This window comes from Oncorhynchus keta, unplaced genomic scaffold, assembly GCF_023373465.1.
Source record: "Oncorhynchus keta strain PuntledgeMale-10-30-2019 unplaced genomic scaffold, Oket_V2 Un_contig_2736_pilon_pilon, whole genome shotgun sequence".
Taxonomy (NCBI): Eukaryota; Metazoa; Chordata; class Actinopteri; order Salmoniformes; family Salmonidae; genus Oncorhynchus; species Oncorhynchus keta.
In genome coordinates, this window is record NW_026285487.1 from 433,398 (window position 1) to 505,486 (window position 72,089).

General features: G+C 44.0%; 2 protein-coding genes and 2 long non-coding RNA genes across 54 annotated transcripts; 1 reads left to right on the plus strand and 3 right to left on the minus strand.

The window, feature by feature from the left end:
• Nucleotides 1-2,958: 2,958 nt before the first annotated feature.
• On the minus strand, nucleotides 2,959-39,841 carry si:dkey-109j17.5 (uncharacterized). 50 transcript variants are annotated; one of them, XR_008112576.1, is made up of 9 exons: nucleotides 39,254-39,841; nucleotides 27,406-27,639; nucleotides 13,050-13,321; nucleotides 10,863-11,421; nucleotides 10,600-10,758; nucleotides 6,833-8,626; nucleotides 6,757-6,794; nucleotides 6,681-6,718; nucleotides 2,959-6,338 (listed from the first exon to the last, which is right to left on the minus strand). XR_008112576.1 is itself a non-coding variant. In XM_035760441.2 (6 exons), the coding sequence occupies exons 1-6, from the start codon at nucleotides 39,401-39,403 to the stop codon at nucleotides 7,946-7,948; spliced, it is 2,055 nt and encodes a 684-aa protein (XP_035616334.1). In that variant the 5' UTR covers nucleotides 39,404-39,841; the 3' UTR covers nucleotides 2,959-7,945. The 50 variants fall into 50 exon arrangements, 1 of the variants encoding a protein (XP_035616334.1); XR_008112572.1 differs by having other exon boundaries at nucleotides 2,959-6,452; XR_008112588.1 differs by lacking the exons at nucleotides 6,681-6,718; nucleotides 6,757-6,794 and having other exon boundaries at nucleotides 2,959-6,566; nucleotides 6,985-7,098; nucleotides 7,403-8,626.
• On the minus strand, nucleotides 13,529-23,988 carry LOC127922846 (uncharacterized). The gene is made up of 3 exons (XR_008112592.1): nucleotides 23,940-23,988; nucleotides 19,553-19,674; nucleotides 13,529-15,269 (listed from the first exon to the last, which is right to left on the minus strand). It is a non-coding gene; the product is annotated as an uncharacterized LOC127922846 (long non-coding RNA).
• A 470-nt stretch (nucleotides 39,842-40,311) lies between the features above and the next one.
• On the minus strand, nucleotides 40,312-43,960 carry LOC127922844 (uncharacterized). 2 transcript variants are annotated; one of them, XR_008112542.1, is made up of 4 exons: nucleotides 43,598-43,960; nucleotides 42,874-43,000; nucleotides 41,643-41,787; nucleotides 40,312-40,433 (listed from the first exon to the last, which is right to left on the minus strand). It is a non-coding gene; the product is annotated as an uncharacterized LOC127922844 (long non-coding RNA). The 2 variants fall into 2 exon arrangements; XR_008112541.1 differs by lacking the exon at nucleotides 40,312-40,433 and having other exon boundaries at nucleotides 41,548-41,787.
• A 14,253-nt stretch (nucleotides 43,961-58,213) lies between these two features.
• Nucleotides 58,214-68,889, plus strand: ebp (EBP cholestenol delta-isomerase). Its single transcript, XM_035760442.2, has 5 exons — nucleotides 58,214-58,433; nucleotides 63,772-64,099; nucleotides 64,316-64,352; nucleotides 67,878-68,008; nucleotides 68,411-68,889. Exons 2-5 carry the CDS (start codon nucleotides 63,772-63,774, stop codon nucleotides 68,623-68,625), a joined length of 711 nt encoding a protein of 236 aa, XP_035616335.1. The 5' UTR covers nucleotides 58,214-58,433; the 3' UTR covers nucleotides 68,626-68,889.
• Nucleotides 68,890-72,089: the final 3,200 nt, after the last annotated feature.

The window sequence follows — 72,089 nt, forward strand, 5'->3', positions numbered from 1 at the left end:
CCGAATGAGTGAGCGTTCATGTGCAAAGGATTAGTATTTCAATTGTTATAATTATCAACTGTGTGTTGGATGACTCATAGTGAAGACTGGGTTCGTGCAGATAACCAAGACTTTACGACGTTTGGAATGAGACTAACGTGAGGTAAAATAAAGAATAAGTCATTAATCAGAAGTCTAATTGATCAGATATGAAAATATCTGTAAAGTTATATTAGGAAAATTATAACTTTGTAATCTGAATATTTTCCTTGGTGCCCCGACTTCCTAGTTAATTACAGTTACATGATTAATCAGTTTAATCGTGTAATAAAAATTACAGAGAATTATTTGATAAAGATTAATCTTCAGTTTAATGATACCAAAGACACGACAATATATAGTGGTGTAATAATGTTATATGATGTACAGTTTTATCTTTAGTTTTATATGTAATGTAAGTGCCTTAATGTGTTTGGACCCCAGGTTGAGTAGCTGCTGCCTTGGCAGGAACTAATGTGGATCCATAATAAACCCCATGAAGAGTAGCTGCTGCCTTGACAGGAACTAATGGGGATCCATAATAAACCCCAGGAAGAGTAGCTGCTGCCTTGACAGGAACTAATGGGGATCCATAATAAACCCCAGGAAGAGTAGCTGCTGCCTTGGCAGGAACTAATGGGGATCCATAATAAACCCCATGAAGAGTAGCTGCTGCCTTGACAGGAACTAATGGGGATCCATAATAAACCCCAGGAAGAGTAGCTGCTGCCTTGGCAGGAACTAATGGGGATCCATAATAAACCCCAGGAAGAGTAGCTGCTGCCTTGGCAGGAACTAATGGGGATCCATAATAAACCCCAGGAAGAGTAGCTGCTGCCTTGGCAGGAACTAATGGGGATCCATAATAAACCCCAGGAAGAGTAGCTGCTGCCTTGGCAGGAACTAATGGGGATCCATAATAAATACAAATACAAATGCAGATGTGCATCTGTTGGTCACAGATGGAGGTCGACTGATTCATCTGAATGGCCGATTAATTAGGGCCGATTTCAAGTTTTCATAACAATCGGTAATCAGCATTTCTGGACACCGATCATGGCCGATTATATTGCACTCCACGAGGAGACTGCGTGGCAGGCTGACTACCTGTTATGCGAGTGCAGCCAAGATAAGTTGCTAGCTAGCATTAAACTTTATCTTGTAAAAAACAATCAATCTTAACATAATCACTAGTTAACTACACATGGTTGATGATATTACTAGTTTATCTAGTTTGTCCTGCGTTGCATATAATCGATACGGTGCCTGTTCATTTATCATCGAATCACAGGGTGATGATTTAACAAGCGCATTCGCAAAAAAGCACTGTCGTTGCTCCAACGTGTACCTAACCATAAACATCAATGCCTTTCATTAAAATCAATACACAAGTATATATTTTTAAACCTGCATATTTAGTTAATATTGCCTGCTAACATTAATTTATTTTAACTGGGGAAATTGTATCACTTCTCTTGCGTTCCGTGCAAGCAGAGTCAGGGAATATATGCAGCAGTTTGGGCCGTCTGGCTCGTAGCGAACTGTGCAAGCAGAGTCAGGGTATATACAGCAGTTTGGGCCGTCTGGCTCGTAGCGAACTGTGCAAGCAGAGTCAGGGTATATACAGCAGTTTGGGCCGTCTGGCTCGTTGCGAACTGTGCAAGCAGAGTCAGGGTATATACAGCAGTTTGGGCCGTCTGGCTCGTAGCGAACTGTGTGAAGACAATTTCTTCCTAACAAAGACCGTAATTAATTTGCCAGAATCGTACATAATTATGACATAACATCGAAGATTATGCAATGTAAGAGCAATATTTAGACTGATGGATGCCACCCGTCTGATAAAATACAGAACGGTTCCGTATTTCACTGAAAGAATATACGTTTTGCCACCAATAATCGGTATAGCTTCCGGCGCCGACAGAGATGGCCGCCTCGCTTCGCGTTCCTAGGAAACTATCACTGCATTGTCGGAACTAGAAGCACAAGCATTTCGCTACACTCGCATTAACATCTGCATGTGACAAATAAAATTTGATTTGATTTTATCAGTGTTGAAAAATCATAATTGGTCGACCTCTAGTCACAGAGTCAGTATCTGGTATGGCCACCATTTCCCTCATGCAGCACGGCACATCTCCTTCGCAAAGTTGATCAGGCTGTTGATTGTGGAATGTTGTCCCACTCCTCTTCAATGGCTGTGCGAAATTGCTGAATATTGGCGGGAACTGGAACACGCTGTCATACGCACTGATCCAGAGCATCCCAAACATGCTCAATGTGAGTATGCAGGCTGTGGACATTTTCAGCTTCCAGCAATTGTGTACAGATCTTTGTGACAATGAGGCCATGCATTATCTGAAACATGGGATGATAGAGGCTGATGAATGGCATGACAATGGTGCCAGAGGATCTCGTCACAGTGTATTCAAATTGCCATCGATAAAATGCAATTGCGTTCTTTGTCCATAGCTTGTACCTGCCCATACCATAACCCCATTGCAACCATGGGGCACCCTGTTCACAACGTTTACATCAGCAAACTGCTCACCCACACGACACCATACACATGGTCTGCAGTTGAGGCCAGTTGGACGTACTGCCAAATTCCTTAAAATTACGTTGGTGCCGGTTTATAGTATAGAAGTTAACATGAAATTATCTGGCAACAGCATTAGTGGAGATTCCTCCAGTCAACATGCCAATTGCATGCTTCTTCAAAACTTCAGACGTGTGGCATTGTGTTGTATGACAAAACTGCACATTTTCCAGTGGCTTTTTGTCCCCAGCACAAGGTGCACCTGTGTAATGATAATGCCGTTTAATCAGCTCCTTGATATGCCAGACCTGTCAGGTGGATGGATTATGTTGACCAAGCAGAAATGCTCACTAACAGGGATGTAAACTAAATTTGAGAGAAATAAGCTTTTTGTGCAAATGGAAGATTTCTGGGATATTTTATTTAATCTCATGTAACATGGGACCAATACTTTACATGTTGCGTTTATATTTTAGTTCAGTGCATATAGTACTCGAATTCATGTTGCGAAATTCAAAAGAATACAAGATAAAACTGGCTGACACCAATGAGGGTTAGAAACTTTAAAAGACAATTATCTCAGAATCCTCTTAACCATATAGCTCTCATCCTTGACTTGATTAACTGAAGGGCTTTTGTGTATAGTTGTTCAATGTTGGTGAGGCATATGAGTCTGTTTTAATAATACTCCTGAATCACTTTGATCAATAAAAGCATTTATTGAGTGTAGTTTTAACACAGCTGAGATGTTCATTCACCCTATTGCTTCCACCTATTAAGTTGTTTCAGATCTAGTGAGGAGGGGCTACTGTCACATTCTTAGCAATATACGTTCATGTCATTTTCATATTCTAGATTTACAGCCGCATGTCTTTACTTTCTCAAATTGACCATTTAAGCAACGATGATGTCAGTTATACCAAAACAACGGAGTTCCGTCTCCAAGTGTTAATGTGGATAAATACACACTGCAACAGAATAACTTGGGACCAGTCACAGAAATACTTTGTTAAAGGAGACATCTGCAGTTGCTGCATCCATTTTAGAACTTGAATGATATAGTAGATTTCCAGAAAACCATGATGCTCATTTTTATAGAATGAATACTAAACAGGAGGTAAAGGAAAATCAGTCATAGTTGGTGCTGAAGGACTCGCTTTTCAATGAGAAACTCATCAGAGAGGTGTGTTGTAACAATATATAACTGCTATTAGAGGGTCTCAAACCCAGGCCACCAGCACCAATGATGAAAGTCCTAACCACTACCCCAGTAAGGGACATCTCTAGGACATGTACTTATTGGGCCAGTATAGCCCTGTCCTGAAGAAACCTTAACCCCTCCTCCCTAGGCATTTGATCTGAAACAACCTGATAGGTGGAATCTCAGCTCTGTTGAAAATACACTCGAGAAAATATTTTAATAATCATACTAGTGTTTCAGGAGTATCATTTAATACAGGTTAAAATGACCCAAAGTTAGACAATTATACAGAAAGCCATTAAATTGCTGAAATAAGTATATCAAATAAATTATGGGAGAATAGTCAGATTAACTGAGACCCAACATGGAGGCGAAGCAGGAAGATCAGAGTACGATGAACCAAGAGGTTGTGAGTTCAAATCCCAGGTGAGAATAATAATGTAAAAAATGAACATGCACTATGTAATCACGTTTGTCAAAATGTGTCAAATATGTTTGTTGAAAACAGTATGTTAAAAGCACTGTGTGTGTGTGTGAGTCTCCTTGACAACAGACAAATAGCTATGAGTGGATCAGTGGTTCACCAAGCAGGGCCTTGATGTGTAATAAATAAAACAATTGGGGAAATATTAAGTTCTAACCACGTTCTATTGGACATTAAAATGAATTGTCTTTTGAAAACATTCCTTGCACATCACAGGAACATTCGTATGAAAAACATGATTTAATGACCTAATGAGACTCGTTTTCTAAAGTTGTGGGAATGTTCGTTGTCAGCTGGGTACAGTGTTTAGGTACAAAGCAGTCTGAAACCTGTAGGCTAAATGTACTATAGTGTTCAGGTCTGAAACCTGTAGGGAACATGGACTATATTGACTATAGTGTTCAGGTCTGAAACCTGTAGGGAACATGGATTATAGTGTTTACGTCCATAGCAGTCTGAAACCTGTAGGCTTTATGAACTATAGTGTTTACAGTGGCTTGCGAAATTATTCACCCCCCTTGGCATTTTTCCTATTTTGTTGCCATACAACCTGGAATGAAAATGGATTTTCAGGGGGTTTGTATAATTTGATTTACACACCTGCCAATCACTTTGAAGATGCAACATATTTATCAAACAAGAAATAAGACAAGAAAACAGAAAACTTGAGCGTGCATAACTATTCACCCCCCCAAGTCAATACTTTGTAGAGCCACCTTTAACAGCAATTACAGCTGCAAGTCTCTTGGAATATGTCTCTATAAGCTTGGCACATCTAGCCACTGTAATTTTTGTCCATTCGTCAAGGCAAAACTGCTCCAGCTTCTTCAAGTTGGAGGGGTTCTGCTGGTGTACAGCAATCTTTAAGTCGAACCACAGATTCTCAATTGGATTGAGGTCTGGGTTTTGACTAGGCTATTCCAAGATATTTAAATGTTTCCCCTTAAACCACTCAAGTGTTGCTTTAGCAGTGTACTTAGTGTCATTGTCCAGCTGGAAGGTGAACCTCCGTCCCAGTCTCAAATATCTGGAAGACAAACAGGTTTCCCTCAAGAACTTCCCTGTATTTAGCGCCATCCATCATTCCTTCAATTCTGACCAGTTTCAAAGTCCCTGCCGATGAAAAACATCCCCACAGCATGATGCTGCCACCACCATGCGTCACTGTGGGGATGGTGTTCTCGGGGTGATGAGAGGTGTTGGGTTTGTGCCAGTCATAGCGTTTTCCTTGATGGCCAAAAAGCTCAATTTTAGTCTCATCTGACCAGAGTACCTTCTTCCATATGTTTGGGGAGTCTCCCACATGCCTTTTGGCAAACACCAAACGTGTTTGCTTATTTTTTTTCTTTAAGCAATGGCTTTCTTCTGGCCACTCTTCCGTAAAGTCTAGCTCTGTGGAGTGTACAGCTTAAAGTGGTCCTATGGACAGATACTCCAATCTCCGCTGTGGAGCTTTGCAGCTCCTTCAGGGTTATCTTTGGTCTCTTTGTTGCCTCTCTGATTAATGCCCTCCTTGCCTGGTCTGTGAGTTGTGGTGCCATATTCTTTCCATTTTCTAATAATGGATTTAATGGTGCGCTGTTCAAAGTTTCCGATATTTTTTTATAACCCAACGCTGATCTGTACTTCTCCACAACTGTCCCTGACCTGTTTGGAGAGCTCCTTGGTCTTCATGGTACCGCTTGCTTGGTGGTGCTGCAGACTCTGGGGCCTTTCAGAACAGGTGTATATATACTGAGATCATGTGACTTAAATAAAGTCCACCTGTGTACAATCTAACTAATTATGTGACTTCTGGAGGTAATTGGTTGCACCAGTTCATATTTAGGGTCTTCATAGCAAAGGGGGTGAAAACATATACACGCACCACTTTTCAGTTTGTAATTTTATTGAATTCTTTTAAACAAGTAATTTTCTTCATTTCACTTCACCAATTTGTACTATTTTGTGTATGTCTATTACATGAAATCCAAATAAAAATCTGTTAAAATTACAACAAAGTAGGCAAATCACCAAGGGGGGTGAATACTTTTGCAAAAGGCACTGTAGGTCTGAAACCTGTAGGCTAATTGGACTATAGTGTTTAGGTCTGAAACCTGTAGGCTTCATGGACTATAGTGTGTAGGTCTGAAACCTGTAGGCTAATTGGACTATAGTGTGTAGGTCTGAAACCTGTAGGCTAATTGGACTATAGTGTTTAGGTCTGAAACCTGTAGGCTTCATGGACTATAGTGTGTAGGTCTGAAACCTGTAGGCTTCATGGACTATAGTGTGTAGGTCTGAAACCTGTAGGCTAATTGGACTATAGTGTGTAGGTCTGAAACCTGTAGGCTAATTGGACTATAGTGTGTAGGTCTGAAACCTGTAGGCTTCATGGATTATAGTGTTTAGTTCTGAAACCTGTAGGCTTCATGGACTATAGTGTTTAGTTCTGAAACCTGTAGGCTTCATGGATTATAGTGTTTAGTTCTGAAACCTGTAGGCTAATTGGACTATAGTGTGTAGGTCTGAAACCTGTAGGCTAATTGGACTATAGTGTTTAGGTCTGAAACCTGTAGGCTTCATGGACTATAGTGTTTAGTTCTGAAACCTGTAGGCTTCATGGATTATAGTGTTTAGTTCTGAAACCTGTAGGCTAATTGGACTATAGTGTTTAGGTCTGAAACCTGTAGGCTAATTGGACTATAGTGTTTAGGTCTGAAACCTGTAGGCTTCATGGACTATAGTGTTTAGTTCTGAAACCTGTAGGCTAATTGGACTATAGTGTTTAGGTCTGAAACCTGTAGGCTTCATGGACTATAGTGTTTAGGTCTGAAACCTGTAGGCTAATTGGACTATAGTGTTTAGGTCTGAAACCTGTAGGCTTCATGGACTATAGTGTTTAGGTCTGAAACCTGTAGGCTTCATGGATTATAGTGTTTAGGTCTGAAACCTGTAGGCTAATTGGACTATAGTGTTTAGGTCTGAAACCTGTAGGCTAATTGGACTATAGTGTTTAGGTCTGAAACCTGTAGGCTAATTGGATTATAGTGTGTAGGTCTGAAACCTGTAGGCTAATTGGATTATAGTGTTTAGGTCTGAAACCTGTAGGCTAATTGGATTATAGTGTTTAGGTCTGAAGCCTGTAGGCTTCATGGATTATAGTGTTTAGTTCTGAAACCTGTAGGCTAATTGGATTATAGTGTTTAGGTCTGAAACCTGTAGGCTTCATGGATTATAGTGTGTAGGTCTGAAACCTGTAGGCTAATTGGACTATAGTGTTTAGGTCTGAAACCTGTAGGCTAATTGGATTATAGTGTTTAGTTCTGAAACCTGTAGGCTAATTGGACTATAGTGTTTAGGTCTGAAACCTGTAGGCTAATTGGACTATAGTGTTTAGGTCTGAAACCTGTAGGCTAATTGGATTATAGTGTTTAGGTCTGAAACCTGTAGGCTTCATGGATTATAGTGTGTAGGTCTGAAACCTGTAGGCTAATTGGACTATAGTGTTTAGGTCTGAAACCTGTAGGCTAATTGGACTATAGTGTTTGGGTCCATAGCGGTCTGTATCGAAGTCCACAGTAGTCTGTAATTGGTCTTCAAGTTTTTGAGTCTCCATCGGGTTACATGGACAACATTACCAGCCTGTAGCTGTGTTTGTGTCTCTGTAGCTGTGTTAGTGCCTCTGTAGCTGTGTTAGTGCCTCGGGTGTAGGGCTGATCCATTAAGTCCACAGTAACCTATAGTTGGTTTTGAGATAGATGAGTGTCTCAAGGTTTTTGGGGAGAGCCCTGCCTCTGCCGGGTTGGAGCCAGTGTCTGGCCGAGGTAAAGATGGTCTCCACGGTGGAGGTCCCAGCCGGCACAGTAAACGCCCGCTTGGCCACCTGGCTGAGCTGAGGGAAGTCTATAGTCTTTCGTCTCCAGTAGTGGAGAGGCTCCTCCTCAGTGGGCTCCTCACGCAGGTACCCTGCCAGCTCCTGCTCCACGCTCTTTGCCTGCGCCGTGGGCCTTTGCTTGATGAAGGAGAACAGCTTGCAGGGCCTGCTGAGCGAAGTGGAGGAGGGAAGAGGGGACGAGGCTGGGGACAAAGCTGCGACAGGGGACTGGGCCTGGGGGGTGAGCTCCATGCTGGGGCCCTGTGTTTGTGTGTGTTTGGTGACCTCGTCCAGGAGGACCTGTCTGTGCCAGTCAGGGTCTGAGCTCCAGGTGAGTTTGAACTGTGGGTCCAGGGTGGTGGCGGTGACGTACAGAGGGTCCTCCAGGATGGGAGCCAGGCGGTGCTCTACGGCTTGAGACAAGCCCAGCAGCAGGCAGGGTAGCTGGGGGGAGACGCACTCTGACAGGTGCTTACGGAGCCCCAGGACACAGGGCAGAGCCAGACTGATGGAGACATGTCTGTCACCCTGTCAGGAGACAAGAACACAACTATTAACCTGTCTGTCTGTCTCTCACCTGTCTGTCTGTCTCTCACCTGTCTGTCTGTCTGTCTGTCTGTGTCTCTCACCTGTCTGTCTGTCTCTCACCTGTCTGTCTGTCTGTCTGTCTGTCTGTCTGTCTGTTTGTGTCTCTCACCTGTCTGTCTGTGTCTCTCACCTGTCTGTCTGTCTGTCTGTCTGTGTCTCTCACCTGTCTGTCGGTCTCTCACCTGTCTGTCTGTCTCTCACCTGTCTGTCTGTCTGTCTGTCTGTCTGTCTGTCTGTCTGTCTGTCTGTGTCTCTCACCTGTCTGTCTGTCTGTTTGTGTCTCTCACCTGTCTGTCTGTCTGTGTCTCTCACCTGTCTGTCTGTCTCTCACCTGTCTGTCTGTCTGTCTGTCTGTCTGTCTGTCTGTCTGTTTGTGTCTCTCACCTGTCTGTCTGTGTCTCTCACCTGTCTGTCTGTCTGTCTGTGTCTCTCACCTGTCTGTCGGTCTCTCACCTGTCTGTCTGTCTCTCACCTGTCTGTCTGTCTGTCTGTCTGTGTCTCTCACCTGTCTGTCTGTCTGTCTGTTTGTGTCTCTCACCTGTCTGTCTGTTTGTGTCTCTCACCTGTCTGTCTGTCTGTCTGTCTGTCTGTCTGTCTGTCTGTCTGTCTGTCTCTCACCTGTCTGTCTGTCTGTCTGTCTGTCTGTCTCTCACCTGTCTGTCTCTCACCTGTCTGTCTGTCTGTCTGTCTGTCTCTCACCTGTCTGTCTCTCACCTGTCTGTCTGTCTGTCTGTCTCTCACCTGTCTGTGTGTCTCTCACCTGTCTGTGTGTCTCTCACCTGTCTGTCTGTCTGTCTCTCACCTGTTTGTCTGTCTGTCTCTCACCTGTCTGTGTGTCTCTCACCTGTCTGTGTGTCTCTCACCTGTCTGTCTGTCTGTCTCTCACCTGTCTGTCTGTCTCTCACCTGTTTGTCTGTGTGTCGCTCACCTGTCTGTGCATATGTCTGTCTGTCTGTCTGTCTGTCTGTCTGTCTGTCTGTCTGTCTGTCTCTCACCTGTCTGTCTGTCTCTCACCTGTCTGTCTGTCTGTCTGTCTCTCACCTGTCTGTGTGTCTCTCACCTGTCTGTGTGTCTCTCACCTGTCTGTCTGTCTGTCTCTCACCTGTTTGTCTGTCTGTCTCTCACCTGTCTGTGTGTCTCTCACCTGTCTGTGTGTCTCTCACCTGTCTGTCTGTCTGTCTCTCACCTGTCTGTCTGTCTGTCTCTCACCTGTTTGTCTGTGTGTCGCTCACCTGTCTGTGCATATGTCTGTCTGTCTGTCTGTCTGTCTGTCTGTCTCTCACCTGTCTGTCTGTCTGTCTCTCGCCTGTCTGTCTGTCTGTGTCTCTCACCTGTCTGTCTGTCTCTCACCTGTCTGTCTGCCGGTCTCTCACCTGTCTGTCTGCCGGTCTCTCACCTGGCTGTCTGTCTGTCTGTGTGTCTCTCACCTGTCTGTCTGTCTGTCACCTGTCTGTCTGTCTCTCACCTGTCTGTGCGTGTGTCTGTCTGTCTGTCTCTCACCTGTCTGTGCATATGTCTGTCTGTCTGTGCGTGTGCCTGTCTGTCTGTCTGTCTCTCTCACCTGTCTGTGCGTGTGTCTGTCTGTCTGTCTCACCCGTCTGTGCTTGTGTCTGTCTGTCTGTCTCTCACCTGTCTGTGCGTGTGTCTGTCTGTCTGTCTCTCACCTGTCTGTGCGTGTGTCTGTCTGTCTGTCTGTGCATGTGCCTGTCTGTCTGTCTCTCTCACCTGTCTGTGCGTGTGTCTGTCTGTCTGTCTCACCCATCTGTGCTTGTGTCTGTCTGTCTGTCTCTCACCTGTCTGTGCGTGTGTCTGTCTGTCTGTCTCTTACCTGTCTGTCTGTCTCTTACCTGTCTGTGCGTGTGTCTGTCTGTCTCTCACCTGTCTGTGCGTGTGTCTGTCTGTCTGTCTCTCACCTGTCTGTGTGTGTGCACCATGTCCCAGGCCTCAGTAAAGGGTTCCAGTGTGTCTGTCAGTTCTCTGAGCAGCGCCACCTCCTGGCCACTCAGCACAAGGTCAGCCCGGTCAGACACATCCTCCAAGAACTCTGCTGAGTCCAGAAGACCACGCAACACCTGGAGGAGAGGAGAATGGAATCAAAAGAGCATTGTTATAATTTACACTTTTAAACCAGCAGGCTGTTCTATGTTGTAACTAGACTATATTAAGTCCTTCTTACCTTGAGTTGTACGGCCCAGTCTCGCTCTCCAGCCCTGCTGCTCCCCGCCCCCCCCAACCCACCTCCCAACAGGCCCACCAGTTTGTCGTGTGGCACGGCGGAGGTGACATAGTTATAGAAGGATGAGGCTTTAGCCAGGGTGGAGGAGAGGAGAGGAGAGGAGGAGAGCAGTCCATCTCTCACACACTGACCCAGAGAACAACAGAAACAGTCTATCCTGCCAGACCCCAGACCTCCCTCCCACCAGTCCTCCTGTTCTACCTCTCCTTCCCTCTCTCCTCCTTCATCCCCACTCTCCTCCTCTTCCTCGTCGGCATCATCTCCCGGGTTGCCGTGGATACAGAACCCTGGTAGGCGGCATGAGGGGTGAGTTTCAGCGGGAAATGGGTCAGCCACGACACGGAACGCTCGGCCCGAAACGCCGTGCGCCACACACACCTCCTCGAACTCTGCTAGCACGCGATTGGCCGAGAGCCCACCAACCAGAGGCAGGCAGGCCAGCAGGGCGGAACGCATCTGCCAATCAGACGACAGGAAGTGGCAGGTCACCCCCAGGTACCTGCAGGACGGGTAGGAGGACACATAATGAACAACCCTAGATGACGGCATGCTATTCCCATTAACTAGTGCACTACATAGGAAATAAGGTGTTATAAACTAGTGCACTACATAGGAAATAAGGTGTTATAAACTAGTGCACTATATAGGAAACAGGGTGTCATTAACTAGTGCACTACATAGGAAATAAGGTGTTATAAACTAGTGCACTACATAGGAAACAGGGTGTCATTAACTAGTGTACTATATAGGAAACAGGGTGTCATTAACTAGTGCACTACATAGGAAACAGGGTGTCATTAACTAGTGTACTATATAGGAAACAGGGTGTCATTAACTAGTGTACTATATAGGAAACAGGGTGTCATTAACTAGTGCACTACATAGGAAACAGGGTGTCATTAACTAGTGCACTACATAGGAAACAGGGTGTCATTAACTAGTGCACTATATAGGAAACAGGGTGTCATTAACTAGTGCACTACATAGGAAACAGGGTGTCATTAACTAGTGTACTACATAGGAAACAGGGTGTCATTAACTAGTGCACTACATAGGAAACAGGGTGTCATTAACTAGTGCACTATATAGGAAACAGGGTGTCATTAACTAGTGCACTACATAGGAAACAGGGTGTCATTAACTAGTGTACTACATAGGAAACAGGGTGTCATTAACTAGTGCACTATATAGGAAACAGGGTGTCATTAACTAGTGCACTACATAGGAAACAGGGTGTCATTAACTAGTGTACTACATAGGAAACAGGGTGTCATTAACTAGTGTACTACATAGGAAATAAGGTGTTATAAACTATAATATAATAATAATAATATATGCCATTTAGCGGACGCTTTTATCCAAAGCGACTTACAGTCATGTGTGCATACATTCTACGTATGGGTGGTCCTGGGAATCGAACCCACTACCCTGGCGTTACAAGCGCCATGCTCTACCAACTGAGCTACAGAAGGACCACATAAACTAGTGCACTATATAGGAAAATATTAGGTATGGGTTCCAAATGGCACCCTGAGTAGGACAGTAGGACAGACATATTACAGAGATGGTGATTTTAGCCATGCACAGTAGAGCCATGCACAGTAGAGCCATGCACAGTAGAGCCATGCACAGTAGAGCCATGCACAGTAGAGCCATGCACGAGTATGAATTTTAAGCCCAAGCCCTACCCGCGACATTCAGGCCCCATTGTTTCAGCCAAATTTAAGGCCCTGCCCGAAGACCGAAATAACTTCCTGTTAGTAAATCCATTAGCTGCTCCTCTCTGTCTACAACTCGCTCCCGGTGCTCAGGGAGCTCACTCTGCATGCATTCAGCTCATGGAGGCTCTGAGTCTGAGTATCCATAGCAACAGCTCTGCTCGGGCTGCTCAATGATGAGAGCTGTTAGCTACTTTTTATCACTCTAAACTAACAGTCCAGCAACATTTCCTGTGAAATAATCTCTCCTGTCTGATATTTAATGAGGTTGAAGCACTTCTGACACCATGTTATCAGATATGACTGTGCAGCAGAGGACGAGGAAAGGGCTCAGCTTCAAAATGTTAGTGATCAATTTAGTGAAACCTGAGACCTGCCCGTACCCTAGAGTTAGGCTTAGAGTACATACCCAGTGTTAACCCCTGCTGCGGTCCCAAGGAAACCCCTCCAGAGGGAGACAGAGAGGCTGAGAGAGAGGGCTGAGGCCAGGGCCTGTCTGGTGGCCAGCTGGGCCTGGTAGGCGTAGGCTGGGAGGAGCTGGGTGTGGAGGTATCTGGGGGGCTCGGGGGTATAGCGAGGCTCTAACAGCTGCAGTAACTCTCTGAATCCTCTGAGATCCACCAGGGAGGCAGGCTGGAGGTCCTGGACCAGCATCTTCGCTATCGCCTCCGAGATGAGCACCTGGGCAAACATAATACTGTCCATTACACACACACACACACACACACACACACACACACACACACACACACACACACACACACACACACACACACACACACACACACACACACACACAACACACACACACACACAGACAAACACACACGACACACACACACACACACACACACACACACACACACACACACACACACACACACACACACACACACACAAACACACAGACAAACACACACACACACACATACAGAGATTGTCCTAGCCACCGTGCTTCTACACCTGCATTGCTTGCTGTTTGGGGTTTTAGGCTGGGTTTCTGTACAGCACTTTGAGACATCAGCTGATAAAAATATATTTGATTGATTGACAACGGACCAACATCTTAGCTATCGCTTCAGGGACCAGCAGTGGGGAGGATAACATGTTACGGTCATTATTTAAAAACTGTCTACAACAAGTATGTAACAACAGATTTATTATTATTTATAAACTGTGTGGTTCCAGTCCTGAATGCTGATTGGCTGATAGTCATGGTATATCAGACCATTTATCACGGTTATGACAAAACATGTATTTTTACTGCTCTAATTTTATTTAACTAGGAAAGTCGGTTAAGAACAAATTGTTATTTTCAATGACGGCCTAGGAACAGTGGATTAACTGCCTTGTTCAGGGGAACAGTGGATTAACTGCCTTGTTCAGGGGAACAGTGGGTTAACTGCCTTGTTCAGGGGAACAGTGGGTTAACTGCCTTGTTCAGGGGAACAGTGGATTAACTGCCTTGTTCAGGGGAACAGTGGATTAACTGCCTTGTTCAGGGGAACAGTGGGTTAACTGCCTTGTTCAGGGGAACAGTGGATTAACTGCCTTGTTCAGGGGAACAGTGGGTTAACTGCCTTGTTCAGGGGAACAGTGGGTTAACTGCCTTGTTCAGGGGAACAGTGGGTTAACTGCCTTGTTCAGGGGAACAGTGGATTAACTGCCTTGTTCAGGGGAACAGTGGGTTAACTGCCTTGTTCAGGGGAACAGTGGATTAACTGCCTTGTTCAGGGGAACAGTGGGTTAACTGCCTTGTTCAGAGGAACAGTGGATTAACTGCCTTGTTCAGGGGAACAGTGGGTTAACTGCCTTGTTCAGGGGAACAGTGGATTAACTGCCTTGTTCAGGGGAACAGTGGGTTAACTGCGTTGTTCAGGGGAACACTGGGTTAACTGCCTTGTTCAGGGGCAGAACGACACATTTTTACCTTGTCAGCTCTGGGATTCAATCTTGCAACCTTCCGGTTACTAGCCCAACGCTCTTACCACCAGGCTACCTGCTGCCCCATAATTACATCGGTAACCAGTTTGTAATAGCAACAAGGCACCTCGATGAGTCGTGCCTAGAAACAGCCCTGAGCCGTGGTATATTGGCCATATACCACACCCTCTCGGACCTCATTGCTTAATAATACAATGAAAAAGATGAAGTCAAACACAATAAGGTCTATAACACACTAAAACTACACAACACAGGAATTTCAATCGAAAAGGAACCATAGGCATGAGAAAGGCTTTGATTTCTGGATAAACAGATGGAATAGGGGTCTTAGAAAACATCAACCAGAAAGTTTTATAAAGTATTAGAAATACATCAACACAATAACATCAACGTTAAGGCCCCCGCCAACTATCATCAACACAATAACGTCAACGTTAAGACCTCCGCCAACTAACATCAACACAATAACGTCAACGTTAAGACCTCCGCCAACATCAACACAATAACATCAACATTAAGACCTCCGCCAACATCAACACAATAACGTCAACGTTAAGACCTCCGCCAACTAACATCAACACAATAACGTCAACGTTAAGACCTCCGCCAACTAACGTCAACACAATAACGTCGACGTTAAGACCTCCGCCAACCAACATCAACACAATAACGTCAACGTTAAGACCTCCGCCAACATCAACACAATAACGTCAACGTTAAGACCTCCGCCAACTAACATCAACACAATAACATCAACATTAAGACCTCCGCCAACATCAACACAATAACGTCAACGTTAAGACCTCCGCCAACTAACATCAACACAATAACGTTAACGTTAAGACCTCCGCCAACATCAACACAATAACGTCAACATTAAGACCTCCGCCAACATCAACACAATAACGTCAACGTTAAGACCTCCGCCAACATCAACACAATAACATTTACGTCAACGTTAAGACCTCCGCCAACCAACATCAACACAATAACGTCAACGTTAAGACCTCCACCAACATCAACACAATTAACGTCAACGTTAAGACCTCCGCCAACTAACATCAACACAATAATGTCAACATTAAGACCTCCGCCAACTAACATCAACACAATACCGTCGACGTTAAGACCTCCGCCAACATCAACACAATAACGTCGACGTTAAGACCTCCGCCAACCAACATCAACACAATAACGTCAACGTTAAGACCTCCGCCAACCAACATCAACACAATAACATCGACGTTAAGACCTCCGCCAACCAACATCAACACAATAACGTCGACGTTAAGACCTCCGCCAACATCAACACAATAACGTCAACGTTAAGACCTCCGCCAACATCAACACAATAACGTCGACGTTAAGACCTCCGCCAACATCAACACAATAACGTCGACGTTAAGGCCTCCGCCAACATCAACACAATAACGTCAACGTTAAGACCTCCGCCAACATCAACACAATAACGTCGACGTTAAGACCTCCGCCAACATCAACACAATAACGTCAACGTTAAGACCTCCGCCAACATCAACACAATAACGTCAACGTTAAGACCTCCGCCAACATCAACACAATAACGTCAACGTTAAGACCTCCGCCAACCAACATCAACACAATAACATCAACGTTAAGACCTCCGCCAACATCAACACAATAACGTCAACGTTAAGACCTCCACCAACATCAACACAATAACATCAACGTTAAGACCTCCGCCAACATCAACACAATAACATCGACGTTAAGACCTCCGCCAACTAACATCAACACAATACCGTCGACGTTAAGACCTCCGCCAACATCAACACAATAACGTCAACGTTAAGACCTCCGCCAACTAACATCAACACAATAACATCAACATTAAGACCTCCGCCATCTAACATCAACACAATAACGTCAATGTTAAGGCCTCCGCCAACGAACATCAACACAATAACGTCAACTTTAAGAAATCCGCCAACATCAACACAATAACGTCAACGTTAAGACCTCCGCCAACATCAACACAATAACGTCAACGTTAAGACCTCCGCCAACCAAAATCAACACAATAACGTCAACGTTAAGACCTCCACCAACTAACATCAACACAATAACATCGACGTTAAGACCTCCGCCAACCAACATCAACACAATAACGTCGACGTTAAGACCTCCGCCAACATCAACACAATAACGTCGACGTTAAGACCTCCGCCAACATCAACACAATAACGTCGACGTTAAGGCCTCCGCCAACCAACATCAACACAATAACGTCGACGTTAAGACCTCCGCCAACCAACATCAACACAATAACGTCTATCTTAAGACCTCCGCCAACCAACATAAACACAATAACGTCAACTTTAAGACCTCCGCCAACCAACATAAACACAATAACGTCGACGTTAAGACCTCCGCCAACATCAACACAATAACGTTGACGTTAAGACCTCCGCCAACCAACATCAACACAATAACGTCAACGTTAAGACCTCCGCCAACCAACATCAACACAATAACGTCGACGTTAAGACCTCCGCCAACCAACATCAACACAATAACGTCGACGTTAAGACCTCCGCCAACATCAACACAATAACGTCAACGTTAAGACCTCCGCCAACATCAACACAATAACATTGACGTTAAGACCTCCGCCAACATCAACACAATAACGTTGACGTTAAGACCTCCGCCAACCAACATCAACACAATAACGTCGACGTTAAGACCTCCGCCAACCAACATCAACACAATAACGTTGACGTTAAGACCTCCGCCAACATCAACACAATAACGTCAACGTTAAGACCTCCGCCAACATCAACACAATAACGTCAACGTTAAGACCTCCGCCAACCAACATCAACACAATAACATCGACGTTAAGACCTCCGCCAACCAACATCAACACAATAATGTCGACGTTAAGACCTCCGCCAATATCAACACAATAACGTCAACGTTAAGACCTCCGCCAACATCAACACAATAACGTCGACGTTAAGACCTCCGCCAACATCAACACAATAACGTCGACGTTAAGACCTCCGCCAACCAACATCAACACAATAACGTCAACGTTAAGACCTCCGCCAACCAACATCAACACAATAACATCGACGTTAAGACCTCCGCCAACCAACATCAACACAATAACGTCAACGTTAAGACCTCCGCCAACATCAACACAATAACGTCAACGTTAAGACCTCCGCCAACCAACATCAACACAATAACATCGACGTTAAGACCTCCGCCAACCAACATCAACACAATAATGTCGACGTTAAGACCTCCGCCAATATCAACACAATAACGTCAACGTTAAGACCTCCGCCAACATCAACACAATAACGTCGACGTTAAGACCTCCGCCAACATCAACACAATAACGTCAACGTTAAGACCTCCGCCAACATCAACACAATAACGTCAACTTTAAGACCTCCGCCAACATCAACACAATAACGTCAACGTTAAGACCTCCGCCAACCAACATCAACACAATAACATCAACGTTAAGACCTCCGCCAACATCAACACAATAACGTCAACGTTAAGACCTCCACCAACATCAACACAATTAACGTCAACGTTAAGACCTCCGCCAACTAACATCAACACAATAACGTCAACATTAAGACCTCCGCCAACTAACATCAACACAATACCGTCGACGTTAAGACCTCCGCCAACATCAACACAATAACGTCGACGTTAAGACCTCCGCCAACCAACATCAACACAATAACGTCAACGTTAAGACCTCCGCCAACCAACATCAACACAATAACATCGACGTTAAGACCTCCGCCAACCAACATCAACACAATACCGTCGACGTTAAGACCTCCGCCAACTAACATCAACACAATAACATCAACATTAAGACCTCCGCCATCTAACATCAACACAATAACGTCAATGTTAAGGCCTCCGCCAACGAACATCAACACAATAACGTCAACGTTAAGACCTCCGCCAACATCAACACAATAACGTCAACGTTAAGACCTCCGCCAACATCAACACAATAACGTCAACGTTAAGACCTCCGCCAACCAAAATCAACACAATAACGTCAACGTTAAGACCTCCACCAACATCAACACAATTAACGTCAACGTTAAGACCTCCGCCAACTAACATCAACACAATAACTTCGACGTTAAGACCTCCGCCAACATCAACACAATAACGTCGACGTTAAGACCTCCGCCAACCAACATCAACACAATAACGTCGACGTTAAGACCTCCGCCAACCAACATCAACACAATAACGTCGACGTTAAGACCTCCGCCAACCAACATCAACACAATAACGTCTATCTTAAGACCTCCGCCAACCAACATAAACACAATAACGTCGACGTTAAGACCTCCGCCAACATCAACACAATAACGTCGACGTTAAGACCTCCGCCAACCAACATCAACACAATAACGTCGACGTTAAGACCTCCGCCAACCAACATCAACACAATAACGTCGACGTTAAGACCTCCGCCAACCAACATCAACACAATAACGTCGACGTTAAGACCTCCGCCAACATCAACACAATAACGTCAACGTTAAGACCTCCGCCAACATCAACACAATAACGTCAACGTTAAGACCTCCGCCAACATCAACACAATAACGTCGACGTTAAGACCTCCGCCAACATCAACACAATAACGTTGACGTTAAGACCTCCGCCAACAAACATCAACACAATAACGTCGACGTTAAGACCTCCGCCAACCAACATCAACACAATAACGTTGACGTTAAGACCTCCGCCAACATCAACACAATAACGTCAACGTTAAGACCTCCGCCAACATCAACACAATAACGTCAACGTTAAGACCTCCGCCAACATCAACACAATAACGTCAACGTTAAGATCTCCGCCAACATCAACACAATAACGTCGACGTTAAGACCTCCGCCGACATCAACACAATAACGTCGACGTTAAGACCTCCGCCAACATCAACACAATAACGTCAACGTTAAGACCTCCGCCAACTAACATCAACACAATAACGTCAACGTTAAGACCTCCGCCAACTAACATCAACACAATAACGTCAACGTTAAGACCTCCGCCAACATCAACACAACAACGTCGACGTTAAGACCTCCGCCAACTAACATCAACACAATAACGTCAACGTTAAGACCTCCGCCAACTAACATCAACACAATAACGTCAACGTTAAGACCTCCGCCAACATCAACACAACAATGTCGACGTTAAGACCTCCGCCAACATCAACACAACAACGTCGACGTTAAGACCTCCGCCAACCAACATCAACACAATAACGTCAACGTTAAGACCTCCGCCAACCAACATCAACACAACAACGTTGACGTTAAGACCTCCGCCAACATCAACACAATAACGTCAACGTTAAGACCTCCGCCAACTAACATCAACACAATAACGTCGACGTTAAGACCTCCGCCAACTAACATCAACACAATAACGTCGACGTTAAGACCTCCACCAACATCAACACAATAACGTCAACGTTAAGACCTCCGCCAACTAACATCAACACAATAAAGTCGACGTTAAGAACTCCGCCAACCAACATCAACACAATAACGTCGACGTTAAGACCTCCGCCAACCAACATCAACACAATAACGTCGACGTTAAGACCTCCGCCAACCAACATCAACACAATAACGTCGACGTTAAGACCTCCGCCAACATCAACACAATAACGTCAACGTTAAGACCTCCGCCAACTAACATCAACACAATAACGTCGACGTTAAGACCTCCGCCAACTAACATCAACACAATAACGTCGACGTTAAGACCTCCGCCAACATCAACACAATAACGTCAACGTTAAGACCTCCGCCAACCAACATCAACACAATAACGTCGACGTTAAGACCTCCGCCAACCAACATCAACACAATAACGTCGACGTTAAGACCTCCGCCAACATCAACACAATAACGTCAACGTTAAGACCTCCGCCAACTAACATCAACACAATAACGTCGACGTTAAGACCTCCGCCAACTAACATCAACACAATAACGTCGACGTTAAGACCTCCGCCAACATCAACACAATAACGTCAACGTTAAGACCTCCGCCAACTAACATCAACACAATAAAGTCGACGTTAAGACCTCCGCCAACCAACATCAACACAATAACGTCGACGTTAAGACCTCCGCCAACATCAACACAATAACGTCAACGTTAAGACCTCCGCCAACTAACATCAACACAATAAAGTCGACGTTAAGACCTCCGCCAACCAACATCAACACAATAACGTCGACGTTAAGACCTCCGCCAACCAACATCAACACAATAACGTCGACGTTAAGACCTCCGCCAACCAACATCAACACAATAACGTCAACGTTAAGACCTCCGCCAACATCAACACAATAACGTCAACGTTAAGACCTCCGCCAACCAAAATCAACACAATAACGTCAACGTTAAGACCTCCACCAACCAAAATCAACACAATAACGTCAACGTTAAGACCTCCACCAACATCAACACAATTAACGTCAACGTTAAGACCTCCGCCAACTAACATCAACACAATAACTTCGACGTTAAGACCTCCGCCAACATCAACACAATAACGTCGACGTTAAGACCTCTGCCAACCAACATCAACACAATAACGTCGACGTTAAGACCTCCGCCAACCAACATCAACACAATAACGTCGACGTTAAGACCTCCGCCAACCAACATCAACACAATAACGTCTATCTTAAGACCTCCGCCAACCAACATAAACACAATAACGTCGACGTTAAGACCTCCGCCGACATCAACACAATAACGTTGACGTTAAGACCTCCGCCAACCAACATCAACACAATAACGTCAACGTTAAGACCTCCGCCAACCAACATCAACACAATAACGTCGACGTTAAGACCTCCGCCAACCAACATCAACACAATAACGTCGACGTTAAGACCTCCGCCAACATCAACACAATAACGTCAACGTTAAGACCTCCGCCAACATCAACACAATAACGTCAACGTTAAGACCTCCGCCAACATCAACACAATAACGTCAACGTTAAGACCTCCGCCAACATCAACACAATAACGTCGACGTTAAGACCTCCGCCAACATCAACACAATAACGTTGACGTTAAGACCTCCGCCAACCAACATCAACACAATAACGTCGACGTTAAGACCTCCGCCAACCAACATCAACACAATAACGTTGACGTTAAGACCTCCGCCAACATCAACACAATAACGTCAACGTTAAGACCTCCGCCAACATCAACACAATAACGTCAACGTTAAGACCTCCGCCAACATCAACACAATAACGTCAACGTTAAGATCTCCGCCAACATCAACACAATAACGTCGACGTTAAGACCTCCGCCGACATCAACACAATAACGTCGACGTTAAGACCTCCGCCAACATCAACACAACAACGTCGACGTTAAGACCTCCGCCAACATCAACACAACAACGTCGACGTTAAGACCTCCGCCAACTAACATCAACACAATAACGTCAACGTTAAGACCTCCGCCAACCAACATCAACACAATAACGTTGACGTTAAGACCTCCGCCAACATCAACACAATAACGTCAACGTTAAGACCTCCGCCAACTAACATCAACACAATAACGTCGACGTTAAGACCTCCGCCAACTAACATCAACACAATAACGTCGACGTTAAGACCTCCGCCAACTAACATCAACACAATAACGTCGACGTTAAGACCTCCGCCAACCAACATCAACACAATAACGTCGACGTTAAGACCTCCGCCAACCAACATCAACACAATAACGTCGACGTTAAGACCTCCGCCAACATCAACACAATAACGTCAACGTTAAGACCGCCGCCAACTAACATCAACACAATAACGTCGACGTTAAGACCTCCGCCAACTAACATCAACACAATAACGTCGACGTTAAGACCTCCGCCAACATCAACACAATAACGTCAACGTTAAGACCTCCGCCAACTAACATCAACACAATAAAGTCAACGTTAAGACCTCCGCCAACCAACATCAACACAATAACGTCGACGTTAAGACCTCCGCCAACCAACATCAACACAATAACGTCGACGTTAAGACCTCCGCCAACCAACATCAACACAATAACGTCAACGTTAAGACTTCCGCCAACTAACATCAACACAATAACGTCAACGTTAAGACCTCCGCCAACATCAACACAGTAACGTCAACGTTAAGACCTCTGCCGACATCAACACAATAACGTCAACGTTAAGACCTCCGCCAACATCAACACAATAACGTCAACGTTAAGACCTCCGCCAACTAACATCAACACAATAACATCAACATTAAGACCTCCGCCAACTAACATCAACACAATAACGTCAATGTTAAGGCCTCCGCCAACGAACATCAACACAATAACGTCAACGTTAAGACCTCCGCCAACATCAACACAATAACGTCAACGTTAAGACCTCCACCAACATCAATACAATAACATCAACGTTAAGACCTCCGCCAACCAACATCAACACAATAACGTTGACGTTAAGACCTCCGCCAACATCAACACAATAACGTCGACGTTAAGACCTCCGCCAACCAACATCAACACAATAACGTCTATTTTAAGACCTCCGCCAACCAACATCAACACAATAACGTCGACGTTAAGACCTCCGCCAACATCAACACAACAACGTCGACGTTAAGACCTCCGCCAACCAACATCAACAAAATAACGTCAACGTTAAGACCTCCGCCAACATCAACACAATACCGTCAACGTTAAGACCTCCGCCAACCAACATCAACACAATAACGTCGACGTTAAGACCTCCGCCAACCAACATCAACACAATAACGTCGACGTTAAGACCTCCGCCAACATCAACACAATAACGTCAACGTTAAGACCTCCGCCAACATCAACACAATAACGTCAACGTTAAGACCTCAGCCAACATCAACACAATAACGTCAACGTTAAGACCTCCGCCAACATCAACACAATAACGTCGATGTTAAGACCTCCGCCAACATCAACACAATAACGTTGACGTTAAGACCTCCGCCAACCAACATCAACACAATAACGTCGACGTTAAGACCTCCGCCAACCAACATCAACACAATAACGTTGACGTTAAGACCTCCGCCAACATCAACACAATAACGTCAACGTTAAGACCTCCGCCAACATCAACACAATAACGTCAACGTTAAGACCTCCGCCAACATCAACACAATAACGTCAACGTTAAGATCTCCGCCAACATCAACACAATAACGTCGACGTTAAGACCTCCGCCAACATCAACATAATAACGTCAACGTTAAGACCTCCGCCAACCAACATCAACACAATAACGTCAACGTTAAGACCTCCGCCGACATCAACACAATAACGTCAACGTTAAGACCTCCGCCAACCAACATCAACACAATAACGTTGACGTTAAGACCTCCGCCAACATCAACACAATAACGTCAACGTTAAGACCTCCGCCAACTAACATCAACACAATAACGTCGACGTTAAGACCTCCGCCAACATCAACACAATAACGTTGACGTTAAGACCTCCGCCAACATCAACACAATAACGTCAACGTTAAGACCTCCGCCAACTAACATCAACACAATAAAGTCGACGTTAAGAACTCCGCCAACCAACATCAACACAATAACGTCGACGTTAAGACCTCCGCCAACCAACATCAACACAATAACGTCGACGTTAAGACCTCCGCCAACATCAACACAATAACGTCAACGTTAAGACCTCCGCCAACTAACATCAACACAATAACGTCGACGTTAAGACCTCCGCCAACTAACATCAACACAATAAAGTCGACGTTAAGACCTCCGCCAACCAACATCAACACAATAACGTCGACGTTAAGACCTCCGCCAACCAACATCAACACAATAACGTCAACGTTAAGACCTCCGCCAACTAACATCAACACAATAACGTCAACGTTAAGACCTCCGCAAACTAACATCAACACAATAACGTCAACGTTAAGACCTCCGCCAACATCAACACAGTAACGTCAACGTTAAGACCTCCGCCAACATCAACACAATAACGTCAACGTTAAGACCTCCGCCAACATCAACACAATAACGTCAACGTTAAGACCTCCGCCAACTAACATCAACACAATAACATCAACATTAAGACCTCCGCCAACTAACATCAACACAATAACGTCAATGTTAAGGCCTCCGCCAACGAACATCAACACAATAACGTCAACGTTAAGACCTCCGCCAACATCAACACAATAACGTCAACGTTAAGACCTCCGCCAACATCAACACAATAACGTCGACGTTAAGACCTCCGCCAACATCAACACAATAACGTCGACGTTAAGACCTCCGCCAACTAACATCAACACAATAAAGTCGACGTTAAGACCTCCGCCAACCAACATCAACACAATAACGTCAACGTTAAGACCTCCGCCAACATCAACACAATAACGTCAACATTAAGACCTCCGCCAACCAACATCAACACAATAACGTCAATGTTAAGACCTCCGCCAACATCAACACAATAACGTCAACATTAAGACCTCCGCCAACTAACATCAACACAATAACGCCAACGTTAAAGACCTCCGCCAACATCAACACAATAACGTCAACATTAAGACCTCCGCCAACCAACATCAACACAATAACGTCAATGTTAAGACCTCCGCCAACATCAACACAATAACGTCAACATTAAGACCTCCGCCAACTAACATCAACACAATAACGCCAACGTTAAAGACCTCCGCCAACATCAACACAATAACGTCAACATTAAGACCTCCGCCAACCAACATCAACACAATAACGTCAATGTTAAGACCTCAGCCAACTAACATCAACACAATAACGTCGACGTTAAGACCTCCGCCAACCAACATCAACACAATAATGTCAACGTTAAGACCTCCGCCAACATCAACACAATAACATCAACGTTAAGACCTCAGCCAACTAACATCAACACAATAACGTCGACGTTAAGACCTCCGCCAACCAACAACACAATAACGTCGACGTTAAGACCTCCGCCAACCAACATCAACACAATAACGTCGACGTTAAGACCTCCGCCAACATCAACACAATAACGTCGACGTTAAGACCTCCGCCAACCAACATCAACACAATAACGTCGACGTTAAGAACTCCGCCAACATCAACACAATAACGTCAACGTTAAGACCTCAGCCAACATCAACACAATAACGTCGACGTTAAGACCTCCGCCAACATCAACACAATAACATCAACATTAAGACCTCCGCCAACATCAACACAATAACGTCGACGTTAAGAACTCCGCCAACTAACATCAACACAATAACGTCGACGTTAAGACCTCCGCCAACATCAACACAATAACGCCAACGTTAAGACCTCCACCAACATCAACACAATAACGTCAACGTTAAGACCCCTGCCAAATAACATAAACACTTAACGAAGACGCTCAGGCCCCTGCCAAATAACATCAACACTTAATGTTAACCTGAAATCTATCATTGCCTTGTAATTCCGTTACCAACAACCTACATATTCTGAAGATATTGTCAAATACTGAATCCTAGTCTACCGAACTGAACTCTACCGAACTGAACTCTACCGTACTGAATCCTAGTCTACTGTACTAAACTCTACCCTACCGTACTGAATCCTAGTCTACTGTACTAAACTCTACCCTACCGTACTGAATCCTAGTCTACTGTACTAAACTCTACCCTACCGTACTGAATCCTAGTCTACTGTACTAAACTCTACCCTACCGTACTGAATCCTAGTCTACTGTACTAAACTCTACCCTACCGTACTGAATCCTAGTCTACTGTACTAAACTCTACCCTACCGTACTGAATCCTAGTCTACTGTACTAAACTCTACCCTACCGTACTGAATCGTAGTCTACTGTACTAAACTCTACCCTACCGTACTGAATCCTAGTCTACTGTACTACACTCTACCCTACCATACTGAATCCTAGTCTACTGTACTAAACTCTACCCTACTGTACTGAATCCTAGTCTACTGTACTGAATCCTAGCCTACCGTACTGAATCCTAGTCTACTGTACTAAACTCTACCCTACTGTACTGAATCCTAGCCTACCGTACTGAATCCTAGTCTACTGTACTAAACTCTACTCTACCGAACTGAATCCTAGCCTACCATACTGAATCCTAGTCTACTGACCTCTACTCTACTCTACCGAACTGAATCCTAGTCTACTGACCTCTACTCTACTCTACTCTACTCTACTCTACTCTACTCTACTCTACTCTACTGACCAAAACTGTGGATGTCCAAACTTATGGAACATGAGGAGAACAACATTGAAGCCATAATGATGCATTTCTGTATTGTACAGATCAGGGACCCATGACGTCATTCTGTTATCGGGTGTCGATCCACTTCACTAATTGTAGTTCAATTGCCAAAAGAGAAAACTCACGGTGCCATGTAATAGCTGACACCCCATTATTTCTGCAGACATCTTTGAATATTATTTCAGAGCAGATACTTTTTTGGAAAATGTGGTTGCACAAAAAAACTGATTTTACTAACTGTTTACACAGTTCTGACACTAAATTTACTAAAACGAATTTGTCAGTGGAAATTGTTAAAAGTAGTCCTTGTTCATAGACTTTAATTTGTTAAACTTTTATATCAATAGTTTTTGTTTGGCAAAAATGTTTAAGTAAAAAAATGAGTCAAAATGTAATTCCGTTACCATGGACGCACACACACACACACACACCTGGCGAGGGTCGTGTCTGTGGAACTTCGTCACCCCTTCTCCTGCTCCCTCTCTTCCTCCCCCTCCTCCCACCCCCCCAGCGGTGGAGTGATTGCAGCGATGGCCTCCTCCGTTGGCCAGGCTGTGAAGGGAGGATGAGGAGTAGGGATTGAGGGAGGAGGAAGATGAGGAGTATGCTTCTCGCTTCATATCCTTCTTCTTTACAAACTCATCGTACATCGCCTGGTGCTTCCTCTGTAGAAACGAGAGAGAGTGTGTAATTCTGATGATCAAATTTCAGACAGACTACCTATTGCAATGTTTTTAGATTTGATATTGATTAATAAAATCAAATTTCACACAGAGACAAACAAGAACTGTAGAATTCAGCCGCAGCCTGCTTCTACCTATCCCTATGGAATACAATGTGCATTCTTAACTTTGCAATCAGTTTCATACACAGACAATACTGTATCTATCACAGCCAGTAGCCTACTGTACCTGTTGTCACCTTCTGTCAGCCACCCAGACAGACAGATGTATACCTTAGTTAAGACAGACCTATAACCTGCTGTACCTGTTGTCACCTTCTGTCAGCCACCCAGACAGACAGATGTATACCTTAGTTAAGACAGACCTATAACCTGCTGTACCTGTTGTCTCCTACTGTCAGACACCCAGATCTATACCTTAGTTAAGATACTTTTGAAGAACTTGATTACTTTGAGGATTTTTTTTGTTTTTTTTTGTTTGATGGATCACGGGGAAAGAGCAGGAAAAGGCTTTTGAAGGCGACAGTGCAAGCTATGTCTTCCAATGATGCGACTGCTATTGGCATCCAAAGATTATCCAACTTGAATAAACGTTTAGAGGATGACAGCAGTGTGGTCTACGGAAATACGGATATCACTTATTATTGATATCTACATAGCAGCAGTGTAATTCACATCAATGCGCTGTCTCATTTAGCTATTTGCCCATTTTGGTTGTTGTGGACGGCTGTTCACAAATGTAAATATGTATTTGAACCCAATAATGGTTGAATTCAATACGTTTATGATGCCCATCAATCATTGTTTTTGAAACCAGTGGACAGCCAGTGAAGAATGCGCACTTGCAACAGCTGCACAGTGCAGATCCCAGCCTATGGAATAAAAGTGGAGCTTTTATTGCTCAATCTATTTCACTCTGATAAAAGAGGACAGCGATCACTCACCTCGGATTAGACAAAGAGCTTCTGGATATCAGGACAGAGATCACTCACCTCGGATTAGACAAAGAGCTTCTGGATATCAGGACAGAGATCACTCACCTCGGATTAGACAAAGAGCTTCTGGAAATCAGGACAGCGATCACTCACCTCGGATTAGACAAAGAGTTTCTGGATATCGGGACAGCGATCACTCATCTCGGATTAGACAAAGAGTTTCTGGATATCGGGACAGCGATCACTCACCTCGGATTAGACAAAGAGCTTCTGGATTCAGGACAGCGATCACTCACCTCGGATTAGACAAAAAGCTTCTGGATTCAGGACAGCGATCACTCAACTCGGATTAGACAAAGAGCTTCTGGATATCAGGACAGCGATCACTCACCTCAGATTAGACAAAGAGCTTCTGGATATCAGGACAGCGATCACTCAACTCGGATTAGACAGATTTTTTTTCTTCAACAAACTGGATGCGCAGGACGTACTTCAGACACCCGACAACGCCGAAATCCCCGTCATTGGCAGGAGAAAGAGACGGAGGTATAGAGGACACAGGCCTGGTTGCCTTGTGAGGATCCGCCGACGGCGAGTGGGAAATCTGCCCTTACCATCGGTATTACTTGCCAACGTACAATCATTAAACAACAAATTAGACGAGGTACGATCACGAATATCAGGACATCAAAAACTGTAATATCTCATGTTTCATCGAAACAAAGCTCTCCCTCACCCTCCAGGTGGTAAAACCGACCACAACTCTATCCTCCTGATTCCTGCTTACAAACAAAAATGAAAGCAGGAAGCACCGGTGACTTGGTTTCTAACAAACGGTCAGATGAAGCAGATGCTAAACTACAGGAATGTTTTGCTATCACAGACTGGAATATGTTCCCGGGATTATTCTGATGGCATTGAGGAGTACACCACATCAGTCACTGGCTTTATCAATAAGTGCATCGAGGACGTTGTCCCCACGGTGACCGTACGTACATACCCCAACCAGAAGCCATGGATTACAGGCAACATTCGCAATGAGCTAAAGGGTAGAGCTGCCGCTTTCAAGGTGCGGGACTCTAACCTGGAAGCTTATAAGAAACCCTGCAATGTTATTCATTAACTACAGCTCAGAGTTCAACACCATAGTGCTCTAAATGCTCATTACTAAGCTATGAACCCTGGCAATAAACACCTCCCTCTGCAACTGGATCCTGGACTTCCTGACGGGCCGCCCCCAGGTGGTGAGGGTCGGTAGCAACACATCTTTCACGCTGATCATCAACACTGAAGCCCCTCAGGGGTGCGTGCTCAGTCTCCTCCTATACTCCCTGTTCACTCATGACTGCACGGCCAGGCACGACTCCAACACCATTATTAAGTTTGCAGACGACACAACGTCGGTAGGTCTGATCACAGACAACGATGAGATAGCCTAAAGAGAGGCAGTCAGAGAGATCTGGCAGTATGGTACCAGGACAACAACCTCTCATTTACATTTACATTACATTTACATTTAAGTCATTTAGCAGACGCTCTTATCCAGAGCGACTTACAAATTGGTGCATACACCTTATGACAACCAGTGGAACAGCCACTTGCATCTAAATCTTGTTGGGGGGCTGAGAAGGATTACTTACCCTTACTTACCCTATCCTAGGTATTCCTTGAAGAGGTGGGGTTTCAGGTGTCTCCGGAAGGTGGTGATTGACTCCGCTGTCCTGGCGTCGTGAGGGAGTTTGTTCCACCATTGGGGGGCCAGAGCAGCGAACAGTTTTGACTGGGCTGAGCGGGAACTGTACTTCCTAATAATAATAATAATAATATATGCCATTTAGCGGACGCTTTTATCCAAAGCGACTTACAATCATGTGTGCATACATTCTACGTATGGGTGGTCCCGGGAATCGAACCCACTACCCTGGCGTTACAAGCGCCATGCTCTACCAACTGAGCTACAGGACTCAGTGGTAGGGAGGCGAGCAGGCCAGAGGTGGATGAACGCAGTGCCCTTGTTTGGGTGTAGGGCCTGATCAGAGCCTGGAGGTACTGAGGTGCCGTTCCCCTCACAGCTCCGTAGGCGAGCACCATGGTCTTGTAGCGGATGCGAGCTTCAACTGGAAGCCAGTGGAGAGAGCGGAGGAGCGGGGTGACGTGAGAGAACTTGGGAAGGTTGAACACCAGACGGGCTGCGGCGTTCTGGATGAGTTGTAGGGGTTTAATGGCACAGGCAGGGAGCCCAGCCAACAGCGAGTTGCAGTAATCAAGACGGGAGATGACAAGTGCCTGGATTAGGACCTGCGCCGCTTCCTGTGTGAGGCAGGGTCGTACTCTGCGGATGTTGTAGAGCATGAACCTACAGGAACGGGACACCGCCTTGATGTTAGTTGAGAACGTCAGGGTGTTGTCCAGGATCACGCCAAGGTTCTTAGCGCTCTGGGAGGAGGACACAATGGAGTTGTCAACCGTGATGGCGAGATCATGGAACGGGCAGTCCTTCCCCGGGAGGAAGAGGAGCTCCGTCTTGCTGAGGTTCAGCTTGAGGTGGTGATCCGTCATCCACACTGATATGTCTGCCAGACATGCAGAGATGCGATTCGCCACCTGGTCATCAGAAGGGGGAAAGGAGAAGATTAATTGTGTGTCGTCTGCATAGCAATGATAGGAGAGACCATGTGAGGTTATGACAGAGCCAAGTGACTTGGTGTATAGCGAGAATAAGAGAGGGCCTAGAACAGAGCCCTGGGGGACACCAGTGGTGAGAGCGCGTGGTGAGGAGACAGATTCTCGCCACGCCACCTGGTAGGAGCGACCTGTCAGGTAGGACGCAATCCAAGCGTGGGCCGCGCCGGAGATGCCCAACTCGGAGAGGGTGGAGAGGAGGATCTGATGGTTCACAGTATCGAAGGCAGCCGATAGGTCTAGAAGGATGAGAGCAGAGGAGAGAGAGTTAACTTTAGCAGTGCGGAGCGCCTCCGTGATACAGAGAAGAGCAGTCTCAGTTGAATGACTAGTCTTGAAACCTGACTGATTTGGATCAAGAAGGTCATTCTGAGAGAGATAGCGGTAGAGCTGGCCAAGGACGGCACGCTCAAGAGTTTTGGAGAGAAAAGAGAGAAGGGATACTGGTCTGTAGTTGTTGACATCGGAGGGATCGAGTGTAGGTTTTTTCAGAAGGGGTGCAACTCTCGCTCTCTTGAAGACGGGAGGGACGTAGCCAGCGGTCAGGGATGAGTTGATGAGCGAGGTGAGGTAAGGGAGAAGGTCTCCGGAAATGGTCTGGAGAAGAGAGGAGGGGATAGGGTCAAGCGGGCAGGTTGTTGGGCGGCCGGCCGTCACAAGACGCGAGATTTCATCTGGAGAGAGAGGGAGAAAGAGGTCAGAGCATAGGGTAGGGCAGTGTGAGCAGAACCAGCGGTGTCGTTTGACTTAGCAAACGAGGATCGGATGTCATTGACCTTCTTTTCAAAATGGTTGACGAAGTCATCTGCAGAGAGGGAGGAGGGAGGGGGGGGAGGAGGATTCAGGAGGGAGGAGAAGGTGGCAAAGAGCTTCCTAGGGTTAGAGGCAGATGCTTGGAATTTAGAATGGTAGAAAGTGGCTTTAGCAGCAGAGACAGAGGAGGAAAATGTAGAGAGGAGGGAGTGAAAGGATGCCAGGTCCGCAGGGAGGCGAGTTTTCCTCCATTTCCGCTCGGCTGCCCGGAGCCCTGTTCTTCAATGTGAGTAAGACAATGGTGTTGAAAGCTGAGTAAATGAACAGCATTCTCACTTTTCACAGGTGGAAAAGGGCAGTTTGTAGTACAATTGAGATTGCATCACCTGTGGATATGTTAGGGCGGTATGCGAATTGGAGTGGGTCTAGGGTATCTAGGATGATGCTGTTGATGTGAGCCATGACCAGCCTTTCAAAGCACTTCACGGCTACCGACGTGAGTGCTACAGGACGGTAATCATTTAGGGAGGATTACCTTCGCTTCCTTGGACTTTGGTGGTCTGCTTGAAACATGTACAGTATTGTGTAAAAGTTTCAGGCAGGAGTGAAGAAAAATACTGTAAAGTAAGAATGCTTTCAAAACTAGACATGTTAATGGTTTACATTTTTCAATTAACAAAATGCAAAGTGAGTGAACAGAAGAAAACTCAACATCAAATCAATATTTGGGGTGACCTCCCTTTGCCTTCAAAACAGCATCCATTCTCCTAGGTTCACTTGCACACCGTTTTTGAAGGAACTCAGCTGGTAGGTTGGCCTAAACATCTTGAAGAACCTACCACAGTTCTTCTGTGGATTTAGGCAGCCTCAGGTGCTTCTCCCTCCTCGTGTAATCCCAGACAGACTCCTCGATGTCACGGCTGTGGGGGCCATACCATCACATCCAGGACTCATTGTTCTTCTTTACGCTGAAGATACAGCGAAAGTCATTAAGAACTGTGTTTGGGGTTGTTGTCATGCTGCAGGAATACATTTTGGGCCAATCAGATGCCTCCTTATTGGTATTGCATGGTGGATAAGTATCTGCCTGTACTTCTCAGCATTGAGGATACCATTAATTCTGACTGAATCCCCAACTCCATTGGCAGAAATGCAGCCCCAAACATGCAAGGAACCTTCACCATGCTTAATTTTTGCCTGCAGACACTCATTCGTGTACCCCTCTCCAGCCCTTCAGCGAACAAACTGCCTTCTGCTACAGCCAAATATTTAAAATGTTGACTCATCAGTTCAGAGCACCTGCTGCCATTTTTCTGCACCCCAGTTCCTGTGTTTTCGTGCTAGTTGAGTCCGCTTGGTTTTGTTTCCACGTCGGAGGTATGGATTTTTGGCTGCAAGTCTTCCATGAAGGCCACTTCTGACCAGACTTCTCTGAACAGTAGATGGGTGTACCAGAGTTTCACTGTTTTCTGCCAATTCTGAGCTGATGGCACTGTTGGACATCTGATTGCGAAGGGAAGTAAGCATGATGCGTCTTTCATCTGCTGCAGTAAGTTTCCTTGGCTCACCACTGTGTCTACGGTCCTCAACGTTGCCCGTTTCTTTGTGCTTCTTCAAAAAGAGCTTGGACAGCACATCTGGAAACCCCTGTCTGCCTTGAAATGTCTGCCTGGGAGAGACCTTGCTGAGGCAGTATAACTATCCTGTGTCTTGTTGCTGTACTCAGTCTTGACTTTGACAGTAAACTGTCTTCAGCAACCTCACCTTGTTAGCTGAGTTTGGCTGTTCCTCACCCAGTTTTATTCCTCCTACACAGCTGTTTCAGTTAATGACTGTGTTTCAACCTACATAATGAATTGATGATCATTAGCACCTGTTTGGTATAATTGTTTAAATATACACCTGACCATATGTGTAACGAATGTGAAACGCTAGCTTAGTTAGCGGTGGTGCGCGCTAAATAGTGTTTCAATCGGTGACGTGACTTGCTCTGAGACCTTGAAGTAGTGGTTCCCCTTGCTCTGCAAGAGCCGTGGATTTTGTGGAGCGATGGGTAACGATGCTTCGTGGGTGACTGTTGTTGATGTGTGCAGAGGGTCCCTGGTTCGCGCCCGGGTATGGGCGAGGGGACAGTCTAAAGTTATACTGTTACATATGCCTACAAAATCCCTGACTTTGCGCAAGTGTACCTACAACAATTGATGCTGTTTTGAAAGCAAAGGGTGGTCACACCAAATATGGATTTGATTTAGATTATTTTTCTGTTCACTCCCTTTGCATTATGTTAATTGATAAATATAATCTATTAACATGTCAAAGCAGCTCGCGGCTGGCTTTCCCTTTGTAGTCCGGAATATTCTTCTAGCCCTGCCACATCCCACGAGCGTCAGAGCCAGTGTAGTAGGATTCAATATTAATCCTGTATCCACGCTTTGCCTGTTTGATGGTTCGTCTGAGGGTGTAGCAGGATTTCTTATCAGCGTCCGGATTAGTGTCCTGCTACTTGAAAGTGGCAGCTCTAGCCTTTAGCTCGATGCGGATGTTGCCTGTAATCCATGGTGTTACACAAATCCAAATCTGCCTTATATTTTAGATTCTTCAAAGTAGCCACCATTAGGCTTGATGACAGCTTTGCACACTTGCCATTCTCTCAACCAGCTTCACCTGGAATGCTTTTTTAACAGTCTTGAAGGAGTTCCCACATATGCTGAGAACTTGTTGGCTGCTTTTCCTTCACTCTGGGTTCCAACTCATCCCAAACCATCTCAATTGGGTTGAGATGGGATAATTGTGGAGGCCAGGTCATCTGACGCAGCACTCCATAATATTTCCTTCTTGGTCAAATAGTCCTTACACAACCTGGAGGTGTGTTGGGTCATTGTCCAGTAGAAGAACAACTGATAGTCTCACTAAGCGCAAACCAGATGGCATGGAGTATCGCTGCAGAATGCTGTGGTAGGCCTGCTGATTAAGTGTGCCTTGAATTCTAAATAAAATCACTGACTGTGTAGGCAGCAATGCACTCTCACAACATCACACCTCCTCCATACTTCACAGTGGGAACATGCGGAGATCAGTCGTTTACCTCCTCTGCGTCTCAAAGACATGGTGGTTGGAATCCAAAATCTCACATTTTTACTCATCAGACCAAAGGACAGACTTCCACCAGTCTAATGTCCAATGCTCATGTTTCTTGGCCCAAGTAAGTCTCTTCTTCTCATTGATGTCCTTTAGTAGTGGTTCCTTTGCAGCAATTCAACAATGAAAGCGGGATTCACACAGTCTCCTCTGAACAGTTGATGTTGAGATGTGTCTTACTTGCATTCTGTGAAGCATTTATTTGGGCTGCAATCTGAGATGCAGTTAACTCTAATGAACGTATCCTCTGCAGCAGAGGTAATTCTGGGTCTTCCATTCCTGTGGTGGTCCTCGTGAGAGCCAGTTTCATCATTGCGCTTGATGGTTTTTGCGACTGCACTTGAATAAATGTTCAAAGTTCTTGACATTTTACAGATTTACTGACCTTCATGTTTTAAAGTAATAATGGACTGTCATTTATCTTTGCTTATATGAGCTGTTCTTGCCATAATATAGACTTGTTATTTTACTAAATAACCTTCTGTATACCACCCCTACCTTGTCACAAGACAAGTGATTGGCTCAAATGCATTAAGGAAAGGATTTCCACAAATTAACAAGGCACACTTGTTAATTGAAATGCATTCCCGGTGACTACCTCATGAAGCTGGTTGAGAGAATGCCAACAGTGTGCAAAGCTGTCCTCAAGGCAAACGGTGGCTACTTAGAAGAAGTAGTCACCGTTTAGAAGACGGTGAATAGCCACCGTTTAGAAGACGTTTAGAAGACGTTTAGAAGACGTTTAGAAGACGGTGAATAGCCACCGTTTAGAAGACGTTTAGAAGACATTTAGAAGACGGTGAATAGCCACCGTTTAGAAGACGTTTAGAAGACGGTGAATAGCCACCGTTTAGAAGACGTTTAGAAGACGTTTAGAAGACGGTGAATAGCCACCGTTTAGAAGACATTTAGAAGACGGTGAATAGCCACCGTTTAGAAGACATTTAGAAGACGGTGAATAGCCACCGTTTAGAAGACATTTAGAAGACGGTGAATAGCCACCGTTTAGAAGACATTTAGAAGACGGTGAATAGCCACCATTTAGAAGACATTTAGAAGACGGTGAATAGCCACCGTTTAGAAGACGTTTAGAAGACATTTAGAAGACGGTGAATAGCCACCGTTTAGAAGACGTTTAGAAGACGGTGAATAGCCACCGTTTAGAAGACGTTTAGAAGACGGTGAATAGCCACCGTTTAGAAGACGGTGAATAGCCACCGTTTAGAAGACGTTTAGAAGACATTTAGAAGACGGTGAATAGCCACCGTTTAGAAGACGTTTAGAAGACATTTAGAAGACGGTGAATAGCCACCGTTTAGAAGACGTTTAGAAGACGGTGAATAGCCACCGTTTAGAAGACATTTAGAAGACGGTGAATAGCCACCGTTTAGAAGACGTTTAGAAGACATTTAGAAGACGGTGAATAGCCACCGTTTAGAAGACATTTAGAAGACGGTGAATAGCCACCGTTTAGAAGACGTTTAGAAGACGTTTAGAAGACGGTGAATAGCCACCGTTTAGAAGACGTTTAGAAGACATTTAGAAGACGGTGAATAGCCACCGTTTAGAAGACGTTTAGAAGACATTTAGAAGACGGTGAATAGCCACCGTTTAGAAGACATTTAGAAGACGGTGAATAGCCACCGTTTAGAAAACATTTAGAAGACGGTGAATAGCCACCGTTTAGAAGACATTTAGAAGACGGTGAATAGCCACCGTTTAGAAGACGTTTAGAAGACATTTAGAAGACGGTGAATAGCCACCGTTTAGAAGACGTTTAGAAGACATTTAGAAGACGGTGAATAGCCACCGTTTAGAAGACATTTAGAAGACGGTGAATAGCCACCGTTTAGAAGACATTTAGAAGACGGTGAATAGCCACCGTTTAGAAGACGTTTAGAAGACATTTAGAAGACAGTGAATAGCCACCGTTTAGAAGACATTTAGAAGACGGTGAATAGCCACCGTTTAGAAGACATTTAGAAGACGGTGAATAGCCACCGTTTAGAAGACATTTAGAAGACGGTGAATAGCCACCGTTTAGAAGACGTTTAGAAGACATTTAGAAGACGGTGAATAGCCACCGTTTAGAAGACATTTAGAAGACGGTGAATAGTCACCGTTTAGAAGACGTTTAGAAGACGGTGAATAGCCACCGTTTAGAAGACGTTTAGAAGACATTTAGAAGACGGTGAATAGCCACCGTTTAGAAGACATTTAGAAGACGGTGAATAGCCACCGTTTAGAAGACATTTAGAAGACGGTGAATAGTCACCGTTTAGAAGACATTTAGAAGACGGTGAATAGCCACCGTTTAGAAGACATTTAGAAGACGGTGAATAGTCACCGTTTAGAAGACGTTTAGAAGACGGTGAATAGCCACCGTTTAGAAGACGTTTAGAAGACATTTAGAAGACGGTGAATAGCCACCGTTTAGAAGACATTTAGAAGACGGTGAATAGCCACCGTTTAGAAGACGTTTAGAAGACGTTTAGAAGACGGTGAATAGCCACCGTTTAGAAGACATTTAGAAGACGGTGAATAGCCACCATTTAGAAGACGTTTAGAAGACGTTTAGAAGACGGTGAATCTTTGGTTACTACATGATTCCATGTGTTATTTAATAGTTTTGATGTCTTCATTACTATTCGACAATGTAGAACATATTAAAAATAAAGAAAAATCCTAGAATGAGTAGATGTGTCCAAACTTTTGACTGGTACTGTATACATGTCCATTGATTCTTGAAGAATATAACTTATTATTAGCCTCATGAGCTTAGTTCAACTGACAAACTCCATGAGAACCCAAAATATATGCTTGTTTTACTCCAATGTTTGTAAACACTGTAAATGTAAACAAACACTGTATAGCCTCATAGCATGGTTAAAACAGTGTTGATATCATGGATGGTCAGTCCTTACATCAACAGCTCTCTCTATTACTCTGAGAGTGGTTACATTTGACCCATCCCTCAGCTTTTCACCAAAACAGAGACGGGGCGACCGTTTTGTCATTGTATCTTTGTTGCTTCTGTTTCTTCTGTGGATTTGCCCTTTAAACAGCTGCATATTACCAAGATATCAAAGTGTCACCAACAAAAAGGTAAACAATAGGCCGATAGCAAATTCAGAATATGGCATTCATTTTTCACATGTAAATAGCACTTTTCAGTAGTGCTCAAAGCATGCCATTCCATGAGCGTAGCATTTATTTTTCAACTTAAATCAATGAGCCAAATCAGCCCTCTATGACAACAAAATCCTAATCAACAGAGTAGGTCTGGCTAATAAATCCAGTTTGGGGTTATGCTCAGGTAAATCAATTTGGATGATCTATACTTCCATATTTCCAAGTCCTGTTCTTGAAGATCCCAGGGTATACAATGTTTGGAATAATTGGGGCAGGGTTGCCTAGTGGTTAAAGAGTTGGACTAGTAACCGAAAGGTTGCAAGTTCAAATCCCCGAGCTGACAAGGTACACATCTGTCGTTCTGCCCCTGAACAGGCAGTTAACCCACTGTTCCTAGGCCGTCATTGAAAATAAGAATTTGTTCTTAACTGACTTGCCTAGTTAAATAAAGGTAAAATTGTATAGTAACTCCAGCTCTTAAATTCTGTACAGCACTTTGTGACAACAGCTGATGTAAGAAGGGCTTTATAAATACATTTGATTGATGGACTTTGGTTTTTAATATAAAGATAAAATGTAATCATATTATATGTAGTAGAAAGCGATGGGTTAGAAGAAGCCTACATAACCAGCCCATAAAGTACAATGTAACATCCATATATGGCCAGTTATGTAATCTTTAACATGGACTTATCCTGCAATAGATGTCATTAAATTAGTAACACACATTTGTCTTCTTCAAAATGCCTCTTAAGGTTGAAAGTAATTTAAAACTACATGTAATCAGATTACATTACTGGGTATGGATAATCCAAAAAGTACCTTACTGATTACAATTTGACAGGTAACTAGTAACGGATTACATTTAGAAAATAACTCACCCAACCCTGCCTATAGCCTACTGTCACCTACGGTCAGACAGATCTACAGCTTAGTTAAAACAGATCTATACGGTACCTTGAGATGTGTGACGAAGTTGGATGTGACGCTCCTCTTCGCCTGTATCCTGGTGCCGCATGCTTTACAGTTGGACTCGATCTTGCCGTTCTCCCCCTCGAACACGATGTTGAAGTAATCCAGAATGGACACCTTCGAAATTGACGCCATTGGGATGACCAACCTTTATCCTCGGAAGTAGATTCAACTTTCCAAAAGACAACAATCGAGATCTCTCTACCTATTCTTTCTTTTTCCCGAGCCTCCCTCTAGTCACTACCATAAGAGCGGAGGGGTGTGTGCGTTTTCTTCCTTCCTACTCACTGTAATCAAAACGCTGGCAGACGCGCGCAACAATAGATGGGTTAAAACAGGCGACTTGCCAAAAGAGCGCCTTGGAGCTATCGCGTTTCAGCTAGCTACGATGCTCGTACACGAATCATGCTATTAAACAAAGTATCTAGTATCGCTGCAAACACTGAAATCCTGTAGCTATCCAGTCCTGCCTGGTCCGTGTTATCAAACTGCACCAGCTACTCGAGGAGGCTGGGCTTTCGGTCTAGCAGAGGATGGCGGCCACCATTGGTCCAGGAAGTAAACCAGATACGCGTTTCCGAAACACTTCGTCAGTTATCGGCAACGCTCGGCCGGATCAACTCAATATATCGTTCAGTATAATTCCCCCACCGTAGACGCTATATTTTATAGTCAAATTTGCTTTAATTTGATTGCTTTTAGTATACACAGGCAGCCCAATTCCACTAATTGGTTTTATGACCAAACAAATCAGATCTTTTCACATCAGATTTTTTTTCAGAGCTGATCAGATTGCTCAATAAAATTGGACTGTGTAAAAAACACAGCCTTTTTTAAACTTTTATTATCTATCCCGATGCCTAGTCACTTTACCCTGCCTTCATGTACATATCTACCTCAAATACCTTATTATTATCTATCCCAGATGCCTAGTCACTTTACCCTGCCTTCATGTACATATCTACCTCAAATACCTTATTATTATCAATCCCAGATGCCGAGTCACTTTACCCTGCCTTCACGTACATATCTACCTCAAATACCTTATTATTATCTATCCTGATGTCACTTTACCCTGCCTTCATGTACATATCTACCTCAAATACCTTATTATTATCTATCCTGATGCCTAGTCACTTTACCCTGCCTTCATGTACATATCTACCTCAAATACCTTATTATTATCTATCCTGATGTCACTTTACCCTGCCTTCATGTACATATCTACCTCATATACCTTATTATTATCTATCCTGATGTCACTTTACCCTGCCTTCATGTACATATCTACCTCAAATACCTTATTATTATCTATCCTGATGCCTCGTCACTTTACCCTGCCTTCATGTACATATCTACCTCTAATACCTTATTATTATCTATCCTGATGCCTAGTCACTTTACCCTGCCTTCATGTACAAATCTACCTCAAATACCTTATTATTATCTATCCCAGATGCCCGGTCACTTTACCCTGCCTTCATGTACATATCTACCTCAAATACCTTATTATTATCTATCCCAGATGCCCGGCCACTTTACCCTGCCTTCATGTACACATCTACCTCAAATACCTTATTATTATCTATCCCAGATGCCTAGTCACTTTACCCTGCCTTCATGTACATATCTACCTCAAATACCTCATTATTATCTATCCTGATGCCTAGTCACTTTACCCTGCCTTCATGTACATATCTACCTCAAATACCTCATTATTATCTATCCTGATGCCTAGTCACTTTACCCTGCCTTCATGTACATATCTACCTCAAATACCTTATTATTATCTATCCTGATGACTGGTCACTTTACCCTGCCTTCATGTACATATCTACCTCAAATAACTTATTATTATCAATCACAGATGTCTCGTCACTTTACCCTGCCTTCATGTACATATCTACCTCTAATACCTTATTATTATCAATCACAGATGTCTCGTCACTTTACCCTGCCTTCATGTACATATCTACCTCTAATACCTTATTATTATCTATCCTGATGCCCAGTCACTTTACCCTGCCTTCATGTACATATCTACCTCAAATACCTTATTATTATCTATCCTGATGTCTAGTCACTTTACCCTGCCTTCATGTACATATCTACCTCAAATACCTTATTATTATCTATCCTGATGTCACTTTACCCTGCCTTCATGTACATATCTACCTCAAATACCTTATTATTATCTATCCTGATGCCCAGTCACTTTACCCTGCCTTCATGTACATATCTACCTCTAATACCTTATTATTATCTATCCTGATGTCTCTTTACCCTGCCTTCATGTACATATCTACCTCAAATACCTTATTATTATCTATCCTTATGTCTAGTCACTTTACCCTGCCTTCATGTACATATCTACCTCAAATACCTTATTATTATCTATCCTGATGCCTAGTCACTTTACCCTGCCTTCATGTACATATCTACCTCAAATACCTTATTATTATCTATCCTGATGCCTAGTCACTTTACCCTGCCTTCATGTACATATCTACCTCAAATACCTTATTATTATCTATCCCAGATGCCTAGTCACTTTACCCTGCCTTCATGTACATATCTACCTCAAATACCTTATTATTATCAATCCCAGATGCCGAGTCACTTTACCCTGCCTTCACGTACATATCTACCTCAAATACCTTATTATTATCTATCCTGATGTCACTTTACCCTGCCTTCATGTACATATCTACCTCAAATACCTTATTATTATCTATCCTGATGCCTAGTCACTTTACCCTGCCTTCATGTACATATCTACCTCATATACCTTATTATTATCTATCCTGATGTCACTTTACCCTGCCTTCATGTACATATCTACCTCAAATACCTTATTATTATCTATCCTGATGCCTCGTCACTTTACCCTGCCTTCATGTACATATCTACCTCTAATACCTTATTATTATCTATCCTGATGCCTAGTCACTTTACCCTGCCTTCATGTACAAATCTACCTCAAATACCTTATTATTATCTATCCCAGATGCCCGGTCACTTTACCCTGCCTTCATGTACATATCTACCTCAAATACCTTATTATTATCTATCCCAGATGCCCGGTCACTTTACCCTGCCTTCATGTACATATCTACCTCTAATACCTTATTATTATCTATCCCAGATGCCCGGCCACTTTACCGTGCCTTCATGTACACATCTACCTCAAATACCTTATTATTATCTATCCCAGATGCCTAGTCACTTTACCCTGCCTTCATGTACATATCTACCTCAAATACCTCATTATTATCTATCCTGATGCCTAGTCACTTTACCCTGCCTTCATGTACATATCTACCTCTAATACCTTATTATTATCTATCCTGATGCCCAGTCACTTTACCCTGCCTTCATGTACATATCTACCTCAAATACCTTATTATTATCTATCCTGATGACTGGTCACTTTACCCTGCCTTCATGTACATATCTACCTCAAATAACTTATTATTATCAATCACAGATGTCTCGTCACTTTACCCTGCCTTCATGTACATATCTACCTCTAATACCTTATTATTATCAATCACAGATGTCTCGTCACTTTACCCTGCCTTCATGTACATATCTACCTCTAATACCTTATTATTATCTATCCTGATGCCCAGTCACTTTACCCTGCCTTCATGTACATATCTACCTCAAATACCTTATTATTATCTATCCTGATGTCTAGTCACTTTACCCTGCCTTCATGTACATATCTACCTCAAATACCTTATTATTATCTATCCTGATGTCACTTTACCCTGCCTTCATGTACATATCTACCTCAAATACCTTATTATTATCTATCCTGATGCCCAGTCACTTTACCCTGCCTTCATGTACATATCTACCTCTAATACCTTATTATTATCTATCCTGATGTCTCTTTACCCTGCCTTCATGTACATATCTACCTCAAATACCTTATTATTATCTATCCTTATGTCTAGTCACTTTACCCTGCCTTCATGTACATATCTACCTCAAATACCTTATTATTATCTATCCTGATGCCTAGTCACTTTACCCTGCCTTCATGTACATATCTACCTCAAATACCTTATTATTATCTATCCTGATGCCTAGTCACTTTACCCTGCCTTCATGTACATATCTACCTCAAATACCTTATTATTATCTATCCTGATGCCTCGTCACTTTACCCTGCCTTCACGTACATATCTACCTCAAATACCTTATTATTATCTATCCTGATGCCTGGTCACTTTACCCTGCCTTCATGTACATATCGACCTCAAATACCTTATTATTATCTATCCTGATGTCTATTTACCCTGCCTTCATGTACATATCTACCTCAAATACCTTATTATTATCTATCCTGATGTCACTTTACCCTGCCTTCATGTACATATCTACCTCAAATACCTTATTATTATCTATCCTGATGTCTAGTCACTTTACCCTGCCTTCATGTACATATCTACCTCAAATACCTTATTATTATCTATCCTGATGTCTAGTCACTTTACCCTGCCTTCATGTACATATCTACCTCAAATACCTTATTATTATCTATCCTGATGTCTAGTCACTTTACCCTGCCTTCATGTACATATCTACCTCAAATACCTTATTATTATCTATCCTGATGTCTAGTCACTTTACCCTGCCTTCATGTACATATCTACCTCAAATACCTTATTATTATCTATCCTGATGCCTCGTCACTTTACCCTGCCTTCACGTACATATCTACCTCAAATACCTTATTATTATCTATCCTGATGCCTGGTCACTTTACCCTGCCTTCATGTACATATCGACCTCAAATACCTTATTATTATCTATCCTGATGTCTATTTACCCTGCCTTCATGTACATATCTACCTCAAATACCTTATTATTATCTATCCTGATGCCACTTTACCCTGCCTTCATGTACACATCTACCTCAAATACCTTATTATTATCTATCCTGATGCCTAGTCACTTTACCCTGCCTTCATGTACATATCTACCTCTAATACCTTATTATTATCTATCCTGATGCCTAGTCACTTTACCCTGCCTTCATGTACAAATCTACCTCAAATACCTTATTATTATCTATCCCAGATGCCTAGTCACTTTACCCTGCCTTCATGTACATATCTACCTCAAATACCTTATTATTATCTATCCTGATGCCTAGTCACTTTACCCTGCCTTCATGTACATATCTACCTCTAATACCTTATTATTATCTATCCTGATGCCTAGTCACTTTACCCTGCCTTCATGTACAAATCTACCTCAAATACCTTATTATTATCTATCCCAGATGCCTAGTCACTTTACCCTGCCTTCATGTACATATCTACCTCAAATACCTTATTATTATCTATCCTGATGCCTAGTCACTTTACCCTGCCTTCATGTACATATCTACCTCAAATACCTCATTATTATCTATCCTGATGCCCAGTCACTTTACCCTGCCTTCATGTACATATCTACCTCAAATACCTTATTATTATCTATCCTGATGCCACTTTACCCTGCCTTCATGTACATATCTACCTCAAATACCTTATTATTATCTATCCTGATGTCTCGTCACTTTACCCTGCCTTCATGTACATATCTACCTCAAATACCTTATTATTATCTATCCTGATGCCACTTTACCCTGCCTTCATGTACATATCTACCTCAAATACCTTATTATTATCTATCCTGATGTCACTTTACCCTGCCTTCATGTACAAATCTACCTCAAATACCTTATTATTATCTATCCTGATGCCTAGTCACTTTACCCTGCCTTCATGTACATATCTACCTCTAATACCTTATTATTATCTATCCTGATGCCTAGTCACTTTACCCTGCCTTCATGTACATATCTACCTCAAATACCTCATTATTATCTATCCTGATGCCTAGTCACTTTACCCTGCCTTCATGTACATACAGTATCTACCTCAACTACCACATATCCCCATTCCCTGCATATTGATATGGTATTGGTACTTGGTACTTCTTGTATATAGCTTCATTCTTGCGTGTTTATTTCTCACCAATCCATTCATTTAAAGCATTGGATTGGTGCAGGCATGGCTGGAGACAGTTTCCACCATATTCCTCACACCAGTCCATTCATTTATATCCATGAGGGGGATAATATGAGTGCACACTTCTGGAGAATGTAGCCAGTGTGTCTAGTCTGCGTCAGATCTAAACCATGATCTGGCCAGTCTGCCTTTCAGTCTGGTCCTGGTTGCTGTTCAGCTGGAGCTGCAGCTGTTCTCTGGTGGTCAGGACTGTAGATCAGCCATCTGCGCTAACTATGGAGAGAGGAGTTTTCCCCATTACAACATAGTAGCGTGCATGCAGAGAGACAGACAGACAGCTGTATGGCCACAGAGGAAGACAGAAAGAGGAGAGAGAATGAGTGACAAGAGCTTCATTTGAAGACTACAATTGATCAAGTCCTAAAACACATCTATTAACATTTTTAAATGTTTTCTGAATGTGGTTCATGTTTCATCCATACTGGTGTGTGCAAGCAGAAGGAAAGATACCCTAATATGTTTCATCTATCCTACCAGTCAGGCAGACAGACAAACAGAAAACTAGCCTACCTTGTTAGAATGAGGCCTGGGCCTGTTTGAGGGTCCGATTCCAAACTACTTCAGATGGTCCTGCTGCGGATTGGGTTCAGTATTGCCTATTTATTAGGATCCCCAAATAGCTGTTGCCAAGGCAGTGGCTACTCTCCCTGGGGTCCAAACAGGAAACAACAAATAAAATCCATAATGTACATTACATAGCACAGATAGTCTAGAGTTTAGAGCGTTGGGCCAGTAAACAAAACGAGACATCACACCCTCCTTGTCTTTAGGTCCATTGTTTTTTTCTGTTTTTTTTCACCTTTATTTAACCAGGTAGGCTAGTTGAGAACACCTTTATTTAACCAGGTAGGCCAGTTGAGAACACCTTTATTTAACCAGGTGGCTAGTTGAGAACACCTTTATTTAACCAGGTAGGCCAGTTGAGAACACCTTTATTTAACCAGGTAGGCCAGTTGAGAACACCTTTATTTAACCAGGTAGGCCAGTTGACAACACCTTTATTTAACCAGGTAGGCCAGTTGAGAACACCTTTATTTAACCAGGTAGGCCAGTTGAGAACACCTTTATTTAACCAGGTAGGCCAGTTGAGAACACCTTTATTTAACCAGGTAGGCCAGTTGAGAACACCTTTATTTAACCAGGTAGGCCAGTTGAGAACACCTTTATTTAACCAGGTAGGCTAGTTGAGAACACCTTTATTTAACCAGGTAGGCCAGTTGAGAACACCTTTATTTAACCAGGTAGGCCAGTTGAGAACACCTTTATTTAACCAGGTAGGCCAGTTGAGAACACCTTTATTTAACCAGGTAGGCCAGTTGAGAACACCTTTATTTAACCAGGTAGGCTAGTTGAGAACACCTTTATTTAACCAGGTAGGCTAGTTGAGAACACCTTTATTTAACCAGGTAGGCCAGTTGAGAACACCTTTATTTAACCAGGTAGGCCAGTTGAGAACACCTTTATTTAACCAGGTAGGCTAGTTGAGAACACCTTTATTTAACCAGGTAGGCTAGTTGAGAACACCTTTATTTAACCAGGTAGGCCAGTTGAGAACACCTTTATTTAACCAGGTAGGCCAGTTGAGAACACCTTTATTTAACCAGGTAGGCCAGTTGAGAACACCTTTATTTAACCAGGTAGGCCAGTTGAGAACAAGTTCTCATTTACAACTGTGACCTGGCCAAGACAAAGCAAAGCAGTTCGACACATACAACGACACAGAGTTACACATGGAATAAACAAACACAGTCAATAATACAGTAGAACAGAGAACTGTAAGGAAAGACGACCAAAGCAGGAATTGGCTTTGGGGGTGACCAGTGAGATATACCTGCTGGAGCGTATGCTACGAGTGGGTCCTGCTATGGTGACCAGTGAGCTGAGATAAGGCGGGGCTTTACCTAGCAGAGACTTGTAGATAACCTGGAGCCAGTGGGTTTGGCGACGAGTATGAAGCGAGGGCCAACCAACGAGAACGTACAGGTCGCAATGGTGGGTAGTGTATGGGGCTTTGGTGACAAAACAGATGGCACTGTGATAGACTACATCCCGTTTGCTGAGTAGAGTGTTGGAGGCTATTTTATAGATGACATCACCGAAGTCGAGGATTGGTAGGATGGTCAGTTTTACGAGGGTATGTTTGGCAGCATGAGTGAAGGATGCTTTGTTGCGATATAGGACGCCAATTCTAGATTTAATTTTGGATTGGAGATGCTTAATGTGAGTCTGGAAGGAGAGTTTACAGTCTAATCAAACACCTAGGTATTTGTAGTTGTCCACGTATTCTAAGTCAGAGTCGTCCAGAGTAGTGATGCTGGACGGGCGGGCAGGTGCGGGCAGCGATCGGTTGAATAGCATGCATTTAGTTTCCCCTGCGTTTAAGACCAGTTGGAGGCCACGGAAGGAGAGTTGTATGGCGTTGAAGCTTGGCTGGAGGTTGGCCTCCACCTGTCTCTCTTCAGGAGACTTCAGACCCTCCTTGTCTTTAGGTCCGTTGTCCTCCACCTGTCTCTCTTCAGGAGACTTCAGACCCTCCTTGTCTTTAGGTCCATTTTTCCACCTGTCTCTCTTCAGGAGACTTCAGACCCTCCTTGTCTTTAGGTCCGTTTTTCCACCTGTCTCTCTTCAGGAGACTTCAGACCCTCCTTGTCTTTAGGTCCGTTTTTCCACCTGTCTCTCTTCAGGAGACTTCAGACCCTCCTTGTCTTTAGGTCCGTTTTTCCACCTGTCTCTCTTCAGGAGACTTCAGACCCTCCTTGTCTTTAGGTCCGTTGTCCTCCACCTGTCTCTCTTCAGGAGACTTCAGACCCTCCTTGTCTTTAGGTCCGTTTTTCCACCTGTCTCTCTTCAGGAGACTTCAGACCCTCCTTGTCTTTAGGTCCGTTTTTCCACCTGTCTCTCTTCAGGAGACTTCAGACCCTCCTTGTCTTTAGGTCCGTTTCTCCACCTGTCTCTCTTCAGGAGACTTCAGACCCTCCTTGTCTTTAGGTCCGTTTTTCCACCTGTCTCTCTTCAGGAGACTTCAGACCCTCCTTGTCTTTAGGTCCGTTTTTCCACCTGTCTCTCTTCAGGAGACTTCAGACCCTCCTTGTCTTTAGGTCCGTTGTCCTCCACCTGTCTCTCTTCAGGAGACTTCAGACCCTCCTTGTCTTTAGGTCCGTTTTTCCACCTGTCTCTCTTCAGGAGACTTCAGACCCTCCTTGTCTTTAGGTCCGTTTTTCCACCTGTCTCTCTTCAGGAGACTTCAGACCCTCCTTGTCTTTAGGTCCGTTGTCCTCCACCTGTCTCTCTTCAGGAGACTTCAGACCCTCCTTGTCTTTAGGTCCGTTTTTCCACCTGTCTCTCTTCAGGAGACTTCAGACCCTCCTTGTCTTTAGGTCCGTTTTTCCACCTGTCTCTCTTCAGGAGACTTCAGACCCTCCTTGTCTTTAGGTCCGTTTTTCCACCTGTCTCTCTTCAGGAGACTTCAGACCCTCCTTGTCTTTAGGTCCGTTTTTCCACCTGTCTCTCTTCAGGAGACTTCAGACCCTCCTTGTCTTTAGGTCCGTTTTTCCACCTGTCTCTCTTCAGGAGACTTCAGACCCTCCTTGTCTTTAGGTCCTTTTTTCCACCTGTCTCTCTTCAGGAGACTTCAGACCCTCCTTGTCTTTAGGTCCGTTGTCCTCCACCTGTCTCTCTTCAGGAGACTTCAGACCCTCCTTGTCTTTAGGTCCGTTTTTCCACCTGTCTCTCTTCAGGAGACTTCAGACCCTCCTTGTCTTTAGGTCCGTTGTCCTCCACCTGTCTCTCTTCAGGAGACTTCAGACCCTCCTTGTCTTTAGGTCTGTTTTTCCACCTGTCTCTCTTCAGGAGACTTCAGACCCTCCTTGTCTTTAGGTCCGTTGTCCTCCACCTGTCTCTCTTCAGGAGACTTCAGACCCTCCTTGTCTTTAGGTCCGTTTTTCCACCTGTCTCTCTTCAGGAGACTTCAGACCCTCCTTGTCTTTAGGTCCGTTGTCCTCCACCTGTCTCTCTTCAGGAGACTTCAGACCCTCCTTGTCTTTAGGTCCGTTTTTCCACCTGTCTCTCTTCAGGAGACATCACACCCTCCTTGTCTTTAGGTCCATTGTCCTCCACCTGTCTCTCTTCAGGAGACTTCAGACCCTCCTTGTCTTTAGGTCCGTTTTTCCACCTGTCTCTCTTCAGGAGACTTCAGACCCTCCTTGTCTTTAGGTCCGTTTTTCCACCTGTCTCTCTTCAGGAGACTTCAGACCCTCCTTGTCTTTATGTCCATTGTCCTCCACCTGTCTCTCTTCAGGAGACTTCAGACCCTCCTTGTCTTTAGGTCCGTTTTTCCACCTGTCTCTCTTCAGGAGACTTCAGACCCTCCTTGTCTTTAGGTCCGTTTTTCCACCTGTCTCTCTTCAGGAGACATCACACCCTCCTTGTCTTTAGGTCCGTTTTTCCACCTGTCTCTCTTCAGGAGACTTCAGACCCTCCTTGTCTTTAGGTCCGTTGTCCTCCACCTGTCTCTCTTCAGGAGACTTCAGACCCTCATTGTCTTTAGGTCCGTTTTTCCACCTGTCTCTCTTCAGGAGACTTCAGACCCTCCTTGTCTTTAGGTCCGTTGTCCTCCACCTGTCTCTCTTCAGGAGACTTCAGACCCTCCTTGTCTTTAGGTCCGTTTTTCCACCTGTCTCTCTTCAGGAGACTTCAGACCCTCCTTGTCTTTAGGTCCGTTTTTCCACCTGTCTCTCTTCAGGAGACTTCAGACCCTCCTTGTCTTTAGGTCCGTTTTTCCACCTGTCTCTCTTCAGGAGACTTCAGACCCTCCTTGTCTTTATGTCCATTGTCCTCCACCTGTCTCTCTTCAGGAGACTTCAGACCCTCCTTGTCTTTAGGTCCGTTTTTCCACCTGTCTCTCTTCAGGAGACTTCAGACCCTCCTTGTCTTTAGGTCCTCCACCTGTCTCTCTTCAGGAGACTTCAGACCCTCCTTGTCTTTAGGTCCGTTTTTCCACCTGTCTCTCTTCAGGAGACTTCAGACCCTCCTTGTCTTTAGGTCCGTTGTCCTCCACCTGTCTCTCTTCAGGAGACTTCAGACCCTCCTTGTCTTTAGGTCCGTTTTTCCACCTGTCTCTCTTCAGGAGACTTCAGACCCTCCTTGTCTTTAGGTCCGTTGTCCTCCACCTGTCTCTCTTCAGGAGACTTCAGACCCTCCTTGTCTTTAGGTCCGTTGTCCTCCACCTGTCTCTCTTCAGGAGACTTCAGACCCTCCTTGTCTTTAGGTCCGTTTTTCCACCTGTCTCTCTTCAGGAGACTTCAGACCCTCCTTGTCTTTAGGTCCGTTGTCCTCCACCTGTCTCTCTTCAGGAGACTTCAGACCCTCCTTGTCTTTAGGTCCGTTGTCCTCCACCTGTCTCTCTTCAGGAGACTTCAGACCCTCCTTGTCTTTAGGTCCGTTGTCCTCCACCTGTCTCTCTTCAGGAGACTTCAGACCCTCCTTGTCTTAGGTAGGTCCTGTCTCTTTTCCACCTGTCTTTAGGTCCGTTTTTCCACCTGTCTCTTCAGGAGACTTCAGACCCTCCTTGTCTTTATGTCCATTGTCCTCCACCTGTCTCTCTTCAGGAGACTTCAGACCCTCCTTGTCTTTAGGTCCGTTGTCCTCCACCTGTCTCTCTTCAGGAGACTTCAGACCCTCCTTGTCTTTAGGTCCGTTGTCCTCCACCTGTCTCTCTTCAGGAGACTTCAGACCCTCCTTGTCTTTAGGTCCGTTTTTCCACCTGTCTCTCTTCAGGAGACTTCAGACCCTCCTTGTCTTTAGGTCCGTTGTCCTCCACCTGTCTCTCTTCAGGAGACTTCAGACCCTCCTTGTCTTTAGGTCCGTTTTTCCACCTGTCTCTCTTCAGGAGACTTCAGACCCTCCTTGTCTTTATGTCCATTGTCCTCCACCTGTATCATCTCAGAAGACCTTAGCTAAGTAGAAATGGTTTATAATCTGCGGTTAAGCATAGCTCCCTGGACTTCTCTTGCACTGACTCTATGCAAAAACACTGGACTCTACCCACACACTAACACATACTTAAACCCCAACGCACACATACACAAACTACACATGCCCACACATAACAAACGCACACATGCATACTGATGCCACACACACACACACTCACACACTTTCACACTCACCACATACACTGCTTCTACTGTTTATGATATATGCTGTTGCCTAGTCACTTTACCCATACCTATATATACATAGCTACCTCAATTATCTCGTACCCCTGCACATCCACTCAGTACAGGTAGTCCCTGTATATTGCACCCCCCTATCCACATCGACAGGACCGCAGTGGAGAAGGTAGAAAGCAGCAAGTTTCTCAGCATACACATCACAAACACACTGAAATGGTCCACCCACACAGACAGTGTGGTGAAGAAGGGGCAACAGTGCCTCTTCAACCTCAGAAGGCTGAAGAAATTTGGTTTGTCACCTAAAACCCTCCCAAATGTTTACAGATGCACAATTGAAAGCATCATGTCGGGCTGTATCACCGCCTGGTACCACTGCCTGTTCACCCCGCTATCATCCAGAAGGCGAGGTCAGTACATGTGCATCAAAGCTGTGGACTACAGCTCGGAAGAATCCCGGAACATGTTCCAGTCTGTGATAGCAAAGCAGTCCTGTCGTTTAGCATCTGCTTCATCTGACCACTTTTTTATAGACCGAGTCGCTGGTGCTTCCTGCTTTAATTTTAGCTTGTAAGCAGGAATCAGGAGGATAGAGTTGTGGTCGGTTTTTGCCAAATGGAGGGCGAGGGAGTTGATGGAAATTTGGTAGAACTGATTTAAGTTTCCCTGCATTAAAGTCTCGGCCACTAGGAGCGCCACCTCTGGGTGAGTGGTTTCCTGTTTGCTTATTTCCTTATACAGCTGACTGAGTGCGGTCTTAGTGCCAGCATCTGTCTGTGGTGGTAAATAAACAGCCACGAAAGGTATAGCTGAAAACGCTCTATACTATTCTACAATATCTTAGTCACTTAATAATAATATCTCGCATTACTCATCTCATATGTATATACTGTATTCTATACTATTCTACTGTATCTTAGTCCGTTCCGCTCTGACATCACTCGTCCATATGTATATAGTCTTAATTCATTCCTTCTTAGATTTGTGTGTGTATTGGGTATATGTTGTGTAATTTGTTAGATATTACTTGTTAGATATTACTGCACTGTCGGAGCTAGAAGCACAAGCATTTCGCTACACCCGCAATAACATCTGCTAATCACGTGTATGTGACCAATAAGATTTGATTTGATACACATTGAACAACAGATAGTCCCCCCACAAAATCTAAAGGTAGTTTGTTAAAAAAATTCTGTCCTACAGTACCCGTCAAAGGTTTGGACACACCAACTCAATCAAGGGTTTTTCTTTATTTTTTTTCAATTTTCTACATTGTAGAATAATAGTGAAGACATCAAAACTATGAAAGAACACATATGGAATCATGTAGTAACCAACCCTGCTAGGTAAAGTCCCCCCTTATCTCAGCTCGCTGGTCACCATAGCATCTCCCACCTGTAGCACACGCTCCAGCAGGTATATCTCTCTAGTCACCCCCAAAACCAATTCTTTCTTTGGCCACCTCTCCTTCCAGTTCTACATTACATACATATACATACAGTTCTCTGCTGCCAATGACTGGAACGAACTACAAAAATCTCTGAAACTGGAAACACTTATCTCCCTCACTAGCTTTAAGCACCAACTGTCAGAGCAGCTCACAGATTACTGCACCTGTACATAGCCCACCTATAATTTAGCCCAAACAACTACCTCTTTCCCAACTGTATTTAATTAATTTATTTATTTTGCTCCTTTGCACCCCATTATTTTTATTTCTACTTTGCACATTCTTCCATTGCAAAACTACCATTCCAGTGTTTTACTTGCTATATTGTATTTACTTTGCCACCATGGCCTTTTTTGCCTTTACCTCCCTTCTCACCTCATTTGCTCACATTGTATATAGACTTGTTTATACATTAAATTTACATTTAAGTCATTTAGCAGACGCTCTTATCCAGAGCGACTTACAAATTGGTGCATTCACCGTATGACATCCAGACGTATACTGTATTATTGACTGTATGTTTGTTTTACTCCATGTGTAACTCTGTGTCGTTGTATCTGTCGAACTGCTTTGCTTTATCTTGGCCAGGTCGCAATTGTAAATGAGAACTTGTTCTCAACTTGCCTACCTGGTTAAATAAAGGTGTTCTCAACTAGCCTACCTGGTTAAATAAAGGTGTTCTCAACTAGCTTACCTGGTTAAATAAAGGTGTTCTCAACTAGCCTACCTGGTTAAATACAGGTGTTCTCAACTAGCCTACCGGGTTAAATAAAGGTGTTCTCAACTAGCTTACCTGGTTAAATAAAGGTGTTCTCAACTGGCCTACCTGGTTAAATAAAGGTGTTCTCAACTAGCCTACCTGGTTAAATAAAGGTGTTCTCAACTAGCCTACCTGGTTAAATAAAGGTGTTCTCAACTAGCCTACCTGGTTAAATAAAGGTGTTCTCAACTGGCCTACCTGGTTAAATAAAGGTGTTCTCAACTAGCCTACCTGGTTAAATAAAGGTGTTCTCAACTGGCCTACCTGGTTAAATAAAGGTGTTCTCAACTAGCCTACCTGGTTAAATAAAGGTGTTCTCAACTAGCCTACCTGGTTAAATAAAGGTGTTCTCAACTAGCCTACCTGGTTAAATAAAGGTGTTCTCAACTAGCCTACCTGGTTAAATAAAGGTGTTCTCAACTAGCCTACCTGGTTAAATAAAGGTGTTCTCAACTAGCCTACCTGGTTAAATAAAGGTGTTCTCAACTAGCCTACCTGGTTAAATAAAGGTGTTCTCAACTAGCCAACCTGGTTAAATAAAGGTGTTCTCAACTAGCCTACCTGGTTAAATAAAGGTGTTCTCAACTAGCCTACCTGGTTAAATAAAGGTGTTCTCAACTAGCCTACCTGGTTAAATAAAGGTGTTCTCAACTAGCCTACCTGGTTAAATAAAGGTGTTCTCAACTAGCCTACCTGGTTAAATAAAGGTGTTCTCAACTGGCCTACCTGGTTAAATAAAGGTGTTCTCAACTGGCCTATCTGGTTAAATAAAGGTGTTCTCAACTGGCCTACCTGGTTAAATAAAGGTGTTCTCAACTAGCCTACCTGGTTAAATAAAGGTGTTCTCAACTAGCCTACCTGGTTAAATAAAGGTGTTCTCAACTAGCCTACCTGGTTAAATAAAGGTGTTCTCAACTGGCCTACCTGGTTAAATAAAGGTGTTCTCAACTAGCCTACCTGGTTAAATAAAGGTGTTCTCAACTAGCCTACCTGGTTAAATAAAGGTGTTCTCAACTAGCCTACCTGGTTAAATAAAGGTGTTCTCAACTAGCCTACCTGGTTAAATAAAGGTGTTCTCAACTGGCCTACCTGGTTAAATAAAGGTGTTCTCAACTGGCCTATCTGGTTAAATAAAGGTGTTCTCAACTGGCCTACCTGGTTAAATAAAGGTGTTCTCAACTAGCCTACCTGGTTAAATAAAGGTGTTCTCAACTAGCCTACCTGGTTAAATAAAGGTGTTCTCAACTAGCCTACCTGGTTAAATAAAGGTGTTCTCAACTGGCCTACCTGGTTTAAATCAAAGGTGTTCTCAACTAGCCTACCTGGTTAAATAAAGGTGTTCTCAACTAGCCTACCTGGTTAAATAAAGGTGTTCTCAACTAGCCTACCTGGTTAAATAAAGGTGTTCTCAACTAGCCTACCTGGTTAAATAAAGGTGTTCTCAACTGGCCTACCTGGTTAAATAAAGGTGTTCTCAACTGGCCTACCTGGTTAAATAAAGGTGTTCTCAACTAGCCTACCTGGTTAAATAAAGGTGTTCTCAACTAGCCTACCTGGTTAAATAAAGGTGTTCTCAACTAGCCTACCTGGTTAAATAAAGGTGTTCTCAACTAGCCTACCTGGTTAAATAAAGGTGTTCTCAACTAGCCTACCTGGTTAAATAAAGGTGTTCTCAACTAGCCTACCTGGTTAAATAAAGGTGTTCTCAACTAGCCTACCTGGTTAAATAAAGGTGTTCTCAACTAGCCTACCTGGTTAAATAAAGGTGTTCTCAACTAGCCTACCTGGTTAAATAAAGGTGTTCTCAACTAGCCTACCTGGTTAAATAAAGGTGTTCTCAACTAGCCTACCTGGTTAAATAAAGGTGTTCTCAACTAGCCTACCTGGTTAAATAAAGGTGTTCTCAACTAGCCTACCTGGTTAAATAAAGGTGTTCTCAACTAGCCTACCTGGTTAAATAAAGGTGTTCTCAACTAGCCTACCTGGTTAAATAAAGGTGAAATAAAAAATACATAAAAAAATAAAGTGTTAAACAAATCAAATATATTTTATATTTGAGACTCTCCAAAGTATCCACCATTTGCCTTGATGACAGCTTTGCACACTCTTGGCATTCTCTCAACTAACTTCACCTGGAATGCTTTTCCAACAGTCTTGAAGGAGTTTGCACATATGCTGAGCACTGCTGTAAACCATCGCAATTGGGTTGAGGTTGGGTGATTGTGGAGGCCAGGTCATCTGATGCAGCAGTCCATCACTCTCCTTCTTGGTCAAATAGCCCTTACAAAGCCTGGAAGTGATTTGGGTCATTGTCCTGTTGGAAAACAAATGATAGTCCCACTAAGCCCAAACCAGATGGGATGGTGTATCACTGTTGATTGCTGTGGGAGCCATGCTGGTTAAGTGTGCCTTGAATTCTAAATAAATCATATATAAACATATATATGCAGTGCATTCAGAAAGTATTCAGACCCCTTGACGTTTTTCACATTTTGTTAAGTTACAGCCTCATTCTAAAATTGATTAAATTGTTATTATTACACATCAATCTATACACAATACCCCATAATGACAAAGCAAAATGACTCTCAGGCCATACGAAACAAGATACTCTGGTCTGATGATTCCAATATTGAACTCTTTGGCTGAATTCCAAGCGTCACGTCTGGAGGAAACCTGGCACCTTCATTACGGTCCTCGTTCTTATCTTTGCACTTTCCTTCTAAAATTGAACAGAACATAGGCTGTACTAAAGTCTAGTCCACACTGAAGATAGGGTTAGAGTTAGGGTTAGGGTTAGGGTTAGGGTTAGGGGTTAGGGTTAGGGTTAGGGTTAGGGTTAGAATTGAACAGAACATGTACTAAAGTCTAGTCACACTGAAGATAGGGTTAGGGTTAGGGTTAGGGTTAGTGTTAGGGTTAGGGTTAGGGTTAGGGGGTTAGGGTTAGGGTTAGGGTTAGGGGTTAGGGTTAGGGTTAGGGTTAGTGTTAGGGTTAGGGTTAGGGGTTAGGGTTAGGGTTAGGGTTAGGGTTAGGGGTTAGGGTTAGGGTTAGGGTTAGGGTTAGAATTGAACAGAACATGTACTAAAGTCTTAGTCACACTGAAGATAGGGTTAGGGTTAGGGTTAGGGTTAGGGTTAGTGTTAGGGTTAGGGTTAGGGTTAGGGGGGGTTAGGGTTAGGGTTAGGGTTAGGGTTAGGGTTAGGGTTAGGGTTAGGGGTTAGGGTTAGGGTTAGGGTTAGGGTTAGGGTTAGGGTTAGGGTTAGAATTGAACAGAACATGTACTAAAGTCTAGTCCACACTGAAGATAGTGCATATTTTGGAGAAGGCCTATTCTATTTTTTTCCCGGAAGAAGCCGTTGACTCTCCTCCTGAACCTCCACCTTAAGCCTACACAGAACAGCCATTGGTTAGGCAGCACACAAAAACGTTTGCGATCAGCAAGAGCAGAGCATGCCAGGCTCAGACTTGGAATATCCATTGCGGTGTGTAATGATGCCTAGTTTTATTTACACCATCCCAGCAGCTATCTTAGAAATATAACTTTTCTCTCTGCTTATCCGAGCATACACTTTGTAGTCTATAGCCTATAGGCTATGGATCATTTGATTGAGACCACTCTACAAAGCCTATAGGCACACTTGATACGCCCAGCAGAGATTCAGAGACGAGGTGCGGCATCCGGCACACATCAATATATAGCCTAATAAACATCTAAGTCTAAAACACTGGCAAATATATAAATGTCACAAAATTACATGACCCTCCCCTGGAATAGATTTAAAAAATAGTAAAACCTCCAATTGGCAGAAACTGAAAAAGCATGACCGCCCCCATTTTCCTCCAGGTAACACTTCAGTAAATATAGATTTATCCCTTACAATAGTGCAGGTGGAGATCGAATTTCAACATTAAAACAATGTTGCAAATGTCGGAGAGACAGACAGCAACGACTATTCAAAATTCCGCTGTTGAAAAGCAATTAGGAGTCTAGATGCTTTTTTCGTGGAAATGAAGTGTATAACTTTTCTAGCTGGGCTGATAAAACAGTGGATTGAGCAATGAGATGGAACAGAGTAAATAGGCATTTCAATTCATAGATTTAGCAGGTGGTAATTTGAGGAATAGACCACCGTTCTATAATCCCTGACACGATTTGGAGATTTATTTTTCATAAACGACCGTATCATATTCTTTGAAACTACAGCATTTAGCAAAATAGTTTATCAATATGGTTTTAGTACTTTAGGACATTCACACATCAGCTTTGTTCATTTGACTCATTCGTTGACGGTAACTTGTCACACTTCCGTGTGTGATGTTTGTGATACATTTCATTGGCCGACGACTTGTGACAACATCCATGTTCCGAGACGGCTAACCAATCGACAGTTTCTAAAATCTCACGTGTGTGGCTTCGGCACATAATGTTAGCTGTTTGATTGGCTATTGTTATCACAAGGGTCCGCCTACGTTTAACCCCTTATTCCCGAGCCACAAATGGAAGTGCCGAAGTCTGTCTGAATGATTTTCTATGTATCCACCTGATTGGAGTAGGAATAAAGTAGCTGAGTGGAACCTGTAGGAATATCTATCTCATATTTCTGTCAGATCTTTCGTCCCATTGGAAATCGAGGTTTGAGGAACTTGGCTTCTCTAATCAGCTTTAGCTAGCGTCTTCATCTCTACCTTCGCAGTAAGTTGGCTAACGTTACACAGAGAAATTATACCAAATTAAATTACTCAAGACAGCTTTCACTGTCGGAATGATGATGAGTTTAGCGGTTAAAATGGATGTGCCAGTAAAGCCGAGTGGACACTCCGAGGTAATGCGGTCCGGTATGGCGTCCCAGCAACAAAAAATAAAATGTTGGAGTATGCGATTCCGGTAAAGCGTGAGCCTATCACAATTTAATACAACACAAATATATAGGCTATTATACCATTATTTAACAACTGCATGTCAGCCGCATGAAAAATGTGCGAGTTGACTGGAAACCGGCTGGTATAAACCCCACATTGCGTTGTGGTTTGAGGAGAACGCTTACATTTTGTCAAGGCGGGTAATGTTACAATTCACGTAGGTGTTTTGTATCATGTTTTTTTCCCCATTTATCCAATTGCGGGTGCATAGTGCACTGTTGGGGTCTGGATGTTGAAATGATTTTGTAAGTGGACTAACGTGCGAGGGTAGTCTACAGGAGCTGCTTTGTTTAGTGATTGTTTGACCATCAGATGACTGGTTGTGTTTATGCCACATTAGAAGGCATAGGCGGTGTGTCCATTAAGTCAATTCAATTGACAAAAATAGTCTATACATAAATAAAATAATTCAAAATCGGCTACTACACCAGAAAGTAAATACCAAAATAGATCATTGAGTTGAGACTGTCAGTGAAAAGCAGAGAGACCCAGCCTAGCATATTGCAATATTTAAAAATACTGTAGCGACCCACACAGACAGCTGTGTGTTATGTGTTAGGCTAGTAGGTGGTTGTGTTGTACACTGCTCAAAAAAATAAAGGGAACACTAAAATAACACATCCTAGATCTGAATGAATGAAATATTCTTATTAAATACTTTTTTCTTTACATAGTTGAATGTGCTGACAACAAAATCACACAAATTATCAATGGAAATTAAATTTATCAACCCATGGAGGTCTGGATTTTTATTTATTTTTAATTTTACCTTTATTTAACTGGCAAGTCAGTTAAGAACAAATTCTTATTTTCAATGACGGCCTAGGAACAGTGGGTTAACTGCCTGTTCAAGGGCAGAACTACAGATTTTGTACCTTGTCAACTTGCAACCTTCCGGTTACGAGACCAACGCTCTAACCACTAGGCTACCCTGCCACACTCAAAATTAAAGTGGAAAACCACACTACAGGCTGATCCAACTTTGATGTAATGTCCTTAAAACAAGTCAAAATGAGTCTCAGTAGTGTGTGTGGCCTCCACGTTTTTGTGGCCTGCTGGAGGTCATTTTGCAGGGCTCTGGCAGTGCTCCTCCTTGCACAAAGGCGGAGGTAGCGGTCCTGCTGCTGGGTTGTTGCCCTCCTACGGCCTCCTCCACGTCTCCTGATGTACTGGCCTCCTGGTAGCGCCTCCATGCTCTGGACACTACGCTGACAGACACAGCAAACCATCTTGCCACAGCTCGCAATGATGAGCTGCACTACCTGAGCCACTTGTGTGGGTTGTAGACTCCGTCTCATGCTACCACTAGAGTGAAAGCACCGCCAGCATTCAAAAGTGACCAAAACATCAGCCAGAAAGCATAGGAACTGAGAAGTGGTCTGTGGTCACCACCTGCAGAAGCACTCCTTTATTGGGGGTGTCTTGCTAATTGCCTATAATTTCCACCTGTTGTCTATTCCATTTGCACAACATCATGTGAAATTTATTGTCAATCAGTGTTGCTTCCTAAGTGGACAGTTTGATTTCACAGAAGTGTGATTGACTTGGAGTTACATTGTGTTGTTTTAAGTGTTCCCTTTTATTTTTTTGAGCAGTGTACTTACCAGTACCCAGGGGGGGGGGTCCGACATGCCAATAAACCTGCTATCTGCCAATCACGGGAATGCCTGGAATGTTCTGATGCCGGGCATCCTGGCGGTTGGCTGAGTGGAGTGGAGGGGGGTTGGGCAGGGGGATGGAGCATTGGAAGATAAGACCAGGTTCAGCCTTTGTTCTCTCTCTTACGTCTGGGCTTTACAAGAGAAGGTCACGGCTGGCTTGTGGGGTATCTTTCGTTTATTTGACGTGGTGCTACGGCCAAACAGTAGCCTGTGTATAGCTGGGTTACTAAACCGTCAATTCGTAAACTCAACCCTCTGTCTGGACAATTGTTCCTTTATGATCTAGTCAGGTCATTACATTGGTGTCAGAAGTGATTGGACCTCCCATCCACGACAGGGCGTGTGCTTGGCCGGTGAGCGCGTTCCTGTAAGACGTAGAGTCACAAGCTAGCGCGAGGACGCGCTCTTTGAAATGGGGGAGTAGTGTAACGACCCTGGGTTTATATTCGCGGAAATCGACTCTGCCGCACGAGCATGCTTTAGCGCACCGGACCTCGGAAGGTTGAGGGGTCGAGACCTGCTCCCTGCTGTTTCTTTACAATACAATGGTGGAAAGCAAATGACTGTTGCTGTGATCAAATTTCTTAACTTAAATGAGCAAACTAGTAGCCTGTTGTATTGGCACCAGCGGAGAACATTGGGGCGGCAGCGTAGCCTAGTGGTTAGAGCGTTGGACTAGTAACCGGAAGGTTGCGAGTTCAAACCCCCAAGCTGACAAGGTACAAATCTGTCGTTCTGCCCCTGAACAAGGCAGTTAACCCACTGTTCCCAGGCCGTCATTGAAAATAAGAATGTGTTCTTAACTGACTTGCCTGGTTAAATAAAGGTAAAATTAAAAATAAAAAAAAATTTAAAATTAAATTGAATATCCCCAGTAGGTGTGCATATTCAAGGTCTTTATCATTGGGTCGGTGCCGTTTTTGTTTTTTTCCTCCAGGTTAGATGGAAGTCATTTTCTATTTGTGTCTCCCTTTCTCGTCGCCTATTATATGGATCAGACAACGTCGTTTTTATTGATCTGTTTGGCAGTGTCAGTTGAGTAGGCTACCCTGTCATTTCTGTAGTAAAACAAAAAAAATCTACTTTCACTATACGATTTTGGTAGAGTTTCTGTCCCAGACAAGTTTGAGATCGGATACAAAATCCCAATGTCTGTTTACTCGGGGCACGCAACCGTCTCCGGCGCTTGTTTAATGTAAGCGGGACTGAGATGCAATCTGGGTGCTACCGATCTCGTCTTTAAGCAGTCCAGATATTTCCAAACTTTTGATTTTATCGGCACAATCTGCAATGCTCTTGTAGTGTGAGATGTGCAACGACAAGTTTAGCCCTTTCCCACAAATGAACACCTATGTGAGAATGCTGTTATTTTTATTTTATTTAACCTTTATTTAACTAGCCAAGTCAGTTGAGAACAAATTCTTATTTACATTGACAGCCTACCCTGGCCAAACCCGGACCCGGGCGACGCTGGGCCAATTGTGCACCACCTTATGCAACTCTCAGTCACGGCCGGTTGTGATACAGCCTGGAATCAAACCAGGGTCTGTAGTGACGCCTCTAGCACTGAGATGCAGTGCCCTAGACCGCTGTGCAACTTGGGAGTTATTGACTATAGCTCAGCGTTCAACACCATCGTGCCCTCAAAGCCCATCACTGAGCTAAGGACCCTGGGACTAAACACCTCCCTTTGCAACTGGATCCTGGACTTCCTGATGTGCCGCCCCCAGGTGGTGAGGGTAGGCAACAACACATCTGCCACGCTGATCTTCATCACTGGGGCCCCTTAGGGGTGTGTGCTCAGTGCCCTCCTGCACGACTCAAACACCATCATTAAGTTAGCTGATTACACAACAGTGATCAGACAACAATGAGACGGTCTATAGGGAGGAGGTCAGAGACCTGACAGTGTGGTGCCAGGAAAACAACCTCTCCCTCAACGTGATCAAGACAAAGGAGCTGATCATGGACTATAGGACTACAGCCCCGTCCGAACAGGCCCCCATTAACATCGACGGAGCTGAAGTGGAGCAGGTCGAGAGTTTCAAGTTCATTGGTGTCCACATCGCCAACAAACTATCATGGTCCAAACACACCAAGACAGTCATGAAGAGGGCACGACAACACCTTTTCCCCCTCAGGAGACTGAAAAGATTTGGCATGGGTCCTCAGATCCACAAACAATTATACAATTGCACTATCGAGAGCGTCCTGAACGTTTGCATCACCGCCTGGTATGGCAACTGCTCGGCATCAGACTGCTCGGCATCAGACTGCTCGGCATAAGGTGCTACAGAGGGTAGTCTGCCCAGTAGATTACGGTGGCCAAGCTTCCTGACATCCAGGACCTACACTATTGTTCAAAAGTTTGGGGTCACTTAGAAATGTCCTTGTTTTTGAAAGAAAATCACCTTTTTTGTCCATTTTGAAATAACATCAAATTGATCAGAAATACAGTGTAGACATTGTTCATGTTGTAAATTACTATTGTAGCTGGAAACTGCTGATTTTAAAATACATATTTTTATGGAATCTACCTAGTCGTATAGAGGCCCATTATCCGCAACCACCACTCCTGTGTTCCAATGGCACATTGTGTTAGCTAATCCAAGTTTACAATTTTAAAAGGCTAATTAATCATTAGAAAACCCTTTTGAAATTGTTAGCACAGCTGAAAACTGTTGTGCTGATTTAAAGAAGCAATAAAACAGGGTTTCTTTAGACTAGTTGTGTATCTGGAGCATCAGCATTTGTGGGTTTGATTACAGGCTCAAAATGGCCAGAAACAAAGAACTTTCTTCTTTCGTCTATTTTTGTTCTGAGAAATGAAGGCTATTCCATGCGAGAAATTTCCAAGAAACTGACGATCTCGTACAACGCTGTGTACTACTCCCTTCACAGATTAGCGCAATCTGGCTCTAACCAGAATAGAAATTGGAGTGCGAGGCCCCGTTGCACAACTGAGCAAGAGGACAAGTACATTAGTGTCTAGTTTGAGAAACCGATGCCTCACAAGTCCTCAACTGGCAGCTTCATGAAATAGTACCCGCAAAACACCAGTCTCAACGTCAACCTTGAAGAGGTGACTCCGGGATGCTGGCCTTCTAATTAGAGTTGCAAAGAAAAAGCCATATCTCTGTCCAGTGTCTGTTCTTTTGCCCAGATGTCCAGTGTCTGTGTTCTTTTGCCCATATTAATATTTTCTTTTTATTGGCCAGTCTGAGATATGGGTTTTTCTTTGCAGCATCCCGAAGTCGCCTCTTCACTGTTGAAACTGGTGTGTGAACAATATGGTGGAAACTCTCTCCAGTTACGTTTTCACCAATCCAGTGTTTTAAATGTAATGTAAGGCAGTGAATGAGTGCACACTTCAGTAGAATGATCGAGAATTGGAAAATAGCCCTAGCCTCTATGAATGGGCAGCTGGTAACATGTCTCACTGATTGGCAGATGGCGAAAAGCCCCGTCCGAGCCGCTGGCGTCCCCCACCCCTATTGGCCGCGGGACCTGTCCATCCCAGGCTACGTGGCGAACGATAGGTCAATGCATGAGATCCTGTCCTTCCTCTTCTCTGTGTCGGGTCTCTTCCTGCTGTCCACCTGGGTCCTGACGGGCCGGAAGTGGGCCAGGGATGGCCGTGGTCAGGAGTTCAGGGTGGCCAGGCGGCTGGCTATCTGCTGGTTTGCTGTCTGTGGGTTCATCCACGGGGTCATTGAGGGATGGTTCTCTCTGTACTATGATGTCATCCCCTCAGACCAGAGCTTCCTGTCTCAGCTGTGTAAGTAGAACCTAGTGCTGGAACCCTATGGTAGAACTTCCATTCACTACTAGGACCTTGGACTCTCTAGTAGAACCTAGAACCTAGTAGTACTAGAACCATCCAGTAGAACCTCCATTCTCTTCTAGAACCCTCCTACTGCAAGAAAAAGGAAATGAGAATCCACAACAAGCAGAATGTAACTAACAGAACGTTGTCTTCTCTCATTGTCCTCAGGGAAGGAGTACTCCAGAGGAGACAGCCGATATGTCATGTAAGTTTTTTTATTTTATTTATTTATTTATTTTACTGTCGTTTTCTTTTTTTATACTGTACAAAAATATAAATGCAACATGTCAAGTGTTGGTCTGTTTTAGCTGAGATAAAAAAAATCCTAGAAATCATCCATACGCACAATGTATTGCTCTCAAATTTTGTGCACACATTTGTGGTGTGGCATATCAATGAGCTGATTAAACAGCATGATCATTACAAAGGTGCACCTTGTGCGGGGGACAATGAAAGGCAACTCTAAATTGTGCAGTTTTGTCACACAACACAATGCCACAAGTTGAGGGAGTGTGCAATTGTCATGCTGACTGCAGGAATGTCCACCAGAGCATTTCATGTTCATCTCTCTACTGTAAGCCAATGTTTATTTTAGAGAATTTGTCAGTATGTCCAACTGGCCTCACAACTGCAGACCATGTATAACCACGCCAGCCCAGGATCTCCACATCCAGCTTCTTCACCTGTGGGATGGTCTGAGACGAGCCACCCGGGCAGCTGATACAACTGTGGGTTTTCACAACTGAAGCATTTCTGCACAAACTGTCAGAAACAGTCTCAGGGAAGCTCAACTGCATGCTCGTCGTCTTGACCTGACTGCAGTTCAGGGTCGTTACAGACTTCATTGGGCAAATGCTCACCTTCGATGGCCGCTGGCACACTGGAGAAGTGTACTCCAGATGGATTAATCCCGGTTTCATCTCTACCGGGCGGATGGCAGACAGTCTATGGTGTCGTGTGGGCGAGCGGTTTGCTGATGTCAACTTTGTGAACAAAGTTCCCCATGGTGGAGTTATGGTGTGGGCATAAGTTACGGACAACGAACGGACAACGAACGCAATTGCATTTTATCAATGGCAATTTGAATGCACAGATACCGTGACGAGTTCCTGAAGCCCATACCATGTCATACCATTCATCTGTCGCCATCGCCTCATGTTTCAGCATGATAATGGCCATTGAGCATGTTTGGGATGCTCTGGGTCGAAGTGTACAACCGTGTGCTCCAGTACTGAATGAACACTTTTTTTTTTTAAATTAACACAATAGAAAAATCTATGTACAGTGCGTGCAAATGTAGACGAGTAGGGAGGTAAGGCAATAAATAGGCCATGGAGGCGAAATAATTACAATTTAGCATTAACACTGGAGTGATATATGTGCAGCTGTTGATGTGCAAGTAGAGATACTGGGGTGCAAAAGAGCAAGAGAATAAGTAACAATATGGGGATTAGAGGTTGACTGATTATGGTTTGAAATAATGACAATTAGAACAATACTGAATGAACACTTATTTTGACTTAATAGAATACATCAATAAAATCAATTTAGCCTCAAATAAATGAAACATGTTCAATTTGGTTTAAATAATGCAAAAACAAAGTGTTGGAGAAGAAAGTAAAAGTGCAATATGTGCCATGTAAGAAAGCTAACGTTTAAGTTCCTTGCTCAGAACATGAGAACATATGAAAGCTGGTGGTTCCTTTTTAACATGAGTCTTCAATATTCCCAGGTAAGAAGTTTTAGGTTGTGGTTATTATAGGATTATTTCTCTCTATACCTTTTGTATTTCATATACCTTTTGACTATTGGATGTTCTTATAGGCACTATAGTATTGCCAGCCTAAACTCGGGAGTTGAGAGGCTTTATGTCATAAACAGCGCAATGCTTGAAGCACAGCGAAGAGCTGCTGGCAAATGCAGGAAAGTGCTGTTTGAATGAATGCTTACGAGCCTATGGGCACAAACCCACCGTCGTTGGACCAGACAAGTCTGGCAAAAAGTGCTCTTCACTGACGAGTCGCGGTTTCGTCTCACCAGGAGTGATGGTCGGTGGAATGAGCGTTACACCGAGGCCTGTACTCTGGAGCGGGATCGAGTTGGAGGGTCTGTCATGGTCTGGGGCGGTGTGTCACAGCATCATCGGCCTGAGCTTGTTGTCAATGCAGGCAATCTCAACGCTGTGCGTTAAAGGGAAGATATCCTCCTCCCTCATGTGGTACCCTTCCTGCAGGCTCATCCTGACATGACCCTCCAGCATGACATGACCCACCAGCCATACTGCTCGTTCTGTGCATGATTTCCTGCAAGACAGAAATGTCAGTGTTCTGCCATGGCCAGCGACGAGCCCGGATCCCAATCCCATTGAGCACATCTAGGACCTGTTGGATCGGAGGATGAGGGCTAGGGCCATTCCCCCCCGAAATGTCCGGGAACTTGCAGGTGCCTTAGTGGAAGTGTGGGGTAATATCTTACAGCAAGAACTGGCAAATCTGGTGCAGTCCATGAGGAGATACACACCAGATACTGACTTTTGATTTTGTGAACATTGGGGGGTCTGTGATCTTTAAATCCAACTTTATTTGTCACATGCCCTGAATACATGTAGTCTGTTAAATACTTACTCGCACGCCCTTAACCAACAGTGCAGTTCAAGAAGAGTTAAAAAAATATTTACCAAATAAAGTAAAATATAATAAAGTAAGACTATACAATAACGAGGCTTTATACAGGGGATTCCTGTACAGAGTCAGTGTGCGGGGGTACAGTGTGCGGGGGTACAGGTTAGTGGTAATTTGTACATGTATTTAGGGGTGAAGTGACTGCATAGATAATAAAAGGAGAGTAGCAGCAGTGTAAAAACAAATGGAGGTGATCAGACCTACTGTCATGTCGTCAGCTAACTTGATGATGGAGTTGGAACTGTGTGAGGCCACACAGTCATGGGTATACAGGGAGTACAGGAGGGGACTGCGGACGCACCCTTGTGGGGCTCCAGTGTTGTGGAGGGGTTAATGTTGCCTACGTTCACCACCTGGGGGGCGGCCCGTAAGGAAGTCCAGGACCCAGTTGCATAGGGAGGAGTTCAGACCCAGGGCTGTGAGCTTTGTAATGAGCTGACACTATTGTATTGAAGGCTGAGCTGTAGTCGATGAACAGCATCCTCACACATGCATTTTTTTTTGTCCAGGTGGGTAAGGGCATTGTTCAGTGCGTTGTCAGGTGATCTGTCGGGGTGGTAGGTGATTGGAGAGGGTGGAATGTGTCGGAGATGATTGGAGAGGGTGGAATGTGTCGGAGATGATTGGAGAGAGTGGAGTGTGTCGAGGAGGTGATTGGAGAGAGTGGAGTGTGTCGAGGAGGTGATTGGAGAGGGTGGAGTGTGTCGAGGAAGTGATATGATCTTTGACCAGCCTTTCAAAGCACTACTGACATGTTTTTATTTTTTTATCCACACCCCTACTTTTTTTATTAAGGTACGGTGTCTGACCAACAGATGCATATCTGTATTCCCAAAATCCATGGATTAGGGCCAAATTAATTTCTTTCAATTGACTGATTTCCTCATATGGACTGTGACTCAGTAAAATCTTTGAAATTGTTACATTTTGTGTGTTTATATTTTTGTTTAGTAACTGTAGTCTGAGAACAATTCAATCAACTGCTGAGTGTTCTCTCTCCTCCTGTTCAATCACTCTCCTCCTCCCTCATCTCCTCCCTCTCTGTGTAGAGCTGATAACTTCACGGTGTGTATGGAGACAGTAACAGCCTGGTTCTGGGGTCCATTGAGTTTGTGGACAGTGTTTGCCTTCCTGGCCAACAAACCATACCGCTTTGTCCTGCAACTCATGGTCTCTCTTGGTAGGTACACTGATACAGTTCCGTGGGGGGGGGGGCCCTATGAGCTGATTCTGATCTGTGTGTTTTTAAGGCTGACATTATATTATCTTATTCCAGGTCAGGTAACCTCTGTCTCCAGGTCAGCTGTATGGGGCGGTGCTTTATCTCTACACAGTTCTGTGTGTCTTAACCCCTGTCCTCTGTGTCCAGGTCAGCTGTATGGGGCTGTGCTGTATCTCTACACAGTTCTGTGTGTCTTAACCCCTGTCCTCTGTCTCCAGGTCAGCTGTATGGGGCGGTGCTGTATCTCTACACAGTTCTGTGTGTCTTAACCCCTGTCCTCTGTCTCCAGGTCAGCTGTATGGGGCAGTGCTGTATCTCTACACAGTTCTGTGTGTCTTAACCCCTGTCCTCTGTCTCCAGGTCAGCTGTATGGGGCGGTGCTGTATTTCTACACTGAGCACCGTGATGGGTACAGCCACAGTCAGATGGGTCACCCTCTGTACTTTTGGTTCTATTTTGTCTTCATGAACATCCTGTGGATCATCATTCCTCTGGTCCTCATACTGGATGCATGGAGACACCTGCAGCAGGCCCAGACACACACTGACCTGGCCCAGAAGGAGAAGACCAACTGATGAGCAGGGGTGGGTGGGAGAGCAGCAGAGGGGTGGGAGGCTATTCAAAAAAAAAAAAAATCAAAGTAGCTAGACGGAGGAAGGTAGATACTTTTAACTCTGATTAATAATAGTAGTGTTTGTGAACTGACCAAACAAAATAATGTTGATAGATACGCTGTATCATGTATGTGGTTTGTATTGAATATTTTTCATAATTTGGTGGCATTATGCAATGTGAATTTTCCCTTTTTTTCTAAACTGATTAAACATATGACGACGTGGTGCTTGACTCTGTTGTGTACAATGCATTCAGAAAGTATTCAGACCCCTTCCCTTTCTCAACATTTTGTTTATGTTACACCCTTATTCTAAAATGGATTGAATTAATTGTTTTCCTCATCAATCTATATACACTACCCCATAATGACATCACAATACCCCATAATGACATCACAATACCCCATAATGACAAAGCGAAAACAGGTTTTTAGAAAAGTTTGGAAATGTATACATTAAAAAAAACGGGAATCCCTTATTCACAAGTATTCAGACCTTTTGCTATGAGACTTGAAATTGAGCTCCGGTGCATCCTGTTTCCATTGATCATCCTTGAGATGTTTCTACAAGTTGATTGGAGTCCACCTGTGGTCAATTCAATTGATTGGACATGATTTGGAAAGGCACCTGTCTATATAAGGTCTCACAGTTGACAGTGCATGTCAGAGCAAAAACCAAGCCATGAGGTTGAAGGAATTGTCCGTAGAGCTCAGTGACAGGATTGTGTCGAGGCACAGATCTGTGGAAGAGTGCCAAAAAATGTCTGCAGCATTGAGGGTCCCCAAGAACACGGTGGCCTCCATCATTCTTAAGTGGAAGAAGTTTGAAGCCACCCAGACTATTCCTAGAGCTGGTTGCCTGGCCAAACTGTGCAATCGGGGCATTGGTCAGGAAGGTGACCAAGAACCTGATGGTGACTGACAGAGCTCCAGAGTTCCTCTGTGGAGATGGGAAAATCTCCCAGAAAGACAACCATCTCTGCAGCACTCCACCAATCAGGCCTTTATGGTCTAGATAGGTTGTGTATATATTGATATGTAGGCTACGTGTGCCTTAAAAAAAAAAAGTAATGTAGTTCTGTTCTTGTCTATTAATGTTCTGTATTATGTCATGTTTTAGTGTTTTGTGTGGATCCCAGGAAGAGTACCTGCTGCTTTTGCAACGGTTAATGGGGATCCTAATAAACTACCAATACCTTTATTGTAGAGTGGCCAGGCGGAAACCACTCCTCAGTAAAAGGCACATGACAGCCCACTTGGAGTTTGCCAAAATGCACCTAAAGGACTCTAAGTTCATGAGAAACAAGATTCAATGGTCTGAAGAAATACATTTTTAACTCTTTGGCCTTAATGCCAAGTGTCACATCTGTAGGAAACCTGGCACCATGATGGTGAAGCATGGTGGTGGCTGCATCATGCTGTGGGGATGTCTTTTAGCTACAGGGACTGGAAGACTAGTCAGGATCAAGGGAAAGATGAATGGAGCAAAGAACAGAGAGATCCTTGATGAAAACCTGCTCCAGAGTGCTCAGGACCTCAGACTGGGGAGAAGGTTCACCTTCTAACAGGACAACGACCCTAAGCACACAGCCAAGACAACGCAGGAGTGGCTTCGGGACAAGTCTCTGAATGTCCTTGAGTGGCCCAGCCAGAGTCCGGACTTGAACGCAAAAGAACATCTCTGGAGAGACCTGAAAATAGCTGTGCAGCAACGCCCCCCATCCAACCTGACAGAGCTTGAGAGGATCTACAGAGAAGAATGGGAGAAACTCCCCAAATACAGGTGTGCCAAGCTTGTAACATCATACCTAATAAAACTCGATGCTGTAATTGCTGCCAATGGTGCTTCAACAATACTGAGTAAAGGGTCTGAATAGTATTTCTGCTTTTTGTTTTTATTAAATAGTCTAAAAACCTGTTTTTGCTCATTATGAGGTCATTATGTCTGTAGATTGAGGATTTAAAATATATATATATATTATAAAATAAGGCTGTAACGTAACAAAATGTGAAAAAAGTCAAGGGGTCTGAATACTTTCCGAAATGCACTGTATCTAGTTGGATATTCTATGTGCTGGTTAACTCATCATGAAAGATTGAAAAGTTTAAAAGTTTGCAGGTTAGCTGTGTGGAGCGATAGTGCAGCAGCGATAGTGCAGCAGCGATAGTGCAGCAACGATAGTGCAGCAACGATAGTGCAGCAGCGATAGTGCAGCAACGATAGTGCAGCAACGATAGTGCAGCAAGGATAGTGCAGCAACGATAGTGCAGCAGCGATAGTGCAGCAACGATAGTGCAGCAAGGATAGTGCAGCAAGGATAGTGCAGCAACGATAGTGCAGCAACGATAGTGCAGCAAGGATAGTGCAGCAGCGATAGTGCAGCAACGATAGTGCAGCAACGATAGTGCAGCAGCGAAAGTGCAGCAACGATAGTGCAACAAGGATAGTGCAGCAAGGATAGTGCAGGAACAATAGTGCAGCAACGATAGTGCAGCAGTGATAGTGCAGCAACGATAGTGCAACAAGGATAGTGCAGCAATGATAGTGCAGCAATGATAGTGCAGCAACGATAGTGCAGCAGTGATAGTGCAGCAACGATAGTGCAACAAGGATAGTGCAGCAAGGATAGTGCAGCAACGATAGTGCAGCAACGATAGTGCAGCAACGATAGTGCAACAAGGATAGTGCAGCAATGATAGTGCAACAAGGATAGTGCAGCAATGATAGTGCAGCAGCGATAGTGCAGCAGTGATAGTGCAGCAACGATAGTGCAGCAACGATAGTGCAGCAGCGATAGTGCAGCAACAATAGTGCAGCAAGGATAGTGCAGCAAGGATAGTGCAGCAACGATAGTGCAGCAGCAGGATAGTGCAGCAACGATAGTGCAGCAACGATAGTGCAGCAGCGAAAGTGCAGCAACGATAGTGCAACAAGGATAGTGCAGCAAGGATAGTGCAGGAACAATAGTGCAGCAACGATAGTGCAGCAGTGATAGTGCAACAAGGATAGTGCAGCAATGATAGTGCAGCAATGATAGTGCAGCAACGATAGTGCAGCAACGATAGTGCAACAAGGATAGTGCAGCAAGGATAGTGCAGCAACGATAGTGCAGCAACGATAGTGCAACAAGGATAGTGCAGCAATGATAGTGCAACAAGGATAGTGCAGCAATGATAGTGCAGCAGCGATAGTGCAGCAGTGATAGTGCAGCAACGATAGTGCAGCAACGATAGTGCAGCAGTGATAGTGCAGCAACGATAGTGCAACAAGGATAGTGCAGCAAGGATGGAAAAGGAACATTGTGAGAATAGACCCCTCTCTTGTTGGTGCACCAACTATCACACCAACAACAACAAAAATGGAACCACCCAATATAAAATACAATATAAAAAAGTACAGTTGACAATTTACAAACAAATTATTTG

Bases quoted from the DNA above. Each gene is read 5' to 3' on its own strand.
- si:dkey-109j17.5 (XM_035760441.2), bottom strand. From the start codon at position 39,403: ATGGCGTCAATTTCGAAGGTGTCCATTCTGGATTACTTCAACATCGTG. The intron at 27,640-39,253 runs GTACCGTATAGA...TCGTTTCTACAG, and splicing joins ACTTCGTCACACATCTCAAG to AGGAAGCACCAGGCGATGTA. The intron at 11,422-13,049 runs GTATGTACTCTA...CCCGTCCTGCAG, and splicing joins GCAGCAGGGGTTAACACTGG to GTACCTGGGGGTGACCTGCC.
- ebp (XM_035760442.2), top strand. From the start codon at position 63,772: ATGGCGAAAAGCCCCGTCCGAGCCGCTGGCGTCCCCCACCCCTATTGG. The intron at 64,353-67,877 runs GTAAGTTTTTTT...CTCTCTGTGTAG, and splicing joins GGAGACAGCCGATATGTCAT to AGCTGATAACTTCACGGTGT. The intron at 68,009-68,410 runs GTAGGTACACTG...CTCTGTCTCCAG, and splicing joins GCAACTCATGGTCTCTCTTG to GTCAGCTGTATGGGGCGGTG.